Consider the following 72,089-nt stretch of genomic DNA (forward strand, 5'->3'; position numbering starts at 1 on the left):
CCGAGCTGACCCTACGCCGTGTCGCGGTTGTCGCGGTGACCCCGTGTGGCGGTGACCCCGTGTGGCGGTGCTGCAGGAGTGAGGGACCTGGGGCAGATCCGAGACAACGTGCGCATGGCGCTGGCTGGGGAGGCGTCTCTCTTCTGCCTGGGGTTCGGCCAGTACCTGGACTACAACTTCCTGGAGCGCATGGCGCTCGAGAACGGCGGCCTGGCGCGGCGCATCTACGAGAACGCCGACGCTCCGCTGCAGCTGCAGGCGAGAGTCGGCCGCACGGCCATCGCGACTCTCATCTGTTCCTGCGCACGATGAAGGCGGCGGCGGCGGCGGCGGCGATGTGGTTCACCGTCTGAATGTAAATGTTGGAGCTGCTGCTGCTGCTGTCATCACGAGAGAGAGGGGGAGAGGGCTTCAGCAGTGAGAGAGAGAGAGTTCGCGTCGTGTCGCTGTTCCTTCTCATCGTCCTCCTTCGTTGAAGCAGCGCAGGCCGCGGCGGTTTTACGTTCCAGCGTCGCCCCGTTCCTCCGTCACGGATCGCATCGCTGCCGTCATCGTCATCGCCATCGCATCGCATCGCATCGCCGCCCGTCATCGCCATCGCATCGCTGCCGTCATCGTCATCGCCATCGCCGCCGTCGTTCCGCGGCCGGGATTTTCCGCGCGCCCGGAGAATCTTTTTTTTATCGATCGGTTCGATGGCCCGCGGCTCGGCGTCTTCGGCGGGGCGTTTTGTTCGCTTGGCCTCCCACACCGCGGGGAGCTTTTCGCCCCCGACAACAATCGGCGTCGCGGGAGCCGCTCAACCCGTGCCCTCGGTGGAAAGTCACCCCTTGGAACTGGGCCGTTACCCCCACGCCCGCAACACCCGCACCCCCCCCGCCCGCAGCGCCTCGTCCTGTCCGTGCACCCCGGGCCGGCTCTTGCTTACGTCCCTGGCCTCTTCCGTACGCGGCGCATTGGTGGCGCGGACTCACGGGTGAAACACGGCGCCTTGCGAACGTAAATCGCCGCCGCCGCCGCCGTCGTCGCCGCCGTGAGTCGTGAGTCACCAACGTCGCGAGAAGGGAAGCTCGGCGGCCTCGCGGTAGGCCCCGCGCGGCCTCGCGGTAGGCCCCGCGCGGCCACGCGCCGCTTTGCCGCGCGGGGCCCTCGCCCGTGAACGGCCCTCGCCGCGGACGGCCCTCGGCCTGTCGAGGCCTCCTAAGCGGGGTCTGGATCTTTTGTCTCCGCCGCGGGCGCCCAGGGCTTCTACCAGGAGGTGGCGACGCCGCTGCTGGCGCGGCTCCACGTGAGCTACCCGCCCGGGGCGGTGAGCGACGTCACGCGCACCGACTTCGACAACTTCTTCGACGGCACGGAGATCGTGGTGGCCGGGCGCCTCGCCGACAACAGCCTGCAGGCGCTCGGCGCCACCGTGGAGGCCCGCGCGGTCAGCCCCCCCCTCCATCCTACCCCCCTTGTCCCCCACCACCCACCCCGTGACCCCTGACCATCGCCCTTCGACCCTTTCAAGCCGTGACGCGCACGCCCCTCGAGCCCCGAGCCTTTCGCCCCCTCCGTCCTTGACCCTTGACCCTCGACTCCCTGACCCTCGACCCTGACGCTTGCCTCCCTGACTCCTTGACTCTCTTCTCCATTGCCACCCCCCCCCTTTCACCCTTTTTGACCTCCGGCCCCTTGACCCCTTGGCCCCGTCGGATCGCCCTGACCCCGGCGTTCCCACTGTACCCCCCGCGGTGTCCAATTGACACCTGCAACCCTCCCACCCCCGCGTCAATTCTAACCCCCACGATCCCTGACACCCTTGGCATCACGCTAACCCTTGCGACCCCTCCCCCCCCACTCCGCCACCCCTTGCGCAGGAGGCCGGTGACCTGACGCTGACCAAGGAGACCCCCACGCAGAGGCAGACCTCCCCGGACGACCGCACCAAGTTCATCTTCGGGGAGTTCACCGAGCGGCTGTGGGCCTACCTCACCATCAAGCACCTGCTGGAGCGCAGGTGAGCGCCAAACGCCCAGCTCGCTCACCCATCCGCTCGCTCACCCATCCGCTCGCTCACCCATCCACTCGCCCGCCCACCCACCCATCCGCTCGCCCGCCCACCCATCCGCTCGCCCACCCACCCACCCATCCGCTCGCCCACCCACCCATCCGCTCGCTCACCCATCCGCTCGCCCGCCCACCCATCCGCTCGCTTACCCATCCACTCGCTCGCCCGCCCACCCATCCGCTCGCTCACCCATCCACTCGCTCGCCCGCCCACCCATCCGCTCGCCCGCCCACCCATCCGCTCGCCCACTCACCCTGCCGCGTGCCAGGAGCATCACCCAGGACGAGGAGGAGAAGGGGAACGCCACGGCACGGGCGCTGGAGCTGTCGCTGAAGTACGGCTTCGTGACCCCTCTCACATCCATGGTCATCACCAAACCCCCTCGGCCTCGCAAGCAGGGTACGGGGGGACACGGGGTGACACGGGGGGGGGGGGGCACGGAGCGTCACGGGGCAGAGGGCTCGACAGGCGGGGACGCGTGGGGATGGAGGGGGTGAGGGTGGTAGCAGCGTTGGCTGTGCTCGTCGGCTTTTCCTCCCTTCTCTCTGCAGCGCCTACTGCCAAGAAACTTGAAAAAAACTCAGCCAAGCGTCCAAGCACCTTCGGTAAAGCTCCCACCACCACCACCACGACCACCACAACCACTACCACTACAACCACCACTACGACCACGACCACCACCACCACAATCACAACCACCACGACCACAACCACATACACAATCACTACCACCACAACCACTACTACCACCACCATCACCACCACGACCACCACCACCACCACTACCACGACAACCGCCACCACCACGACCACAATCACAACCACCACCACGACCACCACAATCACAACCACCACCACTACAACCACCACCAACACGTGTCACGTGTGTGTGTGTGTGTGTGTCACCGTGTGTGTGTGTCACGTGTGTGTGTGTGTCACGTGTGTGTGTGTGTGTCACGCTGTGTGTGTGTGTCACGCTGTGTGTGTGTGTCACGCTGTGTGTGTGTGTCACGTGTGTGTGTGTCACGCTGTGTGTGTGTCACGTGTGTGTGTGTGTCACGCTGTGTGTGTGTGTCACCGTGTGTGTGTGTCACCGTGTGTGTGTGTCACGTGTGTGTGTGTCACGTGTGTGTATGTCACGTGTGTGTGTGCGCGTCGCTTATTAGTGGACAATGACCCGCACGTGGTGGTGGAGCTGCCCGGGCAGCAGCAGAAGATTTGCTTCAACATCGACGAGGAGCCGGGCACGATCGTCAACCTCATCGACGACCCCACCAACGGTGACCCCCCCCCCCACCACCACCGCCCCCCCCACTACCACCCACCACCGCCCCCCCCACCACCCACGTGGGCACTGCGAGTGTGTGGTGGTGGTGGTGACGTCGGCACTGCGAGTGTGTGGTGGTGGTGACGTTGGCACTGCGAGTGTGGTGGTGGTGACGTTGGCACTGTGAGTGTGTGGTGGTGGTGGTGACGTCGGCACTGCGCGTGCGTGACGTTGGCACTGCGTGTGTGTGGTGGTGGTGGTGACGTCGGCACTGCGTGTGTGTGACGTCGGCACTGCGTGTGTGTGACGTTGGTGGCACTGTGCGTGTGTGACGTTGGTGGCACTGCGTGTGTGTGACGTTGGTGGCACTGTGTGTGACGTTGGTGGCACTGTGTGTGTGTGACGTTGGTGGCACTGTGTGTGACGTTGGTGGCACTGTGTGTGTGTGACGTTGGTGGCACTGTGTGTGACGTTGGTGGCACTGTGTGTGACGTTGGTGGCACTGTGTGTGACGTTGGTGGCACTGTGTGTGACGTTGGTGGCACTGCGTGTGCGTGACGTGGGGCAGGGCTGGCGGTGGACGCCGAGCTGGTGGCGGCGAAGCGCGCCGACGAGCGCACGCACAAGATGGCCACCTACTTCGGGCGCGTGGGCGTCCGCGTGGGGGTGGCCGGCGTGCGGCTGGAGGCCACGACGGAGGGCGTGCGACTCACGGACGCCCACGGCTCCACGAGCCTGCCCTGGGGCGGGAACATCACACTCGAGAGGGTCGGGTGTGTACGCGTGTTCGTGTGTACGTGTGTGCGTGTGTGTACGTGTGTGCTTGTACGCGTTTGTGTGTACGTGTGTTTGTGTGTGCGTGTGTTTGTGTGTACGTGTGTTCGTGTGTACGTGTGTTTGTGTGTACGTGTGTTTGCGTGTACGTGTGTTTGTGTGTACGTGTGTTCGTGTGCACGTGTGTTCGCGTGTACGTGTGTTTGTGTGTACGTGTGTTCGTGTGTACGTGTGTTTGTGTGCACGTGTGTTTGTGTGTACGTGTGTTTGTGTGCACGTGTGTTTGTGTGTACGCGTGTTTGTGTGTACGCGTGTTCGTGTGTACGCGTGTGTGTGCGTGTGTTCGTGTGTATGTGTGTTTGTGTGTATGCGCGCGCGTGCATGTGTGTACGTGTTTGTGTACGTATGCGTGTGTGCGTGTGTGCATGTACGCGTTTGTGCGTGTGCGCGTGTGTTTGCGATGCGTGTACGTGCGTATGTGTGAACGCGTGTGTGCGCGTATGCGTGCGTAGGTATGTGAACGCACGCGTGTGCATGTTGAACTTCTTTCACGCCGTACGTAACCACCCGTGCTGATCGAAGGCGCACGCGTGTCTATAGGTGCTCGCTGACAGCACTTGCCCTAACAGTCTGTTGAAGGCTATATGGGGGGGGGGGGGGGGTTGTTGCGTATGGGGAGCGGTGGCGCCTTGGTTAGCACGGGGCTGCTGTGCTACGAACCCGGTGACCAGAGGTTCGATTCCCGCTCGCACGGCCAACACCAGTTCACGATGAATCTGAACCGGTCTTGGCGGACTCCCCTGGGTCGACTCGGCCTCAAATGAGCACCTGGTTCCGTTGCGTGTTAATACGGTGGTAAGTATGTTGAGCTTTCCACCCCCATGTGCGTCGTGCTCACGAACACCGGTGAGAGTGGGGGTGGGGGATTGGGGGGGATTGGGGGCCCTGGCCCCCCGCGTCTGCGGTGACGCTCACGTCCCCCCCCCACCCCGCCCGCCCGCCCATCCGCCGGCGCTGTGCCCAGTCTCACGCTGAAGATGGCGCCGCGTGGCCGCTACCTCGAGGTGCTGGAGCTGCGGCTGCCCACCGGCACGCTGCTGAGCGTGCGGCTGCACCGCGTGTGGCCGGGACACCCGGAGCACCGCGACTACCTCGGGGTCTACGTCGCCGACCCCGGCCGACTCTCTCCCAGCACGCACGGCCTGCTGGGTAACCACACCTGCTGCCCCCCCCTCCCCTCCTCTAAATTACGCACGGCATTCTGGGTAACCACACCTGCTGCCCCTCCCCTCCCCTAAAGTACGCACGGCATTCTGGGTAACCACACCTGCTGCCCCCCCCTCCCCTCCCCTAAAGTACGCACGGCATTCTGGGTAACCGCACCTCCAACTTCCACCACCTGCTGCCGCCCCCCCTCCCCCTTCCTGTGAAGTGCGCACGACATTCTGGGTAACGGCTCCATCCATCTCCTCGCCCTTATTAGCCATAAGTGCAATGTACCAATGTGCCGTGAACATCGTTCCACGTGCCTTGTACCACGTGCTGCGTAGGGCATTGTCCTTGTACATCGCACCGTGTGCGTCGTTCCGTGTCCGTGTTTCCATGGCGACCCCCTAGGTCAGTTCCTGGTGGAGGAGCCCGAGCTGAAGGTGTGGGGGGAGCATCCGGGCCTGGACCCCAACACGGTGGACGCCTACATGCAGGTCAAGGGTCACACGTTGACCGTCACCAGGTGCCGCCCCCCCCCCAAGCCTCACCTCCTTCACCCTCCTCTAAACCTTGACATCACAGCGACGTCGGTGACAGCGAGAGGCGCTCGCCGGCCCACCTGTGCCACGACCGGCCGACGCTACGGCGGCACTTTGTAAACGTCGCCACCGGGGAGACAAAGGCGGTCGGGCGTGATCACGCTGGCCACCAACCCCCTCGCCTGCCGTGCCGGCCTTCGTAGGTGCAGCTCGCTAGCGGCATTTGCCCCGACAGTCTGTTACGGGCAACGCGGGGGATCCTTGTGCGTGCACGCATGCGTCTCCACGTGCGTGCGTGTCTGCGTCATGCGCGCGTGTCTCCGCACGTGCGCGTTTCTCCACACGTGTCTGGGTGTATGCGCGTCTGAGTCTGCATGCTTGTCCACGTGCGATGCGTGTCCCTGCGTCCATGCGTCTCAATTGTGCGCGGGTATTTTCGCATATCTTCATGTGCGTGCGTGTCTCCGTGTGTGTCTCCACGTGCGTGCGTGCCTCCGTGCGTGCCTCCGTGTGTGTCTCCGTGCGTGTCTCCGTGTGTCTCCACGTGCGTGCGTGCCTCCGTGTGTGTCTCTGTGTGTGTCTTCGTGTGTGTCTCCACGTGCATGCGTGCCTCTGTGTGTCTCCACGTGCGTTTGTGTCTCCGTGTGTGTCTCCACGTGCGTGCGTGCCTCCGTGTGTGTCTCTGTGTGTGTCTTCGTGTGTGTCTCAAACGTGCATGCGTGCCTCTGTGTGTGTCTCCACGTGCGTGCGTGTCTCCGTGCGTGTCTCCACGTGCGTGCGTGCCTCCGTGTATCTCCATGTGTGTCCCCACGTGCGCGCGTGCCTCCGTGTGTGTCTTTGTGTGTATCTTCGTGTGTGTCTCCACGTGCGTGCGTGCCTCCGTGCCTGTTTTCGTGTGTGTCTCCACGTGCGTGTGTCTCTACATGCGTGCATGTCTCCGCGTATCTCCGCTTGTCTCTGTGTGCATCTCCACATGCGTGCTTGCCCCCCCCGTGCGTGTCTCTCGCGCGTGTCTCCGTCTGTTTCTCCGCGTGCGAGTGTGTCTCTCGTGCGTGTCTCCACGCGTGTCCCCACGTGCGTGCGTGTCTCCGTGCGTGTCTCTGTGTGTGTCCCCGCGTGCGTGCGTGTCTCTGTCTGTGTCCCCACGTGTGCGCGTGTCTCCGTGCATGTCTCCGCGTATCTCCGCTTTTCTCTGCGTGTGCCCCCACGTGCGTGCGTGTCTCCGCGTGTGTCTCCATGTGTGTCTCCACGTGCGCGCGTGTCTCTCGTGCGTGTCTCTCGTGCGTGTCTCTCGTGCGTGTCTCCGCGTGTGTCTCCACGTGTGTCCCCACGTGCGAGCGTCTCTCGTGCGTGTCTCTCGTGCGTGTCTCTCGTGCGTGTCTCTCGTGCGTGTCTCTCGTGCGTGTCTCCGTCTGTGTCTCCGCGTGCGAGCGTGTCTCTCGTGCGTGTCTCTCGCGCGTGTCTCCGCGTGCGGCAGGGGCGAGCGCGAGGACCCCACGGGTGCGCGGAACGTGTCCTGCTGGTTTGTCCACCACCACGGCGCGGGTTTCATCGACGGGCGGCACGCCGACTACGTCGTCCCCGACATCTTCAGCTTCCTGGGTCGGGCTCTCCTCGGGGCCTAAGGGGGTGCTGTGGGGTCGCGGCGGGGCCATGCACAGGGGTCGCGAGGTCAACCGACGACCACGAACGGAGGCCGCCCGCGTCTCGGCGGGGTTAACGCCGAGGCACGGGTCGGGGTCACGGGGTCACGGGGTTACGGTGAGCAGCGAGGCTCGGGGGACAGCAATGGGGGCGGGGGGGGGTAGGGAAAGGTGATTCGGAAGTTAGCTCAGGAGGGCTGCCGAAGGAGCTAGTTGGTAGGAGCGAGGGATAAAGGTCGAGGTTAGGCTGAAGGTCAAGAGGTCGTCACGGCCAATGCTGTCGCTGCACGGTGCGGGGTTGGGCGGGATCCCCACGTGGGCCACGTTTCCCCGCTTGTGACGCGCTGTGCCACGAGGCTGTGTTCTATCAAACACGTTCATTGTTATTCGTGAACGTTACGTTACCTTTAATTAAAGCGGCCGAGAGCCCAATGAGAGAGTGGTGGTGATTGTGGTGGTGATTGTGGTGGCGGTTGATGTTGGTGTTAATAGTGGCGGTGGCGGTGGTGGCAAGTTGGCACAGTAGGGGGCACAGGCGGTGCATCGGCCAGTCATTTCAGTCATCTCAGTCGGTCGACCCGTGGCACCTGGGTCTGCCCCGTGACCTCCTGCCAGCGGGCGTTCGTCACTTCGCGTGGCCTCAACGTGCACATGGCCTGGCACACGCGCCGTGGTGACGTCGCCGTGGTTGTCGGTGGCAGTAGAGGTGGCGCGTGGTACCGGTGGCACCGGTGGTACCGGTGGATGGTGGCGGTCGACGCTGGCGTTACCCGTGGTGACGGCGGCGGAGGTGACGGCGGCGGTGATTCGCGGCGGCCACCGTGAGACCACCCCCCTCCCCCTCTGCACGTTATGACGTCACAACGCCGGACACACGTCACCTGCAATGCGTTGTGACGTCACACCACCGTATACACGAACGTCACCTGCAATTACGTCATCACGTCACGCACTACCGACTGCGAACACGACGCGTCCCCCCCCCCGCCGGCTCATCTTGCGCGATGACGTCAGGGCGTCCTTGCGCGCCGATGACGTCACGCAGTCGAATCGATGTCACGCGACATGGGGCTCACAATGATGGTATTGTGCCATCTGGTGGTAAGCTGCACACGCTGCACACATCTTACTAAACTAAAACAATTGTATATCTCCATATATGCAACAAACTTGAAACTTGCCATGTGGGTACTTTCCAGACTGTACACCATGCAAACATTATACAAATACACTTTTTTTTAGGGGGGGGGAGGAGCTCAATAATGCATTTATTTTACACGGCAAGTGAGCTGTGACGTCACGTCTGTCACGTGACCCGCGCATGTGGAAGCGTAACGCATTGTAGCGTAGCGGTTAGCGCGCCGCGCTACGAACCCGGCGTCCCGAGTTCGATTCCCGCCCACGGCCACCACCGGTGACGATTATTTCAACCGCTCCTGGGCCTCCCCTAGGTCGACTCAGCCTCAAACGAGTAACTGCTCTGCTGCTGTGTGAACGTCGCCACTGGGGAGACAAAGGCGGCCGGGCGTCGTGAATCCAAGATCCCGGGCGAAGCCGGGTAGTTACAGCTAGCATCGTATAAAACAATTGCGTGTACCGGGTGAATGCCCACTGAGCTATGCAACTCTTGTTCAGAAGCGACTTGATAGCTCAACGAAGTGGGGATTATAGCAGCAGCCCAAACACTCTGAACGCGTGACGCCCGACTCTCAATGTGGAGGTTAAAAAACAAAAGTTGGAGTACCTGGAGAAAAATCCACGCGACCACAGGGAGAGAGACGCCGCAAAACTCCAAAAACATAGAGCAGCAGCAGCAGCAGCAGGCGTCTGGGTCAGGATCGAACCCACGACCTCCTGCGGACCAGGCGAGGTAGTTAACAGCTGGGCATTGATTCGGAGTGATTGAGATGAGAGGGACGCGCTTGGACTGCGAATCGTCATTTTTGCGTAACAGCGCCCAATGCACGCGCCGCTCTTGTGCAAATTTGCGTGACATTCTCTCATCGCCCCCATCACTGCCCCCATCACTCCCATTACCGCCATCACTGCCATCACCCCATTACCACCATCACCATCATCACCCCCATCACCACCATCACCCCCATCGCCCCATCACCGCCATCACCCCCATTACCCCCATCACCACTATTACCCCCATCGCCCCCATCACCGTCCTCACCACCATCACCCCCATCACCGCCATCGCCATCATCACCCCCATCACCGCCATCACCCCCATTACCACCATCACCGCCATCGCCACCATCACCACCATCACCCCCATCACCACCATCACCCCATCACCGCCATAACCCCCATTACCCCCATCACCACCATTACCCCCATCGCCCCCATCACCGCCATCACCCCCATCACCACCATTACCACCATCGCCCCCATCACCACCATCACCGCCATCGCCCCCATCACCACCATCACCCCCATCACCGCCATCACCCCCATTATCGCCATCACCCCCATCGCCCCCATCACCCCCATTACCGCCATCACCCCCATCGCCCCCATCACCCCCATTACCGCCATCACCCCCATCGCCCCCATCACCGCCATCACCCCCATTACCGCCATCACCCCCATCACCGCCATCACCCCCATTACCGCCATCACCCCCATCGCCCCCATCACCCTCATTACCGCCATCACCCCCATCACCGCCATCACCCCCATCGCCCCCATCACCGCCATCACCCCCATCACCGCCCCCATCACCCCCTATAAACTCGACGTTCTCCTCTCTCCGTGTGATCATTGAAAATTTCGGTTACGTAACGCCATCACGGCGCCCACCGTCATCTCCGCGCTCCGCGACGATCGCTATCGGCGACTTGGCGCCCTGACAAGAAATGGTGAGAACCCTCCCCCCCATCATCATCAGCATCATCATCGTGCTGCTGCTGCTGTCAAACCCGAGCCAGTGGTGTGAGGCGTGTGGGGGCCACCTCGCCCCGATCCCTCCTCGCAACGACGAGGGGGAAGAGACACACTGCGTCACAGCCCAGTGCCGGATTATCCCTCCTAGCACAAGTAGCTGCTACTAGTAGCTACTACTACACGTGGTGTAGTAGTAGCTACTACTACACGTGGTGTAGTAGTAGCTACTACACGTGTAGTAGTAGCTATGTAGCTACTATGTAGTAGTAGCTACTAGTAGTAGCTATGTAGCTGCTACTACATGTGTAGCTACTACCTATGTAGTAGCTACATAGCTACTACATGTGGAGTAGCTACTAGTAGTAGCTATGTAGCTGCTACTACATGTGTAGTAGCAGCTACATGTGTAGTAGCTACTAGTAGCTACTACACATGTAGTACACATGTGTAGTAGCTATGTAGTAGTAGCTACTAGTAGTAGCGTAGCTACTACTAGTAGCTATGTAGCTGCTACTACATGTGTAGCTACTACCTATGTAGTAGCTACATAGCTACTACATGTGGAGTAGCTACTAGTAGCTACTGTTTAGTAGCTGTTTAGTAGCTACTACACATGTAGTTACTACTACATATGTAGCAGCTACTACACATGTAGTAGGTACTTCATGTGTAGTAGCTACGGGCCCCGCACTTTCAAGGACTCCCCCCCATGCTAAACGCTTTCAAGCTATCAATTCCGGTTCGGTGATTCTGCACCAGCTCTATTACTATAGTACTATACCGCCTTCGACTTTTACGAACGATCGGGTGTTTAAGGTTACCTATTTGTCGTATTATCTGGCCGTATAGCAAATGAAAAAATACAATTACTTTACTGTACAAGTTATACATTTAAGTGCTTTAATATTTACGTGTTTTTAAATATGTAGGGCCCCTTTATAACAATGCTACGGGCCCCGCAAATCGCTTCATCCGCCATTGCCTGTCTCGCCAGACTCGGGACTGTTGCTTCTCATTCGCTGCTACACCACGCCGCACAGCAGGTCACACGGCAGGTCACACGGCAGGTCACACGGCAGGTCACACGGCAGGTCACACGACAGGTCACACAGCAGGTCACACAGCAGGTCACACGGCAGGTCACACGGCAGGTGACACGGCAGGTCACGCGGCAGGTCACGCGGCAGGTCACACAGATCACACAGGTCACACAGGTCACGCGGCAGGTCACACGGCAGGTCACACAGGTCACACAGGTCACGCGGCAGGTCACACGGCAGGTCACGCGGCAGGTCACGCGGCAGGTCACACGGCACACACGAAGACAGAAGGCAAAGATGCCCCGTGTAGCCTCAGCAGGTTGCTGGGGTCACGTGTCGCGAGCGAGCAGCACCTGTGGAGGCCGAGACGGCCGCCTTTGTCTCCCCAGTGGCGATGTTTAACAGGTACTCATTTGAGACTGAGTCCACCTAGGGGAGGCACATGACCTATTCAGACATTCATCAATGGTGTTGGTGGCCGTGAGGGGGAATCGAACTCGGGTAGCCTGGTTCATTCAACCACTCATTCACTCAACCACTCATTCACTCAACCACTCACTCAACCACTCACTCAACCACTCATTCAACCACTCGCTCACTCAACCACTCGCTCACTCAACCACTCACTCACTCAACCACTCACTCAACCACTCACTCACTCAACCACTCATTCACTCACTCAACCACTCACTCACTCAACCACTCACTCACTCAAGCACTCACTCACTCAACCACTCACTCACTCAACCACTCAACCACTCACTCACTCAACCACTCAACCACTCACTCAACCACGCACTCGCTCAATCACTCACTCAACCACTCACTCAACCACTCACTCACTCACTCAACCACTCACTCAACCACTCACTCAACCGCTCAACCACTCACTCAACCGCTCAACCACTCACTCACTCAACCACTCACTCACTCAACCATTCACTCAACCACTCACTCACTCAACCACTCACTCAACCACTCACTCATTCAACAACTCACTCACTCAACCACTCACTCACTTAACCACTCACTCACTCACTCAACCACTCACTCAACCACTCACTCACTCAACCACTCATTCACTCACTCAACCACTCACTCAACCACTCACTCACTTAACCACTCACTCAACCACTCATTCACTAAACCACTCACTCACTCAACCACTCATTCAACCACTCACTCAAACACTCACTCACTCACTCAACCACTCACTCACTCACTAAACCACTCACTCAACCACTCGCTTGTTCGTATGCCCATTCACCCACCCTACTCACCACACTGCAGATCAACTCGATTCTCTTTCCTGCTCCATTCTGGGGATTCCCTCCTTCCGTCTCCATCATCATCATCGTCGCCGCCGACGCCTCCACCACCCCCCAAGCACAATCACCCCACTCAATTCAAGGAAAGTGTTGCACGCATATCTGTTGCACGTTTGATTAGGGCGCCGTTTGTTGCTGGCCGTTCGATGTCTTCTAAAACGGTGTGCAACATGTTTAGAAGAGAGACATCAACGACACGCGTGGTTGGGTTAGATCGAGTAAATGTAAAGGAAAAAACCGTTGTGTCGTTGTACCCGCCACCACCCGACGCAGCCAATTAAGTAAAGGTTTGTCGCGTTACCAGTCCCGCAACAATCGCAAAACGTGCCAACTCGTTTACGCGCACAGCACGCCGGAGTGCCGACGTCACGAACGCCTTTGGGGCCGTCCATAAATGACGTCACGCACCTAGGGGGTTGTGGGGGGAGGGGTCAGACATTTGTGACGATGTGTGACGAAGGGTGGGGGGTGGGTGGGGGGGTTTGAGAAATGTGACGTCACGTCAAAATGCGCAACTTTATAAATAAATATAGACAACACGTTCTGCTTAATTAAACAGACTTTTTAATAAATGTTTTCTCCTACAACATCAGAGTGTAGCGCTACATTAAATACGCACTACAATGACAATAGTTTAAAGCGATTTGAAGCATGTTTTTTTTGGGGTGGGGCAGATCTTTGTGACGTCATATTTGAGGGGGGGTCTGACTTTTTGCGACGTCATATTTGAGGGGGGGGGTCTGACTTTTTGTGACGTCGTATTTGAGGGGGGGGATCTGACTCTTTATGACGTCATATTTGAGGGGGGTCTGCCTCTTTGTGACGTCATATTTGAGGGGGGGGGTCTGACTCTTTGTGACGTCGTGTGACGAAGGGGGGGGGGGGGAGTCAAAAACCGTCCAAAAATAGCGTGACGTCATTTACGTACGGACCCTTCCCAACTGGCCGTGTCGGGTGGTGGCGGCTTTGACGACGCAACGTTTTATATAAATATTGATGCGCGTGATTCGAGTCCACCCGCCTGCCGACTCGGCCTGAGACAAAGCGGACGTCGAAGGGACGTCGTAAAGTCGTCGACACGTGGTGAGACAAAGGCGGCCGGGGGGGGTCCTCGTCACACCACCCCCCCCCAGCTTCGTGTTCCCGTGTGCGAGCCTCAACAGGCGACTACTTTGAAAGCTTCGGAGGAGCTCGCTACTCTTTAAAGAGTCTCAACAGGCGACTACTTTGTACGCTTCGGAGTCGCTCGCTACTCTTTAAAGAGTCTCAACAGGCGACTACTTTGTACGCTTTGGAGGTGCTCGCTACTCTTTAAAGAGTCTCAACAGGCGACTACTTTGTACGCTTCGGAGGCACTCGCTACTCTTTAAAGAGTCTCAACAGGCGACTACTTTGTACGCTTCGGAGTCGCTCGCTACTCTATAAAGAGTCTCAACAGGCGACTACTTTGAAAGCTTCGGAGGCGCTCGCTACTCTTTAAAGAGCCTCAACAGGCGACTACTTTGTACGCTTTGGAGGTGCTCGCTACTCTTTAAAGAGTCTCAACAGGCGACTACTTTGTACGCTTCGGAGGCACTCGCTACTCTTTAAAGAGTCTCAACAGGCGACTACTTTGTACGCTTTGGAGGAGCTCGCTACTCTTTAAAGAGTCTCAACAGGCGACTACTTTGAAAGCTTCGGAGGCGCTCGCTACTCTTTAAAGAGCCTCAACAGGCGACTACTTTGTACGCTTTGGAGGTGCTCGCTAATCTTTAAAGAGTCTCAACAGGCGACTACTTTGTGCGCTTCGGAGGCACTCGCTACTCTTTAAAGAGTCTCAACAGGCGACTACTTTGTACGCTTTGGAGGAGCTCGCTACTCTTTAAAGAGTCTCAACAGGCGACTACTTTGTACGCTTCGGAGGCGCTCGCTACTCTTTAAAGAGTCTCAACAGGCGACTACTTTGTACGCTTCAGAGGCGCTCGCTACTCTTTAAAGAGTCTCAACAGGCGACTACTTTGTACGCTTCGGAGGCGCTCGCTACTCTTTAAAGAGTCTCAACAGGCGACTACTTTGTACGCTTCGGAGTCGCTCGCTACTCTTTAAAGAGTCTCAACAGGCGACTACTTTGTACGCTTTGGAGGTGCTCGCTACTCTTTAAAGAGTCTCAACAGGCGACTACTTTGTACGCTTCGGAGGCACTCGCTACTCTTTAAAGAGTCTCAACAGGCGACTACTTTGTACGCTTCGGAGTCGCTCGCTACTCTATAAAGAGTCTCAACAGGCGACTACTTTGAAAGCTTCGGAGGCGTTCGCTACTCTTTAAAGAGCCTCAACAGGCGACTACTTTGTACGCTTTGGAGGTGCTCGCTACTCTTTAAAGAGTCTCAACAGGCGACTACTTTGTACGCTTCGGAGGCACTCGCTACTCTTTAAAGAGTCTCAACAGGCGACTACTTTGTACGCTTTGGAGGAGCTCGCTACTCTTTAAAGAGTCTCAACAGGCGACTACTTTGAAAGCTTCGGAGGCGCTCGCTACTCTTTAAAGAGCCTCAACAGGCGACTACTTTGTACGCTTTGGAGGTGCTCGCTAATCTTTAAAGAGTCTCAACAGGCGACTACTTTGTACGCTTCGGAGGCACTCGCTACTCTTTAAAGAGTCTCAACAGGCGACTACTTTGTACGCTTTGAAGGAGCTCGCTACTCTTTAAAGAGTCTCAACAGGCGACTACTTTGTACGCTTCGGAGTCGCTCGCTACTCTTTAAAGAGTCTCAACAGGCGACTACTTTGTACGCTTTGGAGGCGCTCGCTACTCTTTAAAGAGTCTCAACAGGCGACTACTTTGTACGCTTCAGAGGCGCTCGCTACTCTTTAAAGAGTCTCAACAGGCGACTACTTTGTACGCTTCGGAGGCGCTCGCTACTCTTTAAAGAGTCTCAACAGGCGACTACTTTGTACGCTTCGGAGTCGCTCGCTACTCTTTAAAGAGTCTCAACAGGCGACTACTTTGTACGCTTCGGAGTCGCTCGCTACTCTTTAAAGAGTCTCAACAGGCGACTACTTTGTACGCTTCGGAGTCGCTCGCTACTCTTTAAACAGTCTCAACAGGCGACTACTTTGTACGCTTCGGAGGAGCTCGCTACTCTTAAAGAGTCTCAACAGGCGACTACTTTGTACGCTTCGGAGGAGCTCGCTACTCTTTAAAGAGTCTCAACAGGCGACTACTTTGTACGCTTCGGAGGAGCTCGCTACTCTTTAAAGAGTTTCAACAGGCGACTACTTTGTACACTTTGGAGGCGCCCGCTACTCTTTAAAGAGTCTCAACAGGCGACTACTTTGTACGCTTTGGAGGCGCTGGCTACTCTTTAAAGAGTCTCAACAGGCGACTACTTTGTACGCTTCGGAGGCGCTCGCTACTCTTAAAGAGTCTCAACAGGCGACTACTTTGTACGCTTTGGAGGAGCTCGCTACTCTTTAAAGAGTCTCAACAGGCGACTACTTTGTACGCTTCGGAGGCGCTCGCTACTCTTTAAAGAGTCTCAACAGGCGACTACTTTGTACGCTTCGGAGGCGCTCGCTACTCTTTAAAGAGTCTCAACAGGCGACTACTTTGTACGCTTCGGAGTCGCTCGCTATTCTTTAAAGAGTCTCAACAGGTGACTACTTTGTACGCTTCGGAGGCGCTCGCTACTCTTTAAAGAGTCTCAACAGGCGACTACTTTGTACGCTTCGGAGGCGCTCGCTACTCTTTAAAGAGTCTCAACAGGCCACTACTTTGTACGCTTCGGAGGAGCTCGCTACTCTTTAAAGAGTCTCAACAGGCGACTACTTTGTATGCTTCAGAGGCGCTCGCTACTCTTCAAAGAGTCTCAACAGGCGACTACTTTGTACGCTTCGGAGGAGCTCGTTACTGTTAAAGAGTCTCAACAGGGACTACTTTGTACGCTTCGGAAGCGCTCGCTACTCTTTAAAGAGCCTCAACAGGCGACTACTTTGTACGCTTCGGAGGCGCTCGCTACTCTTTAAAGAGTCTCAACAGGAGACTACTTTGTACGCTTCGGAGCCGCTCGCTACTCTTTAAAGAGTCTCAACAGGCGACTACTTTGTACGCTTCGGAGGCGCTCGCTACTCTTTAAAGAGCCTCAACAGACGACTACTTTGCACGCTTCGGAGGCGCTCGCTACTCTTTAAAGAGTCTCAACAGGCGACTACTTTGTACGCTTCGGAGGCACTCGCTACTCTTAAAGAGTCTCAACAGGCGACTACTTTGTACGCTACGGAGGCGCCCGCTACTCTTTAAAGAGTCTCAACAGGCGACTACTTTGTACGCTTCGATAGAGCTCGCTACTCTTTAAAGAGTCTCAACAGGCGACTACTTTGTACGCTTCGGAGGAGCTCGCTACTCTTTAAAGAGTCTCAACAGGCGACTACTTTGTACGCTTCGGAGGTGCTCGCTACTCTTTAAAGAGTCTCAACAGGTGACTACTTTGTACGCTTCGGAGGCACTCGCTACTCTTAAAGAGTCTCAACAGGCGACTACTTTGTACGCTACGGAGGCGCCCGCTACTCTTTAAAGAGTCTCAACAGGCGACTACTTTGTACGCTTCGGAAGAGCTCGCTACTCTTTAAAGAGTCTCAACAGGCGACTACTTTGTACGCTTCGGAGGAGCTCGCTACTCTTTAAAGAGTCTCAACAGGCGACTACTTTGTACGCTTCGGAGGCGCCCGCTACGCTTTAAAGAGTCTCAACAGGCGAATACTTTGTACGCTTCGGAGGCGCTCGCTACTCTTCAAAGAGTCTCAACAGGCGACTACTTTGTACGCTTTGGAGCCGCTCGCTACTCTTTAAAGAGTCTCAACAGGCGACTACTTTGTACGCTTCGGAGGCGCCCGCTACTCTTTAAAGAGTCTCAACAGGCGAATACTTTGTACGCTTCGGAGGAGCTCGCAACTCTTTAAAGAGTCTCAACAGGCGACTACTTTGTACGCTTCGGAGGCGCTCGCTACTCTTTAAAGAGCCTCAACAGGCGACTACTTTGTACGCTTCGGAGGCGCTCGCTACTTTTAAAGAGTCTCAACAGGCGACTACTTTGTACGCTTCGGAGGCGCTCGCTACTCTTTAAAGAGCCTCAACAGGCGACTACTTTGTACGCTTCGGAGGCACTCGCTACTCTTTAAAGAGTCTCAACAGGCGACTACTTTGTACGCTTCGGAGACGCTCGCTACTCTTTAAAGAGTCTCAACAGGCGACTACTTTGTACGCTTCGGAGGCGCTCGCTACTCTTAAAGAGTCTCAACAGGCGACTACTTTGTACGATTCGGAGGCGCTCGCTACTCTTTAAAGAGTCTCAACAGGCGACTACTTTGTACGCTTCGGAGACGCTCGCTACTCTTTAAAGAGTCTCAACAGGCGACTACTTTGTACGCTTCGGAGGCGCTCGCTACTCTTTAAAGAGTCTCAACAGGCGACTACTTTGTACGCTTCGGAGGCACCCGCTACTCTTTAAAGAGTCTCAACAGGCGAATACTTTGTACGCTTCGGAGGAGCTCGCTGCTCTTTAAAGAGTCTCAACAGGCGACTACTTTGTACGCTTCGGACGCGCTCGCTACTCTTTAAAGAGTCTCAACAGGCGACTACTTTGTATGCTTCGGAGGAGCTCGCTACTCTTTAAAGAGTCTCAACAGGCGACTACTTTGTACGCTTCGGAGGCGCTCGCTACTCTTTAAAGAGTCTCAACAGGCGACTACTTTGTACGCTTCGGAGGCGCTCGCTACTCTTTAAAGAGTCTCAACAGGCAACTACTTTGTACGCTACGGAGGAGCTCGCTACTCTTTAAAGAGTCTCAACAGGCGACTTCTTTGTACGCTTCGGTGGTGCTCGCTACTCTTTAAAGAGTCTCAACAGGCGACTTCTTTGTACGCTTCGGAGGAGCTCGCTACTTTTAAAGAGTCTCAATGGGTGATGCTGCGAACTCGCTCACAGCACTTGGCGCCCCCCAGCAATGAAGGCTACACGGGGGATCTGTGTCTTTGTTTATTTGTTGTTTTGATTTGGGGTGTGGGGGGTGAGGGGTGGTGTTTGACTTTGTTGGCTCATACGAATGAGTGGCCGTCACCACCACGTGATAAGCGCTATGCAAATGACCCGTGCGGGAATTTTTTGTTTGATTCATCCCCGGTGTGGGAGGTGTGGGTGTGAAGGCGTCTCGATGTTTACACGATGGGCAGCGTGCAGGGGGTAGCTGCACATCCGTCCGACTTGTGTCTGTGTGTGTGTCTGTGTGTGTGTCTGTGTGTGTGTCTGTGTATGTGTGTCTGTGTGTGTGTCTGTGTGTGTGTGTCTGTGTGTGTGTCTGTGTGTGTGTGTGTCTGTGTGTGTGTCTGTGTGTGTGTGTGTCTGTGGCACCTGGGTCTGCCCCGTGACCTCCTGCCAGCGGGCGGTCGACACTTCACGTGGCCTCATGGTGCACATGGCCTGGCACAAGCGTCGTGGTGACGTCACCGCCACTTAGTGGCGAATGGCGTTTGTTGTTGTGTTGTTCTTTTCTGTGTGTGCCGCGCCCGTTTAGCCCCTCAATCCGGCCGAACAAAAGCTGTTTCGGCCGGATCGAGGGGCCTAAACGGGCGCGGCACGGTCTAGAGAAGAGATGGAGTGACGTGGTACGGGAGGACGTGGAGCTGAGTGGACTTGCCGATGACTGGTACCAGCGGTGTCAAGATCGGCCTCTGTGGAGGAGGCTCGTGAAGGATGCTACTGGGCAGTTGGAGGCAATCGTCCTCCAACAACAACGGAGGGCGGAGGAGCGACGCTCACAACAACGAGCGGAGCGCCGGGTGGCTAAAGTACAGCAGATTGGCACAGTAGGGGGCACAGGTGGTGCATCAGCCAGTCATCTCAGTCATCTTAGTCAGTCGACCCGTGGCACTTGGGTCTGCCCCGTGACTTCCTGCCAGCGGGCGTTCGACACTTCACGTGGCCTCGAGGTGCACATGGCCTGGCACAAACGTCGTGGTGATGTCACCGCCACTTAGTGGCGAATGGCGGTTGTTGTTGTGTGTCTGTGTATGTGTCTGTCTGTGTGTGTGTCTGTGTGTGTGTCTGTGTGTGTCTGTGTATGTGTCGGCTACAGAATCCCACGTCAGAGAATGAGGAGGCTTACCGCAGCCTTCGCTCAAAGGTTCGGAGAGCCGTGAGGCGCTGCAAGGATGGGTGGTGGTCGCGGGTTGCTGAGGAGATGGAGTCTGCCTCAGTGGCCCGCGATCACATATCTCTATTTAACTCCATCAAAAAAGTAACCTGCAGCGCCAAACCTATTACCATCATTAGGGGAAAAACGGTGATCCAATCTCCGACCCCCAGGAACAGGTTTGCAGACTTGCTGAGCATTTCTGTGAGGTCCTGGGGAAGGGAAATCCCTCAGCCAGGAAAACATCGTGGCACAAAGTGGGGATGACCCTGCTGAGGCTGAGTTGCCTCAAATATTGGAAGAAGTCACCCCCTGTGAGTGGCTGGCTGAGGTGCCATCTGTTGAGGAAGTACTGAGGGCGATCCGGAGTCTGAGACCAGGAAAGGTACCGGGTAGAGATGATCTCCCAAGCGAAATGCTGAGGGAGGGTGGCGTTTGTGCACAGACTGCCCTATATGACAAAACAACTATCTGGACCACTGGACAGGTTCCGCAAGATTGGAAGGATGCCCTGGTGGTCCCCTCTTTAAGAAGGGGACCGCACAGACTGTAACAACTACAGGGGCATCTCACTCCTCAGTGTGCCGGGAAAGGTCCTGGCAAGGATTATTCAACATCGCCTTGCCAGGCACGCTGAGGAGAGGCTTGCGGAGCCCCAATGCGGTTTCAGGAAAGGGCGGTCCTGCACAGATGCCATATTTTCTGTCCATCTGCTACAGCAGAGGTGTAGGGAATTCCAACAAGACCTACATCTCTGCTTTATTGACCTGGTCAAGGCCTATGATACCATCAGTAGGCCTGGGCTTTGGGTTGTTCTTCGTGCTTTTGGAGTCCCTGACCCTCTGCTCACGATCATTAAGGACCTTCATGATGGTGAGCGGGCCCGGGTAAAACTTCGTGGCCGGGAGTCAGAGCCATTCCCTGTACACTTTGGGGTGCGACAGGGATGTCCTCTGGCTCCCACATTTTTTAACATCTATTTTGACCACGTAGTTCGTGAAGCCTTCAATAGCTGTACCGGGGGAATCTCCATTTGGTACAGATATAATGAAAGGCTGATCGATGCCCGGGTGCGGTCAAGGGATGGCTCCCTATTGCTCAACCACGTTATGTATGCCGATGATTTGATAATAGCTGCTTATTCAGAAGACGAGTTGGAGATGCTGCTGCTGAGACTGGAGCGTGCTACTAAGAGATGGGGCCTTACCATCAGCCCCACCAAAACTAAGCACCTGCCTGGATATTTTGTACCATCGGACACTCCACCCCCACAACTCCCAATCGGTGATGGGGCAGTTGTGGAGAGAGTGGAGAGTTTCCCATACCTGGGCAGTGTGCTTATGACCGGCTCCAGATTAACAGCAGAGGTCTCACTCCGAATCAGTCGAGCGGCAATATCTTTTCATCGGTTGCGTAATGCTGTGTGGAAGCTACCTGGTCTGTCGCTCCGCACTAAGCTTCAGGTCTTCTCGGCCACGGTCATTCCCTCCCTTCTCTACGCTTGCGAAACGTGAATCCCCCCTAATGGAACATCTTTGCCGGTTATAAACATTTAGGCTAGCCTGCCTACGATCCATCCTGGGTTTAACCAGGCTGGATTGTGTGAGGAGCTCACAAATCTTTTAAAGATCTGGGCAAGGTCCCATCGGTGAGCTCCTCCGGCAGGCAAGGCTGCGTTGGCTGGATCATGTAGCCCGCATGCCCAGCCACCGCATGCCGAAACAGCTTTTGTTCGGCCGGATCAAGGGGGCTAAACGGGCGCGGCACGGGCTAGAGAAGAGATGGAGTGATGTGGTACAGAAGGACGTGGAGCTCAGTGGACTTGCCGATGACTGGTACCAGCGGTGTCAAGATCGGCCTCTGTGGAGGAGGCTCGTGAAGGACGCTGCTGGGCAGTTGGAGGCAGTCGCCCTCCAACAACAACGGAGGGCAGAGGAGCGACGCTCACAACAACGAGCGGAGCGCCGGGTGGCTAAAGCCCAGCAGATTGGCACAGTAGGGGGCACAGGTGGTGCATCAGCCAGTCATCTCAGTCAGTCGACCCGTGGCACCTGGGTCTGCCCGGTGGCCTTCTGCCAGCGGGCGTTCGAGACTTCACGTGGCCTCAGCGTGCACCTAGCCTGGCACAACGCGCTGCGGTCACGTCACCGCCACTTCGTGGCGGATGGCGGTTGTTGTTGCGTCTTTTGAGAGCGGTGGCGTAGGGGTCAGTGCGGCATTGCGCTACGGACCCGGTCACCCAAGTTCGATTCCCGCTCACGGCCAAGACCAGCGGTGACGATTTAATCTGAACCGCTCCTGGGACCCTCAACCCTTAGTCGACTCAACCCTTTCAAAATGAGTGACCCGGAGCGGTGTGTGGTAAACATCGCCACTCGGGGAGAGACAAAGGCGGCCGGGCGTGGGCACCGACCACCCACTCTCCGTCGTGTGGCCACAGGGGCTGCTGCTGGTGCTCGCTAATGGCAGGACGAGCTCCAACAGTTCTGTTGCAGGCGACACGCAGCGCAGGATGATCCTCGTAGCACATGTAGCTGCGTATGCAGCAGCTACACGTGTGAAGTAGCTACTACACACGTGTAGTAGCTGCGTATGCAGTAGCTACTACGTATGCAGTAGCTACTACATGGGTAGTAGCTACTACATGTGTAGTAGCCACTACACATGTTGTAGCTACACGTGTAGTAGCTACTACACATGCAGTAGCTACTACATACTACACATGCAGTAGCTACTACATATGTAGTAGCTACTACACATGCAGTAGCTACTACACGTGTAGTAGCTACTACACATGCAGTAGCTACTGCATACTACACATAGCTACTACATACTACACATGCAGTAGCTACTACATATGTAGTACATATGTAGTAGCTACGGGCCCCACACTTTCAAGGCCACCCCCCCCCCCCCGTGCTAAATGCTTTCAAGCTATCAATTCCGATCCGGTGATACTGCAACTTGCTCTATTACTATAGTACTATACTGCCTTCAACTTTTATGAACAACGACCGGGTGTTTAAAGTTAGCGGTCTGTCGTATTATCTGGCTGTATAGGAAACGCCAAAAACACAATGACTTTACCGTGCAAGTAAAATATATATCTATATTATGTATTTATTTAGGGCCCCTTCATAACGCAATGCTGCAGGCCCCGCGCTGGCTTACCCCGCCACTGGCTACAATGGTGAGCGCTGTCCCTGCTGTTCTGCCCTTGGCAAGGATCCGCAGGGTTCCCTTTTCTTCCCGGCCTCCGGAGAGTTTCGGACGCATCCGACAGCTCCCGAGCCGCCACCAACGCCCGCAGTGATCCCTCCCGTCTGCACCCCCCTCCCCCCCCCCCCCCCGCAATTCGATTCGAAGGGGCATCACCTTGCAGCGCGGTGGAATGGTCCGGCCACAAGCACCACAAGCACCGGCGGGAACTTTGTGGTGGCGCGAGAGGGCCGCGGTTCGAATCCACCCGCTGGCGGGGGATGTTGGAATCGGCCACCCTGATTAATACGACGGTGGTCACGGTCGCGATTACAAATTGGGCGCGATGGTGCCACGCGTCGCCTCTTGTCGCCCGCGCTCGACGTTCGAGGTCCCTTTTTGGCGGCTTTCACTCGCAGGAGCCGCCCCATCGCGCGCCGACACCAAGGCCCTGAATGTCACCGCACGCGTTTTCTCCAGTGGGATGACACAGCAGCAGCAGCATCAGCAGCTGATGGAGCTGTGGCGGCAGCGGCAATCATCGCCATGCCCTCGTGGCACGAACTTTCATTTCCATGTTCCGGCCAATCATCCCACTTATAGGACCCACAGTGCTTTGGGAAATTGTTGGCGCCGGTTTTGGCTGCCTGTGGTTAAACGGGCCCGCGTCTCGATGCTTGAAATATAAAATACAACGTCCTGTTATTTTGAGCGTCGCCATGCTGTAGGCTGGACCGACCCCCCCTGCCCCCGACGCCGGGTTAATAAAGGCACGCACAGCGTGTACAGTCGACGTATTAATAACTCTGCTTTATTATCTACAAACACCGCGCGCGCGCGCGTGTGTGTTTACACACAGTCACATTCACCAACGCACACAAACACACACGGACGGGCGGACGCGTTCTGTATAAAACCACACACGCACGCGCACGCGCGCGCACGCACACTGCAAATAAGTTACTCGTGTAATAAATATCTTGGCTCTGAAAGGTTAGAATAAAATAACGTTACCGGATCAAACAAGAAAACCGTGCTGACGTGACAGTGACCGGGCGGGCGGGTTACAATGGGAATGAAAGGTGAAGCAGACGCTGCCGAGAGGTGCGCCCCCGTGCGCGCATGGTCGGGACGTCTATCGGACGTCGAGTGGAGAAAAAAAAAACCTGGTGGACCGTCCGGTGGCAAAACAAAAGAGCTTCACAGCTCATCGGATTCTTCCGGGGGGATAAATAAACATTCTCATTCCGGTTTTTTTTTAAGAAGAGCGACGCGCACAAGGCTACGAAGCTGCCGCCGGCCCGCCCGCCCGCCCGCCCGTGCACGCGCGCGCGGATTTACACAACTAAAATGACCGCATGCGCTCGCGTAAAATGACGAGGGTGATCGCAATAAATAGATAAATAGGCGCCGCTTAAATGCGTGACCGAGAAACCTCTCGACGCCCGCCTTGGCAGCGGCTCGTGAGGCGGGCACGAGCGGAGGAGCCACGTGCTCGCCAAACCGCCGCCGTCGTCACGGACGCCGCCCGCGCGTGACGTCACGGACGCGGGCGACGTCACGCGTGACGTCACAACGCGCGGTGCACCGTTCGCACGAGGCGCTCGCTTGAGGCTCGAGTCGCCCGAAGGAGTTCGAGTCACTCGCGGCGGAATACGACGGCATAGCAATGACGACGATGACGATGATGACGATGATGATGATGACGACGATGACGACGATGACGATGATGACGACGATGACGACGATGACGACGACGACGATGATGACGATGATGATGACAATGACGATGACGACGATGATGACGATGATGACGATGATGATGACGACAATGACGACAATGACGACGGTGACGATGACCGATGATCATTCGTGAACGCGCAGTCTCGTGGTGCGAGCTTTGAGACGCGTCCTCCGGATGACGATGCGTTCTCCGCATCATAAGACGCGCCCTCCATGCTCTGAAGCGTTAGCATGCAGTCGGGGGGTGAGTGACGGGAGTGGGCAAGAATGCGTGTTACAATCCGGAGCATACGCTAATTGTCGTGGCTTAGTACGAGGGATCTCAACGTGCTGCCAATCTGGTCGATTAAAACGGAAAACCCGACGTGAAATCGCGTAAAGACGTCATCGAAAGCGCCGCAAAGTCACAATAGTTACGATATAAATATATAATGTTAAAGCGTTCTCCTTCTTCTTGTAGTCTCTTGAGAGTTGTACATTTCGCACGAGGTCGTCATCGGGATAAATAACAAAAGTGTGAGTGACCACCGGTGGTGCCACTGGCAATCAGCGCGGCACGGACCCAGCGGACCCCAACAGCAGCGGCGGAGTGATGGAGATCATTTTTTTAAAATCCTCCTCCCCTCCTCCTCTTCACTGCCCACCACCACCACCTCCTCTGTCCTCCTCCTTCTTCTCCTCGTGGCAGCAGCAGCAGCGTGAACGTGAACGCGTTCACCACGGTTCAGCCGACCGGTGGCTCGCGGGGTGAAGTTGTGCGAACTCGGCGCTTCCTGCGAGACGTCTCGCGGGCGCCGAAGAGTCGGCCCACAAACACCACCGCCCACCCCCCACCCCCACCACCCGACAGCAGGGACACGAGGATACAACTGCAGGGGCTGCATCTTCGTGAACGTCTCGCAGTCGTCCGCTATCGATCACCACCAGCACCGCCGTCGTCATCTTCGTCATCTTCGCCGTCTTCGCCGCCGCCGCCGCCGTCGTGGTGACAACGATAACAAAGCGATCTCGGGCGAGCGGCTCGTCTCAGGGCCTCTCCTCATCCTCCTCGTCGTCGTCCTCCTCCGACCACATCGACGATGACGACTTCTTCACGAGCGGCCGCTTCGACGCCGCCGACGCCGCCGCCGCCGCCGAGGACGAGGAGGAGGACGAGGAGGAGGGCGAGGATGAGGAGGAGGCGCCGACGCAAGCGCAGGCCTCGGCGTGCATCACGTACCCCGCCACGTGGTCGACCGTGAAGAAGGGCTGCGGCACGTAGGCGGAGGGGCGGCAGCAGGGCGAGGCGTGAGCCGGCGCGTCCACGGTGCCCGCGCGCACGAGCTGCTCCAGCACGAGGTCGTAGGTGTCGCGTCGCTCGCGGCACGAGCCCTCGCAGTAGCCGAAGAGGAACTCCTCCTGGGAGACGTAGCCCAGGCCCAGCTCGCTGACGGTCACGGCCACCTGGCGTAGGCGACACGGCTCCCGCCGCCGCCGCTGCTGCTGCTGACGGTGGTGGTGGTGGTTGTGCTGTCGATGCTCCTGCTGCTGGTGATGCTGGTGATGCTGCTGCTTATGATGCTGCTGCTGCTCCTCCTGCTGCTGATGCTGCTGATGATGATGATGCTGCTGCTGATGCTGTTGCGGACGCTGCTGATGATGCTGTTGATGCTGCTGCTGTTGTTGTTGATACTGCTTCTGCTGCTCATGCTGCTGCTGTGGCTGCTCATGATGATCATGGTGGTTGGACTCCATCCCCTGTCTCATCACAGTCAGAGCCTCGCGTCGCACGCGACGGTGCGGAGGCCCTTGATGATGCTGATGCTGCTGCTGCTGAGGATTGCAGTGATGGTGCCGGTGCTGCTGATGATGATGGTAATGAGCGTAATGTCTGGACCCTTTCTGATATTGCTCTTGGAGAATTGGCTGCTGTATGTGATGCTGACGTCTAAATGGCACGTGTAGTTGCCTCGGCAGCTGCTGATGCTGCTGCTGATGCTGATGATGCTGTTGATGCTGCTGTTGATGCTGCTGATGCTGCTGCTGAAGACGGTTATGATGATCTTGTACTCTACGCTGTGATATTTGTAGCAGCTGCTGCTGATTCTGCGATGACGATTTGGCTGATAAGGATGATGATGTTGTTTCAGATAAGTATAATGCTACTAGGCCTGGTGATGATGATGATAATGATTTTAATAATGACGCTTGTACTGGACCTGCTGATGTCGGTGGTGATGATGACGACGAAGATGATGGCATTGTAAATAATGAAACTGATGAAAATTTATGTAATGGTCTTCTTGATGATGATGATGATGGCGATGATGATGATGATGATGATTCTGACACAGATGACTTCATCGGTGCTGATGATGATGATGATGCTTGTCCAGATGATAACAAGAACAGTAACGATGGCGACGACGATGATGATGACGACATCGATGCCTCCTCCGCTCCAGATGAGGTTGACCTCTGACCCCGCAGCTCTCTCACCTCGTCACTTCGCGACGCCGGCCCCGGTCGCGTCACAGCGGGACGCAGGAGCGACGAGGTGAAGATGAGGAGGTACAACGACGGCCAGGGGCTATCCGCACGGACACGCATCTACACGGAGACCACCATCAGCACCACCATCATCATCAGCATAATCATAAGCATCATCATCAGCATCTTCATCATAATCATCACCATCAGCATCACCATCATCACCATCAAAATCGGCACTATCATCAGCATTACCATCATCAGCATCATTATCATCATCACCATCATCACCACCATCATCACCACCAACATCAGCATCGTCATCATCACCATCATCACAATCATCAGCACCATTATCATCAGCACCACCACCACCATCACCATGTGGTTAGGGTTCGGGCTATGTGGCTAAAGGATTATCTAAACTAACTTTATTATTATTACACGCTTTTTATTAACTCACTGTCTGTTGTTGTTGTATCCTCAAATCTTGTAACGCAATGTTAACCCATTTCCCAATGTGGTATCGACTGCATACTTGGTATACTTATGTCATACTGATGACAATACTATATTCTATCATTAAAATTAAAATACAAAATATATGCATTTTTTAAATATGTTATGTTTCGGCTTGGGTCTAAATGTCCACGCTCAACTGACGTTGGCTGTAATTGGCCACGGTCCCCTTACGTTGTGGCAAGCTTCGGGCCCACTTCCTGGAGTTCGTGGAGTTCTGCCATTACAAGTACATTTCACAAAAGCGTGTTTAAAAAAAAGTTTGTTTTAAATATTACTTCTTTATTTCACCAGGTAAGGCCCACTGAGCTATACAGCTCTTTGCCAGAAGCCGCCTTGGCTATCACAAATGACAGCTCAATGAAGTGGGCTCATCATCACCGCGCGGACATTCACAGCAGCAGCCAAAGACTCTAAACGCGCGACGTGGATTCTAAAAGTTCAAAGGAAAAACTGGAGGACCCGGAGAAAAATCCACGCGACAACGGAGAACGAGAGAGAGACGCACCGCAAACTCCAGATATACAGCAGCAGGCGTTGGGGTTGAGATCGAACCCACGAGCTCCTGTTATACCAGGCGAGGTAGTTAACATCTCCCAGCCACCGTGATGATGATGGGAGAGAGAGACGCACCGCAAACTCCACATATACAATAGCAGCAGGCGTCGGGGTTGGGATCGAACCCACGAGCTCCTGTGTACCAGGCGAGGTAGTTAACATCTCCCAGCCACCGTGATGATGATGAGAGAGACACACACTTAAAATATACAGCAGCAGGCGTCGGGGTTGGGATTGAACCCACGAGCTCCTGTTATACCAGGCGAGGTAGTTAACATCTCCCAGCCACCGTGATGATGATGAGAGAGACACACACTTAAAATATACAGCAGCAGGCGTCGGGGTTGGGATCGAACCCACGAGCTCCTGTACACCAGGCGAGGTAGTCAACATCTCCTCCTAGCTACCACGGTGCCCTTAAGGTGCGTGCAGCGTCGGAGTGCGCGGTTACGGGGGGCGGTGGTCACGAAACCGGCCAACCCGAGTTCGATGCCGGCTCACGACCAATTCACAACGGGGCCGTGCCTGAGGCCCTCCCCCAGGTCAGCGCAGCCTTAGAACGTAAACCCCCCACACACGCTGCGTCCAAGCATCATCGCCGGGGTGGGTCCGGCCACACCACCCTTCCGTTGTGCCGTGGTCGGCCTTCGCAGGTGCTCGTTAACAGCACTTGCCCTGCCGGCGGGTTCAGGCTACACGGGGGGCCTTTGTCTCTTGCCGGGCTCGCTGACTCGGAATCGCCGAATGTGGAGGGGTTTATGAATTAAAAAAATGTTGCGGGTGTGTGTGTGTTGGTGTTTCGTTAGCGAAATGGAGAGAGAAAGTTTCTGCTTCTTGGTCTTCTCGTTGTGTGACCTCCTGGGCGAGTTCGGTGCGGTTCAGGCCCGGGCGAATTCAAACGAGTCGTGAGGTTACCCGGGGTCAAACGGGCCGTGAGGTTACCCGGGGTCAAACGGGCCGTGAGGTTACCCGAGATCAAACGAGTCACGAGGTTACCCGGGTCAAGCGGGTCGTGAGGTTACCCCTGGTCAAACGGGCCGTGAGGTTACCCGGGTCAAACGAGTCGTGAGGTTACCCGGGGTCAAACGAGTCGTGAGGTTACCCGGGGTCAAACGGGTCGTGAAGTTACCCGGGGTCAAACGGGCCGTGAGGTTACCCGGGGTCAAACAAGTCGTGAGGTCACCCGGGGTCAATCGGGCCGTGAGGTTACCCGGGTCAAACGAGTCACGAGGTTACCCGGGGTCAAACGAGTCGTGAGGTCACCCGGGGTCAAACGGGCCGCCGTTATTTCTCGGCGTCAGGTGAAGTCTCTGGGCAGGAATCCGCGAAGCATTCCAGAGGGCGGCCTCAACACAAACAGCAGAACCGGAATGGGGAGAGGGAGGGGGGGGGGCAGGGCTGGGGGAGCCGGGGGGCAAATCCGCTGCCCCCACTCCCTGCCCCTCCCCCCCCCTGCTCCTCCCCTCCCTGCCCCTCCCCTCTCTGCCCCAGCCCCTCCCCTCCCTGCCCCCACCAACCCCACCCCAAACCCAGGCCAGGTGGGACATTGACCCTCTTTTCTCTCCGCCTGATGAAGACCGCTTATGTTGCTACCGAAACGTCGTTGGTTTTTTCCTTTTATTACTTTCAACGTTTTTTTACTTTGAATTTTTTTATTTTCACGTTTTTTTAAATTCTATCTACGTGACTTCATCGAAAGAACCAAGAATATGACCCCCCGCCGCTCCGAGGTTAATAATAATAATTAATAATAATAAAATAACACTCACAGAATCCGTCAAATGAGCGCCGCCGTGGCGAGAGTTTGACTAATCTCGCGAGATGTTAACTACCTCGCCTGGTGCACAGGAGTCATGGGTTCGATCCCGACCCTGACGATGCCTGCTGCTGCTGCTGTATATTTGGAGTTTGCGTCTCTCTAATCATCACAGTGGCTATGAGATGTTAACTATCTCGCCTGGTGTATAGGAGGTCGTGGGTTCCATCCCGACCCTGACGATGCCTGCTGCTGTATATTTGGAGTCTGCGTCTCTCTCATCATCATCATCATCACGGTGGCTAGGAGATGTTAACTACCTCGCCTGGTGCACAGGAGGTCGTGGGTTCGATCCTGACCCTGACGATGCCTGCTGCTGCTGTATATTTGGAGTCTGCGTCTCTCTCATCATCATCACGGTGGCTAGGAGATGTTGACTACCTCGCCTGGTATACAGGAGGTCGTGGGTTCGATCCCGACCCTGACGATGCCTGCTGCTGTATATTTGGAGTTTGCGTCTCTCTCTCTCATCATCACAGTGGCTATGAGATGTTGACTACCTCGCCTGGTGTACAGGAGGTCGTGGGTTCCATCCCGACCCTGACGATGCCTGCTGCTGTATATTTGGAGTCAGCGTCTCTCTCATCATCATCATCATCACGGTGGCTAGGAGATGTTGACTACCTCGCCTGGTGTACAGGAGGTCGTGGGTTCGACCCTGAAGAATCCTGCTGCTGTACATTTCCACTCAACGACGACCACGACGATGATGATGATGAGCCCACTTCGTTGAGCTGTCATTTGTGATAGCCAGGTGGTGGCTTCTGACAAGGAGCTGTAAGGCTCAGCGGGGTCTTATTTGGCGAATTAAAAATGCGTTCATTATATTCTTTGGTTCTTTCGGTAAAGTCACGCAGAGAGAAAAGCATAATAATAAGAATACAAAATAAAGTGAATAAAACATATCACGACGTGTCGATATTAGTTTGAGTTTAGAATTTGAATGCATACAAATAGAGAGATGTGGCGACGTTGCTGCGTTGGCGCACGAGCAAACCGTCTAACCGGCGTGGAAGAGTAGGCCTAAGCACCCTCCTAGAGCGTGCGGGGGGAGGTTAGTCTCTAACGTTATCTCTCTCGTGGATGGGGCTGCCGCCAGCCACGCATTGAACACGCACTTTGTGGGCTGCGCCTTTATCCCGTACTCTCCAGATGACAGGGCGCACTTATATTATTATTATTGCTGTTGTTGGAAAAACAAAGTTTTGCTGGCTGGGCTGGCTGCAGCGCAGGCGGGCAAAGTCTGCGGCGGTGACGTCACGGCGCATGTGTGCGTGGTGACGTCACGGCGGGGGTTCGTGCGTGCTGACGTCATCACCTCTCCCCCCACCACCACCCCCACAGATGCACGTGGCGACCTTATTGCCGATATCTTGAACGGCTCTCCCTATGGGGTACTCAATGACAAGTATCGAACCAGAGTTCCGTCATCTGGCCCTTCTTCATCCTCACCAGATATCTGAATAGCGTCAAGAAACCTCCTTTCGTCAATCCACTGGCAAGTCTTTAACGTTCCTTGGATCCGACCACCTCAAAAACCGCCAAGCCTTCACAAACTCCTAAAAACCGCTTGTGTTACAACTTTAAAGAAGCCAACTGGCCACTTTTTTACTTCAGAATCAGAAGCATTATTCGCCGGCAAAGCGACTCAAAGCCGCCCCTGCAACCTGCTAGGAAAATGAAATCCACATTGCTTTCCCCTTCAGCTCTACCAGCGTGCAATCGACTTTAAACGCTCTCCCACCAAATAGCACCACCAAATCAATGTTGAACCACTTGCACACCGCTTCCACCATGCACTGCCTGAACGCCTACAAGCCCCCAATGTCGTGCTAGGGGGGTTGCTCCCCACGCATAGCAGACGACGAAAAATCCCTGACCCGGGCAACTCGCACAGAAGTGGCTCAACTCCGTTCAGGTGACTGCTGCTCCGTGCTAGCCGATGACCTACATCGAATCGACCCAAACGCCCCAATTGCTGCTGCTGCTCTTTGTGCCAAGCAACGCCAGAAAGACGTCTCCCATTTTCTCAGTCGCCAAAAACGCGGACCAAAAATTAAATCGATTGATCTCTGGCTAAACCCTTCCAAAGTGGCGACACAACGCCACCTATAAACAGAAAGTGCGTGGAAAACAACAACAACAACAACCCCCACCACCACCACCACCCCCACCAAGCTCCCAAGAGTATAGGGTAACAAGACACCACCACACACACAGACAGATTTCCCGCTCACGGCCAACAACGGTGACGATTATCTGAACCGATTCCAGCCCTTACCCTAAGTCGACTCGGCCTCAAACGAGTGCCTGGTGCGATGTGTAATAAACATCGCCACTGGGAGATACAAAGACGGCCGGGCGTGGTGCTGGCCACCCACCCCCTCGTGTGCCACAGTGCCGGTAGCCTTCATAGGTGCTGCTCGCTAACAGCACTTGCCCCTACAGTCTGTAAAGGTTATACTGGGGGGGTCTTTATCTTTGCATGTATCTATGTGTGTGTGCTGTGTGGACATGTCTCTGGACGATAGCGGGAGGCGGTGTTGTAGTGGTTCGTGCAACTGCGCTACGAAACCGGCGACCCGAGTTCGACTCCCACTTACGACAAATTAATTATGCCTAAAAAGTACAGAAAATGGCTATTATCCTCCACAAATTTTGTTTTTGTGACCAGGACAGTGATATTTTGAAATGTGTATTTTCTTTCACGCAAAGTCAGAAAAAAAACAACGTATGAATCAAAATGAACATGTATCTAGACTAAAGCAATACAAAAATTACTACAAAAGATTTAGAAGTGAGTAGATGGAAACATCACAGCCAGTTATGACTTAAACTGGTTGATGACGTCCTTCCAATGATTACCGCGTTCGTGAGCATAAGGCAGATTTTAAACACGGGAGGACCAACACCTCAGCCGTGGCTGATCGTTTTAATGCGGTTGGCTCACACGAAATGTATTTCCCTGAAACGAAGGTACTTTGCAAGCCCACTGGCTATCAACAAAGATTCGTTCATGAAGCCATCCACGTGTAGTGGGTTCACGGGACACGGAGACGGTGAAGTAGAGGCAGCACTGTTTATTCAACTTGGCAGGGTTAGAAGGGGTAACGGCCCCTTCACGCGTACACACACTGGGACACCCTCTAGGCTAACAGCCTAACCACTTTGCTCCCAGTTCCTCCGCTACAGGCGCTAGAGGAGGCTATCTGACCTGGCCCTGGTCATGGCACAGGTCACGGCACGCAACCAGACGGACCGACCCTTAAAAGGGCTCCGGCTCTGAGGCTCTGGGACCGCACCACCGGCTTGCCCTGCCGGCCCTGAAAAGGGCAGCGGGTCAGGGTAGTCCCAGGGTCTATCTAGCCGGCCTTCCTTCTTCACTGGTTCTTCACTCTTGGCCCCAACACACTGCCCCGAGCTCTCTGGCTCTCCGCCCTTTATACCCATACACCACTGAGGGGCTTTGCTGTAGCGGACGTGGTTGTAGCCACCGCTGTGTGCCCGTGTGTTCCTTTTCCGCAACACCCCTACACAATTATACAGACACGGACACAATTTCAACCGAGAGGATGGGTACAAACTCAGCAATTATTGGAAGGACGTCATCAATCCGTTTAAGTCATAACTGGCTGTGATGTTTTCATCTTGTCACCAACCGATGTTAGTTTTATTTTACTGAAGATGGGACAAGCAATTCCAGTCCGTGTGGTGTGGCCCCCTGCGTCGGGCGTACTACCGCAAGTTGTTAATTTCACCACGGCTCACGCGTCTACCCTTTTCTTGCTCTCCCATCTCAAATTTACATCACCATCACCGCTTGTGCTGGTCCCAGGGCACTTGTACCCCGCCCACTTCGTTCTGATACCAGGACGCTTGAGCTACAACAAGTTGTTAATTAACATAACCATCACCGCTTGTGCTGGCCCAAGGGCACTTGTACCTTGCCCACTTCGTTCTGATACCAGGACACTTGAGCTACAACAAGTTGTTAATTAATATAACCATCACCGCTTGTGCTGGTCCCAGGGCACTTGTACCTTGCCCACTTCGTTCTGATACCAGGACACTTGAGCTACAACAAGTTGCTAATTAACATAACCATCACCGCTTGTGTTGGCCCAAGGGCACTTGTACCTTGCCCACTTCGTTCTGATACCAGGACGCTTGAGCTACAACAAGTTGTTAATTAACATAACCATCTCCACTTGTACTGGTCCCAGGGCACTTGTACCCTACCAACTTCGTTCTGATACCAGGACACTTGAGCTACAAGTTGTTAATTAACATAATCATCACCGCTTGTGTTGGCCCAAGGGCATTGTACCTTGCCCACTTTGTTCTGATACCAGGATTCTGATGACGATCGCTTGTGTTGTGATCAAAACGTCGTAGTTTATTGTTTATTATTTTTAACCTATCTACGTGACTTTACCGAAAGACCCAAAGAAATATGAATGATTGTAGTCACGAAAGCTTCAAGTCAAGATTTAATCTCTTACACATTAGTCATTGGTGAAATAAATGTATTTTTGTGGGATGGTACAGAGGGGAAAAGAGAGCCATGAAGTTCGCTAGCCCAATAATTTGGCAGGAACCCACTGACCACTCAAGCAACTGCTACTTCTGCATGGTGGACCCTTCCTAACGTCGGACTGGCAAGAATGCACCTGCTATCACGTATCCGGACCTTCCTTCATCCATTGCCCCGGTGCCACACTGCCCTGAGCTCCCCATACCCGCTCCTCCGGAGAGAGAGCAGCCGTCTTCAGAAGAGAGCAGCAAGTCAGAGAGCAAGGAAGACGTTGTAGATCCAGATGACAATTTCAGAGGTGCAGCTGAGGAGAGAAACTCATACTACCCCAACCAAAAAGTCCTCAACGACTTGATCAGAGATCTTGGTCTCACCAAGTCCAATGACGAGCTTTTGACGTCGAGGCTCAAGCAGTGGAACTTGTTGGATGAAAGTGTGCAAGTCGCAGATCAGAGGAAGCATCACAAATCTTTTTGCAACTTCATCACCCGTCAAGATGGGCTCTCCTTCTGCCACAATGTGACCAGTCTGTTCGAGGCAATCAGAATCGCCTGTAACCAGAATGAGTGGCGCCTCTTCATTGACAGCTCATCCAGGAGCCCCAAAGCCGTGCTGCTCCATAATGGTAACAAGTACCCGTCTCTTCCCCTGGCTCACTCGGTGCATCTCAAAGAAGATTACAACAGCATCAAGGCCTTGATGGACGCCTTGAAGTATGATGAGTACGGTTGGGAGGTCATCGGAGACTTCAAAATGGTGACATTCCTGATGGGTCTCCAAGGCGGTTTAACCAAGTTTCCCTGCTATCGTTGCCTTTGGGACAGCAAGGACACCAAGGCGCACTACCACAGGCGGGACTGGCCACAGCGGACCGAGTTCTCTGTGGGGAGGAACAACGTCAAGTGGAAGCCACTGGTGGACCCCCGGAAGGTGCTGATGCCACCACTGCACATCAACTTGGGCCTTATGAAACAATTTGTCAGAGCTGTAGGTAAGGAGTTGGCAGCCTTCAAGTACCTTCAAGACTTCTTCCCTAAGCCGTTTGAGGCAAAGGCCAAAGCCGGTGTCTTCGTCGGACCACATAAAGAAGATCCTGGAGTGCAATGAATTCCCCAAGAAGCTCACTAGTAAGGAGAAAGCGGCTTGGAACACCTTTGTCGCAGTGGCTCGTGGCTTCCTGGGCAATCACAAGATTGAAAACTATGTGGAGCTGGTTGAGACTCTGGTGAAGAACTACGGCACAATGGGCTGTAGGATGCCCCTCAAAGTCCATATCCTTGATGCTCATCTTGATAAATTCAAGGAGAACATGGGAGCGTACTCGGTGGAGCAAGGCGAGCGCTTCTGCCAGGATATGCTGGGCTTTGAACGCCGCTACCAAGGACAGTATAACGAGAACATGATGGGAGACTACATTTGGGGGCTGATTCGTGAAAGTTATTTACAATATAACCGTAAATCTCGAAAAACTACTCACTTCTAAATCTTTTGTAGTCATTTTTGTATTGCTTTAGTATAAATACATGTAAATTTTGATTCATATGTTGTTTTATCTGACTGTATGCTAACGAAAAGACACAAATTAGCCCATTTTCTCATTGAAAATAGGTAAAGTTCTAAATATCACTGTCCTGGTCACAAAAGCAGAGTTTGTGGGGATTAATAGCCATTTTCTATACTTTTTAGGCACAAGCAATCACGAAATAACACTTACTACCCAGGAACAAAAATTGACATGCTAATCTCTCACAATACAATGGCCAGCAATACAATGCCCTCGATCTTCCTTCTCTAACCCCGCCCACTTACCCTTGGGTCCCACCCATCTGAGGCCTATATAACGTCCTGCTTCTGCACCTCTTGCTATATATTTTTCACCTGAGGACGATTGCTTGTGTTGCGATCGAAACGTCGTGATTTTTATCATTATTATTTTTCTATCTACGTGACCCAAAGAGTATGAATTCCTGCAGTCACGAAAGCTTTAAGTGAAGTGTCATCCCCGTAGCAAGAGTAGCTACTACATATGTTGCTACGGGCCCCGCACTTTTAAGGGCCCCGCGCTAAATGCTTTCACGCTATCAATTCCAGTTCAGTGATTCTGCACTTGCTCTATTACTATAGTACTATACCACCTTCAACATTTACGAACGGCCGGGTGTTTAAGTTTAGCGATCTGTCGTATAATTATCTGGCCGTATAGCAAATGAAAATACACAATTACTTTACTAGGCAAGTAAAAGATGTATGTGTTTTAATATTTATGAGGTTTTTTTAAAAAAAAATGTAGGGCCCCTTTATAACATAATGCTACAGTGCCCCGCACGAGCTTCATCCGGCACTGCCTTAATTGCGTCGCGTTTCGTTCTTGTCGTCGTCGGAAACGTGAGCAATCATAATAGTAGTGACAATAATAACTCTCTCGGAGACCTTAATCCGATGAGTGGGCACTGATTGTGGCGGTGGCGGCGGCTCAATCGGCGCCTCGTCTCGGATTTTCCCGCGACAGATATCGGTCAATATTTGCGCCGACTCTCTCTCTCTGGCTCTCTTTTTGTTTACGATCAGAGGAAACGAGAAGATGCTCGGTGTAGTCGGCACTTTGCTTCGTTCATCATTTCGTTTCTTTTTATTAATGCTTTGCTTTATGTGCTCCCCCCCCCCCCTTTTTTAAATGAAATATTTCACGAAAGATTTCACGCTCTGCTCTCCTCCTTCTTACCCCTTCCCTCTCCCTCTCTCTACTCCTCTGGCTCTCTCCCTGGATCTCTCTCTCCCTGGATCTCTCTCTCTCTCTCTGGATCTCTCTCTGGCTCTCTCTCTGGATCTCCCCCTCTCTCTCTCTCTCTGGATCTCTCTCTCTCTCTCCCTGGATCTCTCTCCCTGGATCTCTCTCTGGATCTCTCTCTCTCCCTGGATATCTCACTCTGGATCTCACTCTGGATCTCTCTCTGGATCTCTCCCTGGATATCTCACTCTGGATCTCTCTCTGGATCTCACTCTGGATCTCTCTCTGGATCTCTCCCTGGATATCTCACTCTGGATCTCTCTCTGGTTCTCTCTCTGGATCTCTCTCTGGATCTCTCTCTGGATCTCTCTCTGGATCTCTCTCTCTCTCTCTGGATCTCTCTCTGGATCTCTCTCTGGATCTCTCTCTGGATCTCTCCCTGGATCTCTCTCTGGATCTCTCTCTGGATCTCTCTCTGGATCTCTCTCTGGATCTCTCTCTGGATCTCTCTCTGGATCTCTCTCTGGATCTCTCCCTGGATCTCTCTCTGGATCTCTCTCTGGATCTCTCTCTGGATCTCTCTCTCTCTCTGGATATCTCACTCTGGATCTCACTCTGGATCTCTCTCTGGATCTCCCCTCTCTCTGGATCTCTCTCTGGATCTCTGTCTGGATCTCTCTCTGGATCTCTCTCTGGATCTCTCTCTGGATCTCCCCTCTCTCTCCCGGGATCTCTCTCTGGATCTCTCTCTGGATCTCTCTCTGGATCTCTCTCTGGATCTCTCTCCCTGGATCTCTCTCTGGATCTCTCTCTGGATCTCTCTCTGGATCTCTCTCTCTTTGGATCTCTCTCTGGATCTCTCTCTGGATCTCTCTCCCTGGATCTCTCTCTGGATCTCTCTCTGGATCTCTCTCTGGATCTCTCTCTGGATCTCTCTCTAGATCTCTCTCTCTCTCTGGATCTCTCTCTGGATCTCTCTCTCTCTGGATCTCTCTCTGGATCTCTCTCTCTCGCTCTCTCTCTGGATCTCTCTCTGGATCTCTCTCTGGATCTCTCTCTGGATCTCTCTCTCTGGATCTCTCTCTGGATCTCTCTCTGGATCTCTCTCTGGATCTCTCTCTCTCTCTCTGGATCTCTCTCTGGAGCTCTCCCTGGATCTCTCTCTGGATCTCTCTCTCTGGATCTCTCTCTGGATCTCTCTCTGGATCTCTCTCTCTCTGGATCTCTCTCTGGATCTCTCTCTCTCTCTGGCTCTATCTCTCTCTCTCTCTCTCTGGATCTCTCTCTGGATCTCTCTCTGGATCTCCCCTCTCTCTCCCTGGATCTCTCTCTAGATCTCTCTCTGGATCTCTCTCTGGATCTCTCTCTCTGGATCTCTCTCTGGATCTCTCTCTGGATCTCTCTCTGGATCTCTCTCTGGATCTCTCTCTAGATCTCTCTCTGGATCTCTCTCTGGATCTCTCTCTGGATCTCTCTCTCTGGATCTCTCTCTGGATCTCTCTCTGGATCTCTCTCTCGGTCTCTCTCTCTGGATCTCTCTCTGGATCTCTCTCTGGATCTCTCTCTCTGGATCTCTCCCTGGATCTCTCCCTGGATCTCTCTCTGGATCTCTCTCTGGATCTCTCTCTGGATCTCCCCTCTCTCTCCCTGGATATCTCACTCTTTATCTCTCTCTCTGGATCTCTCTCTCGGTCTCTCTCTCTCTCGGAGTCGTTCTCTCCCGGGTAAGGTGACACCCGGAGAGAGACGCCGTCGCCTGGGGCTCTGTAACCACCCCACCCACCCCACGGAGGGTGACTCGGCCCACCAGGAACGCGCGCGTGGGGGGTTGTGAGTTCGTCGCTTTGCGTGCAACAGGTTCGCGCTTTCATATCTGGCGGGCCGCCCTGGTGAATACGGCTTCCATTCCAGGGTTGTTTATTTCTCATTCACATTTAGAAGCACGCACGATTTAGATGATTCTTTTTGGGCCGCTATAAATGTCCACATCATAAGCCGCTTTGTTGAGCTATCATTTGGGGCCAGTTCGCTTTTGAAAAATAAGTGAATAACTCAGCGGGCATTACCTGGTAAGATTAAAAATACAAATTGACTTGCATATAGTTTTCAGGTGATGTGTTTACCTTTCCTATAGATTACACTCCTATCGTGTTTGTGTACTGTCTCTGTTGTTGTAACTTGCCCCTACTTTGACATCTGTGAAACAAGAATTTCACATTATGGTTCTGTTCGGTAAAGTTTTTTTTTACGTGACTTTACCGAATAGAACCAAAGAGTAAAGAACTTCACAGCTCATCAGATACCTCCTGCGGTTCCAAATAAAGATTCTGATTCTAAATGCCCAGCGGCGGCGATGGTGCTGGGGCATTAACGGTGGACGATTCAACTGCGACTACTGCAGCATCAGCACCAGTTAGCTCTTACCTCACAGCAGGACGTGATTGGTCCCCCGTGAGTGACGTCTTTTGACGAGGGTTGCATGGGCCACCGCGTCGGAGGTCAAAGATGCGTCGGCTAACGTGACCGCTGGGGTGGTTACCTTAGTTGCGCCGATGCCGCCGCTGCTGCTGCTGCTGATGATGATGACGCTGCTGCTGATGATGATGATGAGCGCTTCCTCGCAACGTTGCGTGTTTTGCCAAGGGTAGGAGGGTAATCTATGTACACGACGAGGAGAGAGGGAGATGAGAGGGAGAGGAGAGGGGGGTGGGGGAGAGAATTGGGAATCATAATTATCAACATCATCACTGTAACATCATCATAATCATCATCACATCCCCATCATCAAAATAACATCATCACTGTAACAACATGACCATCACCATCGCTGCGACATCAGCATCTATCACAATCAACGTAACATCATCGACATTACTCCCTATCGCTGGGAAATTGCCCCTCAGTCGAGACTGCCACACATCCTGCCGACGTTACCAGATCGCTCTTTGTCAATCCCTTGCAAACAGACGACGTCGAGGGTGTAAAGGCCTCGGTACGGTAGGCTCCCCGTGCGTCCTCTGCTCTGATTAAAGCCCTGAGCAGGCAGCATCGCTGGTCCGGAGTGGTCGAGGCACACCACCTCCATCCCGCGTTATGGAAGGACCTCAGTCGTGCGTTGCGTGTTCGTGCTGTGCGTTGAACTTGCACGTGTGTTGAACCTCTTTGGGCAGCGTACGTAGCCAACCGTGCTAATCGGAGGTGTGGTGTAGTTGTATATTGTAGCATGTGTAGTGTATAGTAGTTTAGTGTATAATAGTGTAGTGTATAGTGTAGTGTATAGTGTAGTGTATAGTAGTGTATAGTGTAGTGTATAGTGTAGTGTATAATTTGGTGTATAATAGTGTAGTGTAGTGTATAGTAGTGTATAGTGTAGTGTATAGTGTAGTGTATAGTGTAGTGTACGTATGATGAACTTCTTTCGCACCGAACGTAGCCAACCGTGCTAATCGGAGGTGCAGGGGACAAGGATGAAGAACAACCTTAGCACAAGAAGCAGTTTTAAAGAAACGAGATCTCAATGGTCCAGCGGCTTCCGAACATCGGATTACAAAAATACAATAAATACGATGGGTACTGCCTAGGACGGAACACATACAGGGAGACGAATGTATTGGGGTTAGGGCTAGGGTTAGAATAACGTTTCGGGCTCGGGTTATATGCAGGGTTAGGGTTAAAGCCAGAGTTAGGACTCGGCTTACAGCCAAGGCTGAGGCTAGGGTTGTAACTAGGGCAGGCGCTAGGGTGATAGACAATCTTAGGGCTATGGTTAGAGCGGTGGTTTAAGGCTAAGACTGGGGTTAGCATTGAAGCGCTTTCACTGGTCAATCAATAAGATTAAGTCCACGTTTGTGACCCCTACGTAAATGTTCTCTTAGCCCCCCCTCCTCCCTCATCAGCCATGGTCAATCCACTGCTGGACGGTTCAGGCCTCCTCCCCAAGTCGCCGCCACCTACTCCACCGCAATGCCACGAAGGCCGATTCTATCGCTCCGTCTCCCCCCGCCGCACGTGGCGCTCCCGACACCGCTCGCCTGCGCGTCACGTGTCATCATCACCTTACCTGGAGGGCTGCCGACAGGTAAGGGTGAGTCGAAGTCGGTAGGGCAGGGGCGGCGAGGGGGTGGGGGGGATGGAGAGCACGCGCCTCGAGCGGTGGAGGGGAGAGTGAGATGAGAGGGGGGCTAGAGGGGAAGAGAGAGGGGAGAGACAGGGGAGGGAGAGGTGATAGTGAGAGAGAGAGAGGGGAGATAGTGAGAGAGGAGATAGTGAGAGAGAGAGGGGAGATAGTGAGAGAGGAGATAGTGAGAGGGTGAGATAGAGGGGAGAGACAGGGGAGAGACAGGAGCGTAGAGAGGAGAGAGAGAGAGGTGATAGTGAGAGAGAGAGAGAGATAGGAGAGAGACAGGGGGTAGAGAGGAGAGAGAGGCGAGATAAGAGAGGAGATAGTGAGAGAGCCTTTGACTCCTAAACCACTTTTATTGCTGCCAGCAGCAACGGGCACTGGAGCCGATTTCGATGCGAGTCGGGAGAGCCGGCGCACGTGCACGAGTGTACATTAAAGTGGGCAGGCTCGTGTCTATATAGCCAAGTGTTACACATGCACACACTCAGAGCATCACGCGCACACGCGCGCGCGGCCACTTTCGCGTTGACACGTGTGGCCGATTGTTATCAGAGGCTGGGAATTTTCGCGTGGTGACTCTGGAGGGGGTGAGAGTGGTGACGCGGGCGGGGGGGGGGTTTATTGCCCTCCGTCACTGGGGCGTGGGGGTGGTGGATTCCCGTTCCCCATATCGCAATGTAAACTTTGGCGGGCCGCGAAATGCGTGTCGGTGAATATTGACGAAGTGCTGAGACCGGCGAATGCCAACTTTGCGATTCCTTCCGATTTACGCGGCGGCTCTTGAACTTCGATGCCGGCACCCGTAGCCCCTTTTTTGGTTCTCAATTGTTTAAAGGGGGGGGGGGGGAAACGTAAGTATGATGTCAATAAACGCATCGGGTGTTTGATGACACGAAGTTAGTTGTAACGTACGTGCCTGTGCTTAATTTGTGTTTCGATGATTTACCTTCTAAGCTAATCCGGCCACGTCGCGCACATTCAGAGAGGGTATTTCGCACCCCAGGCTAAGAAGCACTGTGTTAGAGTGTCAGGAATTGTGACTCTGTCCGTCCGCTAGTTTTTAATCGAGTTTAAAATCTAAACGCTGAAACTAAACTCTAAAATTAAACTAAAGCTAAACTAAAAACTAGGAACTAAACTATACTTTATTTTACCAGGTGAGACCCGCTGAGCTAGGTAGCTCATTTTCAGAAGCGAAATGCAAACAAAAGTTAGTTCCACGAAGTGGCTTTACATCCGGAAATGTATCGCAGAAGCCAATTAACTCTAAATGCGTGGTGATGTTGATTCTAAATGTGAAAGGGAAACCCGAAGGACCCGCAGAAAAATCGACGGGACCAAAGAGAGAGAGAGACACGCAAACTCAATTTATACAGCAGGCATCGTCAGGGTCGGGATGGAACCCACGACCTCCTGTATACCAGGCGAGGTAGTTAACATCTCCTAGCCACCGTGATGATGAGAGAGAGAGACACGCAAACTCAATTTATACAGCAGGCATCGTCAGGGTCGGGATGGAACCCACGACCTTCTGTATACCAGGCGAGGTAGTTAACATATCCTAGCCACCGTGATGATGAGAGAGAGAGACACGCAAACTAAATTTATACAGCAGGCATCGTCAGGGTCGGGATGGAACCCACGACCTTCTGTATACCAGGCGAGGTAGTTAACATCTCCTAGTAACCCTGATGATGATGAGAGAGAGAGAGAGACGCAAACTCAATTTATACAGCAGGCATTGTCAGGGTCGAGATGGAACCCACGACCTCCTGTATACCAGGCGAGGTAGTTAACATCTCCTAGTAACCCTGATGATGATGAAAGAGAGACACGCAAACTCAATTTATACAGCAGGCATCGTCAGGGTCGGGATGGAACCCACGACCTTCTGTATACCAGGCGAGGTAGTTAACATCTCCTAGCCGCCGTGATGATGATGAGAGAGAGAGAGAGACACGCAAACTCAATTTATACAGCTGGCATTCTTCAGGGTCGGGATGGAACCCACGACCTTCTGTATACCAGGCGAGGTAGTTAACATATCCTAGCCACCGTGATGATGAGAGAGAGAGAGAGACACGCAAACTAAATTTATACAGCAGGCATCGTCAGGGTCGGGATGGAACCCACGACCTTCTGTATACCAGGCGAGGTAGTTAACATCTCCTAGTAACCCTGATGATGATGAGAGAGAGAGAGACACGCAAACTAAATTTATACAGCAGGCATCGTCAGGGTCGGGATGGAACCCACGACCTTCTGTATACCAGGCGAGGTAGTTAACATCTCCTAGTAACCCTGATGATGATGAGAGAGAGAGAGAGACGCAAACTCAATTTGTACAGCAGGCATTGTCAGGGTCGAGATGGAACCCACGACCTCCTGTATACCAGGCGAGGTAGTTAACATCTCCTAGTAACCCTGATGATGATGAGAGAAAGACACGCAAACTCAATTTATACAGCAGGCATCGTCAGGGTCGGGATGGAACCCACGACCTTCTGTATACCAGGCGAGGTAGTTAACATCTCCTAGCCGCCGTGATGATGATGAGAGAGAGAGAGACACGCAAACTCAATTTATACAGCAGGCATCGTCAGGGTCGGGATGGAACCCACGACCTCCTGTATACCAGGCGAGGTAGTTAACATCTCCTAGCCACCCTGATGATGATGAGAGAGAGAGAGACACGCAAACTCAATTTATACAGCAGGCATCGTCATGGTCGGGATGGAACCCACGACCTTCTGTATACCAGGCGAGGTAGTTAACATCTCCTAGCCACCGTGATGATGATGAGAGAGAGACACGCAAACTCAATTTATACTGCAGGCATCGTCAGGGTCAGCACCACGTGGAGAGGGAGGGAGGGATGGAGAGGGAGGGAGGGAGGGGAGGGCCCCCCACCAGGGCCCCCCCCATCCAGCAGTGGATTGACGCTGCACGCTTGCAGCAGGAGTGACACCCAGCACCAGGGCTTGAACCCATGGACTCTCGGATGTGCTGGCTCAGTGTCTCCGACATGGCCACTGAGAGGCCCTCCCACCCCCCACCCCCCGCCCGTGGATACATTCAGACCCCGGTGGCTTATAGCTCAGCTGCTTTGATGCGACACGGCCACCGTGAACAATGACAGAGAGAGACACGGCTCAGCGCGCTGGCACGGCCACTGCGGGCTTCCCCCAGCACCCGCCCGTCGTGGATACACTCAGAGCCGGGGGGGGGGGGCTTACAGCTCCAGGTGCTCTGACACGACACGGCCATTGTGAGCGTCCTCCTGACGGACGGACGGAGAGAGAGAGAGGTGTCCTGGCACGACACGGGCATTGTGAACCCCTTGGGAGAGAGAGACAGAGAGCGAGACAGAGAGAGACAGCGAGAGACAGAGAGAGGGAGAGAGAGACAGAGAGAGACAGAGAGAGACAGAGAGCGAGATAGAGAGAGAGACAGCGAGAGACAGAGAGAGAGAGACAGAGAGAGACAGAGAAAGACAGAGAGACAGAGAGCGAGACAGAGAGAGACAGAGAGAGGGAGAGAGAGACAGAGAGAGACAGAGAGAGAGACAGAGAGAGGGAGAGAGAGACAGAGAGAGACTTTGACTTTTAAACAACTTTTATTGCCGCCAGCAGCAACAGCACTGAAGGCGATTCCGATACGAAACACACAAAGTCACCAGCAACACAAATAACAAACACTATAAATCCACGCGCTGTGGCGCTAAATGCGTCGCAAACAACACGAAAGAAAAGTCACGTGGTGGTGGTGCTGGTGGTGGTCATCGCGCACGCCACGGTGACGAGCGAGCGCTTCAGAAGGTGAACACGTCGGGTGCCGTCCACACTGGTACAGAGAGGGGCTTGTCCGGCTCCCCAGCGTTCGAAGAAGACGCGCTGCACATCACAGACACGTGCGTGTGTCACGTGGCGTGCTCCAGCCGGAGCCGCACCTTGAGCAGGCCCCTGAACACTGGAAGCAGCACGGAGCAGCCGTCAGTGTCACCTTCCAGCATCTTTTTCCCCGTTCTGTAACACCGCCAACTTCGCCTGAGCGCAGGCGAAGTTGGCGAGGTCATGGCGCTTGTTAGCCAGGTAAGGCACCACCCCATGTACCAAGCTGCTGTTGTAGAAGGGCACCCCCAGTTTCCTGAAGATGTCCCCCCAAAGGTGGAACATTGGGTTTGAGCCGCTGGCAGCGTTTGTACCGGTGGGACAGATCCTCCCTGGCACCGCAGGAAATGCACCAAGTCTGTTACCCCCGGCGAGATTCTGGCTGAGCCACACGGCCGATGGCAACGTAGAGTCTGCCAATCTCCACCGGAGGTCACCGCAGCATTTGGCTAACGGGAGACTTGGATATTTGTTTCCACTGGGGGGGGGGGGGGGGGGGGGTGGCCGCAATGAGGTCGGCCAGGTCCCGGCAATGCAGCGCCTTGACACAGCCACGTGTCGAGAGCGCTGTGTTCGGGGCGCTCTTCAGGGGCACGTTCCCGCAGCCTCGGAGCTTCGGCAGCTTGCCGGAGTCGCTGTGGCCTGGAGGCTGCATGCAGGAGAAGCACAACTCCGGGAAGGAGGAGGAGGAGGGGGGGGGGTGGAGGGCCGCCACCGTCCCCCTGCGCCTCCAGCTTCAGGCGCAGCTCCTTCATGGCGCAGCAGATTCTCCCCGGCGAGCACGCAGCAGAGTCCCGCGGAGCCGGCGATCTCAGCTGCGGTCTTCCACTTGCGCTGGTGGTGGGGCCTGCACGAGGTGGAAGACTGTCCGCAGCCCTGCCGACGTGAGGCGCTGAGCCTCAGGGTCCTCTCTCTCCTCTGATCCCCTGGAAGAGGCCGTTGCAGAACGAGGGGCTCGTTGAGGAACCGCGCGAGGTCGTAGGGCGCGCCGCGTTCTGCTCCACTCGAAGCTCCGCCACGCGTCCAAGAGGCTCCGGTGATAACCCGGCAGCCTCGTGTAGTCGACCAGGCTCAGGTCCGTCAGGAAGAGCTCCTGTCCGTACCCCAGGCACCCCCCTGCATTCATTAGCAGGACGAGGGCCGGCGACTTCCCGGGTAGCTCGTCCCGGTCGTACGGCAGCCGCCTGACCGCCACGAGCCTGAAGCTCGTGACCCTGGCGGCGAAGTCCACCAGAATCCTGGCCGCCCTCGCCCACCGGCAGGCAGAGAACGCCCGGCCTGAGCCGGGGCTTCCCGTGCCAGACGAAGTGAGCGAGCGAGTGAGCGGTTGACTCTGGTGAGCACCCAAGCGGGAGGCTGGAGGGCCTTGGTCTTGTGCCACAGCACGGACGCTGCCAGGGTGTTAGCGACGAGCACTCGGCCCCTGAATGACATCTGCGGAGCGAGGCGTTGCGCCCATGTCAGTAATTTAGCCTCGATCGTGTCGGCCGGCTCGGTACAGTTGTTCAGAGCGACGTCACGTGGTTTCCCCAGGTAAACCCCCAGGTACTTGACTCCGTCGTTTCGCCAACCGACTCCTCCTTAGAGGAGCACAGAGCGAACGCCGCCTCGCGACCCCAAACACACAGAGGGAGGCCTCGCACTTGGCCCAGTTGACCCTGGCGGAGGAGGCCCTCTCGTACGCTGCAACCGCCTGGCAGAGCGCGGAGGCGTCACGCGTGTCGTGGAACACGACGTGTCACGACGTCGTCTGCGTAAGCCGAGAGCTTGACGGCCGCGTTCCCAGGTCCCGGGACCTTGAGGCCAGACAGGTTTCGTCTGAGGTGGCGTAGCAGTGGCTCAATGGACAGGGTGGTACAGCAGCCCCGAGAGGGGGCATCCCCGTCTGACCGCCCTCGTCACAGGGAAAGGGGACGCCGAGCCGCTGGTTTATCTTCAAGAGGCTGGACGTGCCCCCCGTGTACAGCAGCCTCACGTGCGAGATGAAGGCCGGGCCGAAGCCGAGCGTCGTTAAGGAGTTTGTCCACGGTACTCGTGGCTCACCCTGTCAAAGGCCTTCTCCTGATCCAAGAAGAGGAGGCTCACGTCCATGTTGTGCGCTTCTGCAAGGGAGATTATGACAGAGAGAGATAGAGAGATAAAGAGACAGAGAGAGAGACACATAGAGAGAGAGGCAGAGAGACACAGAGAGAGAGACAGAGAGAGAGACAGAGAGACACACACAGCGAGATAGAGAGACAGAGAGACACACAGCGAGACAGAGAGACAGAGAGACACACAGAGAGAGACAGAGACACACACACACAGAGAGACAGAGAGACACACACAGAGACACAGAGACAGAGAGACAGAGACAGAGAGACACACACAGCGAGATAGAGAGACAGAGAGACACACAGAGAGAGACAGAGACACACACACACAGAGAGGCAGAGAGACACACACACAGAGACACAGAGACAGAGACAGAGAGACACACACAGCGAGATAGAGAGACAGAGAGACACACAGAGAGAGACAGAGACACACACACACAGAGAGGCAGAGAGACACACACAGAGATACACAGAGACAGAGAGACAGAGAGAGAGATAGAGACAGAGAGACACACACAGCGAGACAGAGAGATACACACAGAGACACAGAGATAGAGAGACAGAGAGACACAGAGAGAGAGACAGAGAGACACACACACACACAGAGAGAGGCAGAGAGACAGAGAGAGAGAGGATGTGGAGGGGCGGTGGTGGGGTGGGAAGATCCCCACGTGAGGTTCTGCACCGTTCCGGCCGAGCGCGTTGACAACGCTCGCGTCCATTGCGTGGCCCGCTCACTGCTGCCTGCCACCTCCTAACGCCGCTGCAGAGCTGAAATCCGGATGAGGATGATGGGGAGGAGGAGGGAGTTGGAGCGTGCGTTGATGTTGTCGTCGGTTTTTGGAGGTGACGGGGTGGAAGGAGGAGGAGGGAGGGGGAGGCGTGGGGGGGAGGGCGAGGGGGGGAGGCGAGGGGGAGGCGAGGGGGGAGGCGAGGGGGGGACGAGGGGGGGCGGCGAGCGGGGGGGGGGCGAGGGGGTGGGGGCGAGGTGTCGCCTCCCAGCAGTGCGAGTCGGAACGCGCGGGAGAGGAATGCGCGACTCTCTGGGCAGCGAGGGGGACACCGGCACACCCCAGCGCGTGCGGATGGATAGACAGAGACACAGGCAAAGGCCCCCCGGGTAGCCTTCAACGGCACGGTGTGTGTGGAGGGGGGGAGGGAGGGCAAGTGCTGTTTGCTAAGAAAGTAGCGAGCAACTTTGTGAAGGCCGGGACGCCACCGGAGCTGGGGTTGCGTGGTGTGGGCCGGATTATCGTTCACGCCCGGACGCCTTTGTCTCCCCGGTGCTGATGTTCACGCACGCGCACACACACACACGCACGCACCGCACCAGGTACTTGTGTTTTTTTGTTTTACAGCTGAGTCGCCCTAGGGGAGGCCCAGGACCGGCACAGATATTCGATTGGCCACCGGTGTTTGTCGTAAGCGGGAGTCGAACTCGGGTCGCCGGGTTCGTAGCGCAGTTGCACGAACCACTACAACACCGCCTCCCGCTATCGTCCAGATACATGTCCACACAGCACACGCACATAGATACTTAGATACATGCAGAGATAAAGACCCCCCCCCCAGTATAGCCTTTACAGACTGTGGGGGCAAGTGCTGTTAGCGAGCAGCACCTATGAAGGCTACCGGCACTGTGGCACACGAGGGGGTGGGTGGGTGGCCAGCACCACGCCCGGCCGTCTTTGTCTCTCCCAGTGGCGATGTTTACTACACACACCGCGCCAGGCACTCGTTTGAGGCTGGGTCGACCTAGGGGAGGCCCAGGATCGGTCCAGATAATCGTCACCGGTGGTGTTGGCCGTGAGCGGGAATCGTTGCGCCACCGCTCCCCACAAGTAGACGAACCCACGTGGAATCCGGCCGGGTGGATCATCGGCCAATCATCCCTTCGGGGCCGATAAAAAAAACAAAATCAGTACCATTTTTCTTGCGTGAGTGTGTGTGGATAGACTCGCCCCTACCATGAGAACGTGGAATGTCCACTCCTGGCTTGAACACCACACGCGCACGCGCAGAATAAGCGGTTTATTTGGGGGGGGGGGGGGTTGGGGGGGGGATAACGCCGCTTTGAAGTGTGTTGCAAAATTGGCTGAGACTCGGGAAGGATGACAGATCGTGAACATCTGTCGCCCGTTTGTGGGTCGAGGCATGCGCCCCCTCCCCACCACACCCCCCCCCACCACACCCCCCCCACCACACCCCCCCCACACACCCCCCCCCCCCACCGGTGAAGCCGCTCCTGGCCAAATGGCACATGTTGGGAGGGCCTACGCGCGGTCACGGCGGCAGACCACCACCACCACCACAGTCGCCAGCCACGCAGGAGGAGGCACGGACAAGGTGGTGCGGTGGCTAGGACCACGGTCGCCCGCCCGCCTTTGCCATCCCCAGGGGGGACGACGTTTGACCCGCGGGCTGAGTTCACCTGCAGGGTGGAGGTGGGGGGTCAAACATTGCCAATCGGACTTTGGTAGCCACCCACCCACCCATCGAGGAACCCACCATACTGGCCTTCCCTCAACTTGCCTGCCCACCTACCCACTCACCTGTCCATCGACCTGCCCGATTGGGCTCTCGCCCACCAACTCAACTCGCCACCTCACCGATCCAATGAGCCGTCCCTGGGTTCCCACTCCCACATTGATTTTCCGTCCCAACTACGGTTCCAACCCACCGACCCCATCAAAGCACGACCCACCTACATTCAGAACTCGCAACAACATTGCTTGCCTGCCAACCCTTGCTCAGCACCCACCCCCCCCCCGCCACCACCACCATCCAGCTCGGCGCATAGCCTCAGAGAAAGTCTCCCGCACATTCTTCAGCGCCGTTTACCGAGAGTCGTGCATTCATTCATTCTTTAATCACCACAGCGAGACCGCGTTTACACCCGGCTGGTTTACACCCCCCAGCCCCTCCCCCCCCACAGTAATTACACGGGGAGTCACCCCCCCCCCTCCCCCCACTTCTCCCCCCACTCCCCCATAGCCCCTCCACCCCCCCCCCCCCCAGTATTTACACGGAGAGTCACCCCCCTCCCCCCACTTTCCCTCGCTCCACCCCGCTCCTCCCCCCCCGCTCCTCCCCCCTCCCCGCACGCCCCCCCCCCCCCCCAGTATTTACACGAGGAGTCACCCCCACTCCTCCCTCCCTCCTCCCCCCCCTCCTCCCACCTCCCCCCCCTCTCCCCCCTCCCTCCTCCCCCCCTCCCCCCCCGTTCCCCCCCCCGCTCCTCCTCCCTCCTCCTCCCCCCCTCCTCCCCCCCTCCTCCCCGCTCCTCTCTCCCTCCTCCCCCCCTCCCTCCTTCCCCCTCCTCCTCGCCCCCCCCCCGCTCGTCCTCCCTCCCTCCCGCTCTCCTCCCCCCCTCCTCCTTCCCCCTCCTCCTCGCCCCCCCCCCGCTCGTCCTCCCTCCTCCCCGCTCCTCCTCCCCCCTCCTCCTCCCCCCTCCTCCTCGCCCCCCCCCCGCTCCTCCCTCCCTCCTCCCCCCCTCCTCCTCGCCCCCCCCCGCTCCTCCTCCCCCCCTCCTCCTCCCCCCCTCCTCCTCCCCCCCTCCTCCTCGCCCCCCCCGCTCCTCCCCCCCTCCTCCTCGCCCCCCCCGCTCCTCCTCCCCCCCTCCTCCTCCCCCCTCCTCCTCGCCCCCCCCCCGCTCCTCCTCCCCTCCTCCCCCCCTCCTCCCCCCCCTCCTCCCCGCTCCTCCTCCCCCAACTCCCCCCCAAACCCCCTCCCCCCATAGCCCCTCCCGCCCGTCCACGTGACGCGTGCAAGAGGGATGCAAACGAGCCGAGTGGCTTCACTGCTAATGATGCGAGGCGGTGCCAATGAGATACTCGGCGTGGCGAGCGTACACAGAGACAAAGGTGGGCCCGGGTAGCCTGCACAGGCTGCTGGGGCAGAGTGCTGTTGGGGCGAGCGCCCTGCTTGAGGCGGCAGGGCGCACGAGGCGACTGGTGTGGCCAGCACCACGACCGGCCTGAGCGCTTCTCGAGAGGCGCTCGTTTAAGGTGGAGTCGAACTCCACGGTCGGTGCGACCGTTCACCGCCGCCGCCGCCGCCGGGAATAGAACCGCTCGCTCCCCTAGCACGTACGGGGCCACGCAAAGTCATCGCAGTACACACACGCAGTAAACACAGTACACGGTACACACAGCACACACACACAGTACACACACACAGCACACGGTACACACACGCAGTGCACACAGTACACACACAGCAGACGCACACACACAGCACACACACACAGCACACACACAGCACACACACACAGTACACACACAGCACACACACACAGCACACACACAGTACACACAGCACACACACAGTATAAACAGTACACACAGCACACACAGCACACACACTATACACACAGTACACACACAGTACACACACAGTACACACAGCACTCACACACAGCACACACACACAGTACACACACAGCACACACACAGCACACACACAGTACACACACAGCACACACACAGCACACACACAGTATACACAGTACACACAGCACACACAGCACACACACAGTACACGGTACACACAGTACACACACAGTACACAGTACACACACACAGCACACACACACACAGTATACACACAGTACACACACAGTAAACACAGTACACACACAGTACACACGCAGCACACACACAGCACACACACACAGCACACGGTACACACACAGCACACACACACAGCACACGGTACACACGCGGCACACACAGCACACACACAGCACACACACAGCACACACACAGTACACACACAGCACACACACACAGCACACGGTACACAGACACAGTACACACACAGCACACACACAGTACACGGTACACACGCGGCACACGCAGTACACACACAGCACACACAGTACACACGCGGCACACGCAGTACACACACAGCGCACACGCAGCACACACACAGTACACACATAGCACACACACAGTACACGGTACACACGCGGCACACACGCAGCACACACACACAGTACACACACAGTACACACACAGCACACACACAGCACACACACAGTACACACACAGTATACACGCAGCACACACACAGCACACGGTACACACGCGGCACACACACAACAACCGCCATTCGCCACTAAGTGGCGGTGACGTCACCACGACGCTTGTGCCAGGCCATGTGCACATTGAGGCCACGTGGAGTGTCGAACGCCCGCTGGCAGAAGGTCACGGGGCAGACCCAGCAGGTGCCACGGGTCGACTGACTGAGATGACTGGCTGATGCACCACTTGTGCCCCCTACTGTGCCAACCTGCTGTGCTTTAGCCACCCGGCGCTCCGCTCGTTGTTGTGAGCGTCGCTCCTCCGCCCTCCGTTGTTGTTGGAGGGCGACTGCCTCGAACTTCCCAGTAGCGTCCTTCACGAGCCTCCTCCACAGAGGCCGATCTTGACACCGCTGGTACCAGTCATCGGCAAGTCCACTCAGCTCCACGTCCTCCTGTACCACATCACTCCATCTCTTCTCTAGCCCGTGCCGCGCCCATTTAGCCCCCTCGATCGGCCGAACAAAAGCTGTTTCGGCATGCGGTGGCTGGGCATGCGGGCTACATGACCCAACCAACGCAGCCTTGCCTGCCGGAGGAGCTCACCGATGGGACCGTGCCCAGATCTTTCAAGGATTTGTGAGCTCCTCACACAATCCAGCCTGGTTAAACCCAGGATGGATCGTAGGCAGGCCAGCCTAAATGTTTCTAACCGGCGAAGATGTTCCACCAGGGGGGTCCACGTTTCGCAAGCGTAGAGAAGGGAGGGAATGACCGTGGGCCAGGAAGACCTGAAGCTTAGTGCGGAGCGACAGACCAGGTAGCTTCCACACAGCATTACGCAACCGATGAAAAGATATTGCCGCTCGACTGATTCGGAGTGAAACCTCTGCTGTTAAACTGGAGCCGGTCATAAGCACACTGCCCAGGTATGGGAAACTTTCCACTCTCTCCACAACTGCCCCATCACCGAATGGGAGTTGTGGGGGTGGAGTGTCCGATGGTACAAAATACCCAGGCAGGTGCTTAGTTTTGTTGGGGCTGATGGTAAGGCCCCATCTCTTAGTGGCACGCTCCAGTCTCACCAGCAGCGTCTCCAACTCCTCCTCTGAATGAGCAGCTATTACCAAATAATCGGCATACATAACGTGGTTGAGCAATAGGGAGCCATCCCTTGACCGCACCCGGCATCGATCAGCCTCCCATTATATCTGTACCATATGGAGATTCCCCGCTACAGCTATTGAAGGCTTCACGAACTACGTGGTCAAAACAGATGTTAAATAATGTGGGAGCCAGAGGGGATCCCTGTCGCACCCCAAGGTGTACAGGGAATGGCCCTGACACAGTACATGGCTCTGACACAGCACACACATACACACGCAGCACACACACAGCACACACACAGTACACACATAGCACACACAAGCAGTACACATACATTACACACGCAGCACACACACACAGTACACACACAAGCAGTACACACAGTACACACACAAGCAGTACACACAGTACACACGCAGCACACACACACAGTACACACGCAGCACACACACAGTACACACACAACACACACACAGTACACACGCAGCACACACACAGTACACACACAACACACACAGTATACACGCAGCACACACACACAGTACACACGCAGCGCACACACAGTACACACGCAGCACACACACAGTACACACGCAGCACACACACAGTACAGACGCAGCACACACACAGTACATACACAGCACATACACAGCACATACACAGTATACACGCAGCACACACACACAGTACACACACAGCACATACACAGTATACACACAGCACACACACAGTACATACAGCAGCACACACACAGTACATACGCAGCGCACACACACAGTACACACACAGCACACACACAGTACACACGCAGCACACACACAGCACACACACAGTACATACGCAGTGCACACACACAGTACACACACAGCACACACACAGTACATACGCAGCACACACACAGTACACACACAGCACACACACACACAGCACACACACAGTACGCACACAGCACACACACAGCACACACACAGTATACACACAGCACACACACAGTATACACACAGCACACACACAGTATACACACAGGCACACACACAGTACATACGCAGTGCACACACACAGTACACACACAGCACACACACAGCACACACGCAGCGCACACACACAGTACACACACACACAGCACACACAGCACACACAGCACACACACACAGTACACACAGCACACACACAGCACACACACACACAGCACACACACACACAGCACACACAGCACACACAGTACACACAGTACACACACACACAGCACACACACACAGCACACACACAGCACACACACAGCACACACACACAGCACACACACACAGCACACACACAGCACACACACACAGCACACACACAGTATACATTCAACCATGAAGACAACGACTCACACTCCGTACTTAGACAAAGACACGGGCTGTAGGGGCAAGTGCTGTTATCCAGCACCCATGAAGGCCGGAACGGCACACGATGGGGTTTGGTGGCCAGAGCCATCCCCGGCCGCCTTTGTCTCCCCAGTGGCGATGTTCACACACACCGCACCAGGTACTAATTTGAGGCCGAGTCGACCTAGAGGAGGCCCAGGACCGGTTCATGTGATCGTCGCTGGTGTCGATGAGCGTGAGCAGGAATCGAACTCGGGTCCGCCGTGTTCGTAGAGCAGTGCGCTAACCGCTGAGCCACCGCTCCCTCCTACCACCACCACCACCACCACCGCGTGTAAACAGATGTGAATCTTTATACTGCAGGAAGAATCCGATGAGCTATGAAGCTCTTTTCACAGATATCCAGTAGGATGTCCAAACACACAAAGACAAAGATCCCCCGTGTAGCCTTCACAGACTGTTGGGGCAAGTGCTGTTCGCGAGGTTGCAGGACTTATGAAAGCCAAACACACAAACACACAAACACACACCACAAACACACACCACAAACACACCACAAACACACACCACAAACACACACCACAAACACACACCACAAACACACACCACAAACACACATCACAAACACACATCACAAACACACATCACAAACACACATCACAAACACACATCACAAACACACATCACAAACACACATCACAAACACACATCACAAACACACATCACAAACACACATCACAAACACACATCACAAACACACATCACAAACACACATCACAAACACACATCACAAACACACATCACAAACACACCACAAACACACACCACAAACACACACCACAAACACACACCACAACACACACCACAAACACACACCACAAACACACACCACAAACACACACCACAAACACACACCACAAACACCACACCACACAACCACAAACACACACCACAAACCACAACACACAAACACACACCACAAACACACATCACAAACACACATCACAAACACACATCACAAACACACATCACAAACACACATCACAAACACACATCACAAACAACACACATCACAAACACACATCACAAACACACATCACAACACACATCACAAACACACATCACAAACACACATCACAAACACACATCACAAACACACATCACAAACACACACACAAACACACACACAAACACACACCACAAACACACACCACAAACACACACCACAAACACACACCACAAACACACACCACAAACACACACCACAAACACACACCACAAACACACACCACAAACACACACCACAAACACACACCACAAACACACACCACAACACACCACCACAAACACACACCACAAACACACACACACAAACACACACACAAACACACCACAAACACACACCACAAACACACACCACAAACACACACCACAAACACACACCATACAAAAAGATCCCCCATATAGCCTTAACAGACTGTCGGGGCAAGTGCTGTTAGCGAGCACCTATGAAGGCTGGAACGGTACACGAGGGGGTGGGTGGCCAGCACCACGCCCGACCGCTTTTGTCTCCCTAGTGGCAATGTTTACACACCGCACCAGGTACTCATTTGAGGCTGAGTCGACCTAGGGAGTCCCGGGACCGGTCAGATAATCGTCGTCCTCCGGGTGCGTGAGGGAATCGAACTCGGTCACCAGGTTCATAGCGCAGCGCGCTAACCGCTACACTATCGCTCTCCACAAACCACTCACACACACCCCACACACACCCCACACACACACCCCACACACACCCCACACAACACACACCACACACACACACACCCCACACACACACCCCACACACACACACACCCACACACACAAACCCCACACCACACACACACACACACACCCTCACACACACACCCCCACACACACACAACACACACCCACCCCCACACACCTCACACACACCCCACACACACACACCCCACACACACACCCCACACACACACACCCCCACACACACACCCCACACACACCTCACACACACAACACACACACCCCCACACACACACACACACACACACACACACACACACACACACACACCCCACACACACCCACCCCACACACACCCCACACACACACACCCCCCACCCCCCACACCCCCACACCCCACACACCCCACCCCCACACACCACACACACCCCACACACACCCACACCCCACACACCCCACACATACACACCCCACACACCCCACACACCCCACACAACACACACACCCCACACATACACACCCCCCACACACACACACAACACACACACACACCCCACACACACCTCACACACACACACCCCCCCCCACACACACACACAACACAACAACACACACCACACACACACACCCCACACACACACCCACACACACAACACCCCACACACACACACCCCACACACACACCCCACACACACACACAACACACACACACCCCACACACACCCACACACACACACACCCACACACACACACCCACACACACACACCCACACACACCCCACACACACACCTCACACACACACACACACCTCACGCACACACACACCCCACACACACCCACACATCACACACACCTCACACACACCTCACACACACACACACACACATACCCCACACATCACACACACACACCCACACACACCACCCACACATCACACACACACACCCCACCCACACACAACACACACCTCACACACACAACACACACCTCACACACACCCCACACACACCCCACACACACCCCACACATCACACACACACAACACACACACACCTCACACACACCTCACACACCCCACACACACACACCCCACACCCCACACACCCCACACCCCACACACACACCCCACACCCTCACACACACACCTCACACACACCACACACACCCCACACATCACACACCACACACCTCACACACACCCCACACACACAACACACACCTCACGCACACACACCCCACACACACCCACACCTCACACACACACCTCACACACACACCACACACACCCACACATCACACACACACACACACCTCACACACACCTCACACACACAACACACACCTCACGCACACACACCCCACACACACCCCACACATCACACACACCTCACACACACCTCACACACACACATACCCCACACATCACACACACACACCCCACACACACCCCACACATCACACACACACACCCCACACACACAACACACACCTCACACACACAACACACACCTCACACACACCCCACACACACCCCACACACACCCCACACATCACACACACACAACACACACACACCTCACACACACCTCACACACCCCACACACACACACCCCACACCCCACACACCCCACACCCCACACACACACCCCACACCTCACACACACACCTCACACACACCACACACACCCCACACCCCACACACACACACACCTCACACACACCCCACACACACATACCCCACACATCACGAGACATGCGCCTTGGTGTGTCTCGGCCCTCAGCGCTCACCTGCCTAACCTGAGCCGCTCCCTCCGTTCGGGTGATCCGCTCCCTGGGCTCAGGTGAACCGCTCCCTCGTCTCAGGTGAGCCGCTCTCCTGGCTCAGGTGAGCCGCTGCCTCGGCTCAGGTGAGCCGCTCCGTCGGCTCAGGTGAGCCGCTCTCCCGGCTCAGGTGAGCCGCTCTCTCGTCTCAGGTGAGCCGCTCTCCTGGCTCAGGTGAGCCGCTCCCTCGGCTCAGGTGAGCCGCTCTTCCCGGCTCAGGTGAGCCGCCTCTCCTGGCTCAGCTGAGCCGCTCCCTCAGCTCGAGTGAGCCGCTCTCCCGGCTCAGGTGAGCCGCTCTCACGGCTCAGGTGAGCTGTTCCCTCGGCTCAGGTGAGCCGCTCTCCTGGCTCAGGTGAGCCCGCTCCCTCGGCTCAGCTGAGCCGCTCTCCCTGGCTCAGGTGAGCTGCTCCCCTCGGCTCAGGTGAGCCGCTCTCCTGGCTCAGCTGAGCCGCTCCCCCGAGTCGCCAGGGGCCGTGGTGGTGGTGGTGGCGGCTGTTCACGCGAGTGTCGTCCCCTCTCGCGGCCCGTGTCCATACGACGTCCCCATCGTCTCCACACAAAAGACAAAGATCCCCGTGTAGCCTCAACAGGCGTCTTGGGGCCAAGTGCTGTTAGCGAACAACCTATGAAGGCCGGGGGGGGGGCGCTGGGCGGCCGGCACCACGCCCGGCCGCCTTTGTCTCCCCAGCGGCGATGTTTACTCCGCACCGCGCCGGGTACTCATTTGAGGCTGAGCCGACCTAGGGGCGGCCCAGGTACCGGCTCAGATGTTGCCCGTGAGTGGGAATCGAACTCAGTTAGTCGGGTTCGTAGACGCAGCGCGCTAACCGCTGCGCCACCGCTCCGCACGCTCCGACCCTTCGCTCTCCCTGGGTGCGCTCTGTGTCGCGTTGGGCAGCGATTTCACTCCCCGCCCACTCACACCCCCCACTCATACACTTACCCACCCACTCATCGAGCCGCTGGCTCGCTCATCCACCCACTACGCCACGCACACACCCACTCACAATAACCATTCCATTCATACACACGTCCATTCACGAACTCACCCACCGATTCGTTCGCTCATTCACTCGCCCGCCGCTCATCCACACACTCACTGAACCACCTAGTGGTCTACCCAGCCACGAAATCACTCGCTTACTCACCCATCCACTCACTCGCTCACTCACCCATCCACTCACTCATTCATTCATCCACTCACCCACTTCACTCACCCGTCCAGGCACTCAAACACCCACTCATCCACAAACTCGCCAACACATCCACCCACCAACACATCCACCCACCCACTCACCTACCTGTCCACTCAGGCACCGAATGCGCAACCCTCTCATCTACCCACTTAACCTCTGACCCACACCCATACACTCAGCCACTCACCCACGCATCCACTCACCCACTCACCCACCCATCCACTCGCCCACCCGTCCATTTACCCGCTCACCCGCTCAGCCGCTCACCCGCTCAGCCGCTCACCCGCTCAGCCGCTCACCCGCTCAGCCGCTCACCCGCTCAGCCGCTCACCCGCTCAGCCGCTCACCCGCTCAGCCGCTCACCCGCTCAGCCGCTCACCCGCTCAGCCGCTCACCCGCTCAGCCGCTCACCCGCTCAGCCGCTCACCCGCTCAGCCCGCTCACCCGCTCAGCCGCTCCCCGCTCAGCCGCTCACCCGCTCAGCCGCTCACCCGCTCAGCCACTCAACCTGATCAGCCACTGACACACCCATCCACTCACCCTTCCAGCCACTCACCCACTCAGCCACTCACCCACCCACGCACTCACCCACCCATCCGCTCACCCATTCAGCCACCCACCCACTCACCCACCCATCCACTCACCCACTCAGCCACTCACCCACTCACTCACCCACCCACCCACTCACCCACCCAACCCACGTCCCCACTCACCACCGCAGCAGCAGCAGCAGAGATGCAGGCGCGCACCAAACACAAAAGTCCCCCGTGTAGCCTCCACGGATTGTTGGGGTGCAAGTGGCGTTGGCGAGCACCCATGGATGTGTTCAGTTTTCAACATCGAGTTGATGTTTGCATGAACCAGGGAGTGAGAGGCCCAAGAGACCCAGGGGTTCGAGCAGGGATGGGGAACGTCTTACACGGCCCGCGGGCCTTACACGGCCCGATAATTTTGTATGGCCCGCGAATGATGTTATAAATATCCAAATAAAAGGTTCCCCACCCCTGGTTTAGAGTCTCACGCTGCAGGAGTCACCCGCCCGAATGAGTCTTACACCAGTCTGGCGATGGATGCCTGTTGCTTGCTGCTTGCTACTGCTGCTTGCTCCTGCTGCTGCTTGCTGCTTGCTGCCTGCTGCTGCTTGCTCCTGCTGCTTGCTGCTTGCTGCTTCTTGCTGCTGCTGCTTGCTGCTTGCTGCTGCTGCTTGCTGCTTGCTGCTGCTACTGCTGCTGCTACTACTGCTGCTACTGCTGCTACTGCTGCTGCTTGCTGCTTGCTACTGATGCGACTTGCTACTGATGCTGCTTGCTACTGAGTGATCCCAAGTGAGCCATTAGTTCATTGCGCTGTGATTCTCGACCTCGCGACGCTTAGCGACTTGACGCCCCCCACCCCCCGGCACATGGGGCCGCGGCGGGTAACTGCGGCACGGCCCGCAGTATTTACCAGGGTGGCCACCCCCCTCCGAACCGCTCGTTGTCCGAGGTCACCGCGGCAGCAGCAGCCATCGAAGTGGCGGTGCCATGCTAGGTGCACTTTGAAAAAAAACACAAAGGTCCCCCCCCCGTGTAGCCTGTAACAGACTGTTGGGGCAAGTGCTGCACTACCGCACGCACACACACACGCGCACGCGCACACACACACACACAGACACACACACACGCACACACACACACGCACACACACACACGCACACACACGACACACACGCACACACACAAACACACTGACACACATAGACACACACACATACAACACAACAACAACAACAACAACCGCCATTCGCCACTAAGTGGCGGTGACGTCACCACGACGCTTGTGCCAGGCTATGTGCACCCTGAGGCCACGTGAAGTGTCGAACGCCCGCTGGCAGGAGGTCACGGGGCAGACCCAGGTGCCACGGGTCGACTGACTGAGATGACTGGCTGATGCACCACCTGTGCCCCCTACTGTGCCAACCTGCTGTGCTTTAGCCACCCGGCGCTCCGCTCGCTGTTGTGAGCGTCGCTCCTCCGCCCTCCGTTGTTGTTGGAGGGCGACTGCCTCCAACTGCCCAGTAGCATCCTTCACGAGCCTCCTCCACAGAGGCCGATCTTGACACCGCTGGTACCAGTCATCGGCAAGTCCACTCAGCTCCACGTCCTCCTGTACCACATCACTCCATCTCTTCTCTAGCCCGTGCCGCGCCCGCTTAGCCCCCTCAATCCGGCCAAACAAAAGCTGTTTCGGCATGCGGTGGCTGGGCATGCGGGCTACATGACCCAGCCATCGCAGCCTTGCCTGCCGGAGGAGCTCACTGATGGGACCCTGCCCAGATCTTTCAAGGATTTGTGAGCTCCTCACACAATCCAGTCTGGTTAAACCCAGGATGGATCGTAGGCAGGCCAGCCTAAATGTTTCTAACCGGCGAAGATGTTCCACACACACAGACACACACACAGACACACACACACGCACACCCGTAACACACAGCTCCCCCGTTCCTCACCACCACGAGCGGGTAACTGCTCACCACAGCCCTGAAGCAGTGGCGTTTAGGAATTGGGGTGTGCAAGTGGTTTCAGTGTGTGGGGTCGGTGGGAGGGGCGAGGGGGGCGAGAGGGGGCCGGGGGTAGGGAGGGGGCAGAATTGGAGCGTGGGAGAAGCTCATTGAGCAAACGCGCCCGGCCGCCTTTGTCTCCCCCGTGCGCCTGCGATGTAACTTGAACGCGCGCGCGCGTGAAACATTGCCACGGTTTGGTTTAAATCCATGTTTGTCGTGGTACAGAGTTGGCCTGATAACTTTAATCTAAATCGTCTTATGGTTGTTGTTGTTATTGCTTCACTTGCATTCCCACTGGGATTTTTTTTGCGCGCAGCGTCGACATGCGGCGCTTTTTCTCGAAGACTTTTGCTGGATTTTTCTCTCTCCTGGATTTTTCTCCTTTTGCGCGTGGTCACTTTAAGACGTTTTCTTGTTCGCGTTTTAGTTTTGCTGCGGCTGCAGCCGAGTCAAGAGCCGCATGGCTCACAGGGCCATACCGCATCATGAATGAAACTGAAAACGAGGCAAAGACAAAGCTGCCCACCCATCCCACCGGTAGTCTGCCCACGAGCGCCCGACCAGGAACCGGGTTCCGATCGTGGCCACCCACGTTTGGTGGCTGCGGCGGCGGCGAGCGGGAAGTCGAACTCCCCCATTGAGGTGGGGGGGGTGGAGCCCTTCGTCGAGTTCGTCTCGCGGTGCGCTCACCACTGCGCCACCGCTCCCGAGCAAACAAAAACACGCACGCGACACGCGGGGAGGGAGGGGAGGAGAGGGAGGGGAGGGAGGGGTCCATGTTTGGCGTGGAGCCAATGTGCTTGGCAGGGGGTATAAGTGTGGTGGTGGTGGGTAGGTGGTGGTGGGTAGGTGGGTAGGTGGTGGTGGTGGGTAGGTGGTGGTGGTGGGTAGGGAGTGCTAGTGGTGGTGGGTAGGTGGTGGTGGTGGGTAGGTGGTGCTGGTGGTGGGTAGGTGGTGGTGGGAAGGTGGTGGTGGGTAGGTGGTGGTGATGATGGTGGATAGAGGGTGCTGGTGGTGGGTAGGTGGCGGTGGTGGGTAGGGGGTGCTGGTGGGTAGGTGGTGGGTCGAGGGTGCTGGTGGTGGGTAGGTGGTGGTGGTGGGTAGGGGGTGCTGGTGGTCGTGGTGGGTAGGTGGTGGTGGTGGGTAGAGGATGCTGGTGGTGGTGGGTAGGTGGTGTGGGTAGGGGGTGCTGGTGGGTAGGTGGTGGTGGGTAGGTGGTGGTGGGTAGGTGGTGGTGGTGGGTAGGGGGTGCTGGTGCTGATGGTGGGTAGGGGGTGCTAGTGGTGGTGGGTAGGTGGTGGGTAGGTGGTGGTGGGTAGGTGGTGGTGGGTAGGTGGTGGTGGGTAGGTGGTGGTGGGTAGGTGGTGGTGGTGGTGGGTAGGGGGTGCTGGTGGGTAGGTGGTGGGTAGAGGGTGCTGGTGGTGGGTAGGTGGTGGTGGTGGTGGGTAGGTGGTGGTGGGTAGGGGGTGGTGGTGGGTAGAGGGTGGTGGTGGGTAGGTGGTGGGTAGGTGGTGGTGGTGGTGGATAGGAGGTGCTTGGTTAGGACGGGGTCTAAAGTGGTCACAGCGAAGGGTCACTTTATTTATTTATTTGTGGCTATGACATCCACCGGGGAGACGGAGCAGCGGAATCAGTTCGTGCGCAGGTGATCTGTTGGATCGCTAATTACATCGCAGGCTCGTTGCGTTCGTTGAACTTCTTTCGCGCCGTACGTCGCCAACCGTGCGAATCGGAGGCGCTGGGGTAGGACAACAAACGAGACGCGAAAAGCAGTTCCAAATAAAAAGAAAATTCACTTGCGGATGATTTCAAGTGCATCGCTTCCTCATATCGGAGGGGGGAAGACATCGCTCGAAGCGGTGGCGGCTTGCGCAGGCCTTCATCCAGCAGTGGATCGGTCAGGGCTGTTGATACTGCTGATGATGATGATACTGGTGATGATGATGATGATACTGGTAATGATGATACTGCTGCTGCTGCTGCTGCTGATGATGATGCTGCTGCTGCTGATGATGATGCTGCTGCTGATGCTGCTGATGATGATGATACTGATGATGATGCTGCTGCTGATGATGATGATGCTACTGCTGCTGATGATGATGCTGCTGCTGCTACTGCTGCTGCTGATGATGCTGCTACTGCTGCTGATGATACTGATGCTGATGATGATTCTGCTGCTGATGACGCTGCTGATGATACTGATGCTGATGATGATTCTGCTGCTGATGATGCTGCTGCTGATACTGCTGCTGATACTGCTGCTGCTGATGCTGCTGCTGCTGATGATGATACTGATGCTGATGATGCTGATACTGCTGCTGATGATGATGATGCTACTGCTGCTGCTGCTGATGATGCTACTGCTACTGATACTGCTGCTGCTGATGATACTGCTGATGATGATGCTGCTTCGAGATCAGGAATTACCCCGACATTGTTCGCTGCCTCCCGCGAGAGAATCATCTCGAGATTATCGCTCCGTCTCCCTGCTGTCGGGGACGCGTTCCTCCTCCCCCCCCTCGGCTTGCCGCTCCGCTGTTCGTCTGCCGTCGGTCTTCCCCTCGTGGCCGCAGAGGCATCTCGCTGTGCACGCGACCGCTCGACTCCTCGTCACGGTGTGGACGATGGCGATGTCTCCGACGAGCGCGTTGTCTCTGATGAGCGGTGGCTAGGGGATGTTGACTACCTCGCCTGCTATACAGGAGGTCGTGGGTTCCATCCCGACCCTGACGATGCCTGCTGCTGCTGCTGTATATTTGGTGTTTGAGATGTCTCTCTCTCTCTCTCATCATCATCATCACGGTGGCTAGGGGATGTTGACTACCTCGCCTGATCTACAGGAGGTCGTGGGTTCCATCCCGATCCTGACGATGCCTGCTGCTGCTGTATATTTGGAGTTTGAGATGTCTCTCTCTCTCTCATCATCATCATCACGGTGGCTATGAGATGTTGACTACCTCGCCTGGTGTACGGGAGGTCGTGGGTTCCATCCCGACCCTGACGACGCCTGCTGCTGCTGCCGTATATTTTGAGTTGCTACGTTCTCCCCGTGGTCGCGTGGTGGTTTTTTCCCCCTCCGAGGTCCTCCGGTGTTTTGTCCCCCATCTACGTTTAGAATCACCGCGTGTGCATTTCGAGTATTTGTCTGCCGTAAATGTCCACACGATGAGAAGCCCAACTTAGTTGGGCTAGTCAATTGCGATGGTCCAGGTCGCTTCTGACAAAGATGCCACATGGCTGAGCGGGGCCTTACTCGGTAACATTTTTTAAAATATGTATTTAGTTTTTTTTATAGTTTTAAATTTTAATCCGCGTTGTCCCCATCCCACACAATCGGTTCGGATATCGCTCACCGCCGATGTCATCCGTGCGCATGAATCGAACCCACGACACCGGAATTCATGGACGTAGCGCAGTCGGCTCGACATTGGGCCGCTGCTTGCACTGACGGCCCTGGTATAATTGTGGACATTCCACGTTCCTATGGGACACGTGTGCGTCTTTCCCAGTCTATCCATTCGACAGCCGCTGTTCGCTTTCTACGAAAGTGCTGACAATTTATGAACACTTTCACCGAAAGCGCCATCATCATCATCAGCAGCAGCACCACCACCACTCGTCAAGGTGGACAAAATCAGTACGATCCTTGTCATCGATAGTCATCATCCGTTCGCGATCATCGTCACCACCATCATCATCATCGTCAAAGCTTACATTTTTTTGGGGGGGGGGGCGTGGGGGGTTGGTGGGTGGGTGGGGTGGGGGGGCTGGTGAGTGGGGTGGGGGGCTGGTGGGTGGGTGGAGAAGGGGAGGGGGTGGGGAGCGCCCGGGGCACGCGTGCACGGTTGGGGTTGGACACGTGGTGTCCGTGTCTCTCCGTGTCTCCATCACCATCACAGTGACCATCACCATCACAATGGCGATCGCCATCGCAATGTATAGGATCAATGTACTTCTTTATACGGGAGAGCCGCGCTGAGCCGTAGAACTGGGATCATTGACGAGTCGTGTTTATTCCACAACTGTCACGACTCAGGTTGTAAGAAGAGCCACTTTTAGTAGTCGCACAACAAGGGGCCCTGCTAAGGATTCACACAACAAGGGACCCTGGAATTCGCGATTGTCTTCCAGCTCGCCTCTTCCTCCAAACCTCCCGACTCCTCGTGCTCTCTCCCCACTTATAGCTCCCTCAGCCCCCCTTTCTCGAACTTTCTCCTCCTTAAATCTTGATTTAAAGCGTTCGTGACTGCAGGGATTCATATTCTTGGTTCCATCGGTAAAGTCACCACGTAGAAGGGAAACAATCAAATAATAAAATATATAAAACGATGAAAATTCTCACGACGTTTCGACTGCAACACAAGCAATCATCATCAGGTGTGAAAACCACAGCAAGAAAATTTGAAAAAGTGGCTTTTTTAACGTTAGCACCACGGAGAGCGATTTGACAGTTTGTTCAGATGGACGAGTCCATCTATGTTCGGAAAAGAGGAGGGGGGAGACGAAAATAATGGATGCGGTCTGAAAGCCACCGTAAGCGTGAACAATCAATTAAGACCCGAAATGGTTTATCAAATCCTTCCAATGATTGCTAAGTCATCTGCTCGGTTGAAATTGTCTCTCTGTGTTTGTATATGTGGATAGCCTCATGAACGAATCTCTCATGGTAGCCAGATGGCTTGCTGAGAACCTCTGTCTTGGAGAAGTCAATGTCATGTGAGCCTACTGAATTATAACAGTCAATAATTGCCAAATCGCTCTCCGTGGTGCTAACGTTAAAAAAACCCGCCACTTTTTTCAAATTTTCTTGCTGTGGTTTTCACACCTGATGATGATTGCTTGTGTTGCAGTCGAAACGTCGTGAGAATTTTATTGTTTTATATTTTTATTATTTTATTGTTTCCCTTCTACGTGGTGACTTTACCGAAATAACCAAGAATATGCTTCTCCTCCTTGTTTAAGGCTGAGGCGACCTAGGCGAGGATCAGAAAGAAAAGAGGAGAGAAATATCCACCCACCACCACCCCCACCACCATCCCCCACTACCACCGCACTCCCACCACCACCCCCCACCACCACTCCCCCCACCCCCCACCACCACCACCCCCCCCCCCCACCACTACCCCCACCACCACCACCCCTCACCACCACCCCCCATCACCACCACCCCCACCACCACCCCCCCACCACCACCACCCCCCCCCCCACCACCACCACCCCCCACCACCACCCCCCCACCACCACCCCCTTCGTGTTTAATGAACAACCCAAGGTGCAATATCCTGCCCGGGTGTTTGCAAGGCGACCCCCCCACCTCTCCCCCCCCACCTCTCCCCCCCACCTCTCCCCCCCCCCACCTCCCCCCACCTCTCCCCCCACCACCGATGTTGACTCAGCCCGTGCCGCGCGCGTGCACCGCACGTGGCCTTACGGGGGCGGGGCGGGGGGTGACAACGGAAAGATGCAAACCACCGTGACGTCATCACGACAGACCACGGTCAGCGGCAGCAGCAGCAGCAGCCAGGGTCGATCCACTGCTGGACGAAGGCCTCCCCAAATCCGCCGCCACGCTGATACTGCCGATGTAGCTGCTGCTGTTGCTGCTGCTGCTGCTGCTGCAGCTTCGACAGCTGCTACTGCAGTTGCAGCTGTTGCTGCTGTTGCTACTGCTTCTGCTGTTGCTACTCCTGCAGCTGCTGTTGCTGTTGCTACTGCTGCTGCCGCTGTTGCTACTGCTGTTACTGCTGCTGCAGCTGCTACTGATACTGCCGATGAAGCTGCTGCTGTTGCTGCTGCTGCAGCTTGTACAGCTGCTACTGCAGCTGTTGCTGCTGTTGATACTGCTGCTGCTGCTACTGCTACCAATGTGTAACCGTGAAACGTGCTGTGATTGACCCGCGCGTGTTTGCGCTCCTGACGAGCGCCGCTCCTCCTCATTCATCTGCCTCTGTTTGTTCACGCCGCGCTTCCGGACCACGTGCCACTTCCATCCGTGTGTGTGTCAGTGTCAGTGTGTGTCAGTGTGTGTCAGTGTGTCTGTGTGTGTCAGTGTCAGTGTGTCTGTGTGTGTCAGTGTGTCTGTGTGTGTCAGTGTCAGTGTTTCTGTGTGTGTCAGTATGTGTCAGTGTGTGTCAGTGTCAATGTGTGTGTGTGTCAGTGTGTGTCAGTGTGTGTCAGTGTGTGTCAGTGTGTCTGTGTCAGTGTGTGTCAGTGTCAGTGTGTGTCAGTGTGTCTGTGTCAGTGTGTGTCAGTGTCAGTGTGTGTCAGTGTGTCTGTGTGTGTCAGTGTGTCTGTGTGTGTCAGTGTCAGTGTGTGTCAGTGTGTGGCAGTGTGTGTCAGTGTGTCTGTGTCAGTGTGTGTCAGTGTGTCTGTGTGTGTCAGTGTGTTTGTGTGTGTGTCAGTGTCAGTGTGTGTCAGTGTGTGGCAGTGTGTGGCAGTGTGTCTGTGTGTGTGTCAGTGTGTGTCAGTGTCAGTGTGTCTGTGTGTGTCAGTGTGTGTCAGTGTCAGTGTGTCTGTGTGTGTCAGTGTCAGTGTGTCTGTGTGTGTCAGTGTGTGTCAGTGTGTCTGTGTGTGTCAGTGTGTCTGTGTGTGTCAGTGTGTGTCAGTGTCAATGTGTGTGTGTGTGTCAGTGTCAGTGTGTGTCAGTGTGTGTCAGTGTGTCTGACACACACTGGGGAGCGATAGTGTAGCGGTTAGCGCGCTGCGCTATGAACCTGGCGACTCGGGTTCGATTCCCGCTCACGGAAAACACCAGTGACGATTATCTGAACCGGTCCCGGGCCTCCCCTAGGTCGACTCAGCCTCAAATGAGTACCTGGTGCGGTGTGTAAACATTGCCACTAGGGAGACAAAGGCGGTCGGGCGTGGTGCTGGCCACCCACCCCCTCGTGTACCGTTCCGGCCTTCATAGGTGCTCGCTAACAGCACTTGCCCCAACAGTCTGTTAAGGCTATATGGGGGATCTTTGTTATCTTTTGTCAGTGTGTGTGTGTGTCAGTGTGTCTGTCTGTGTGTCAGTGTCAGTGTGTGTGTGCGACTGTATGTGTGTGTGTCAGTGTGTGTGTGCGACTGTGTGTGTCAGTGTGTGTGTGCAACTGTGTGTGTGTGTCAGTGTGTCCTGGGATAATGGGGAGCGGTAGTGTAGCGGTTAGCGCTATGCTGCGCTATGAACCCGGTGACCCGGGTTCGATTCCCGCACACGGCCAACAACAGTGACGATTATCTGAACCGGTCATGGGCCTCCCCTAGGTCGACTCAGCCTCAAATGAGTACCTGGTGGCGGTGTGTAGTAAACATCGCCACTGGGGAGACAAAGGCGGCCGGGCGTGGTGCTGGCCACCCACCCCCTCATGTGCCGTGCCGGCCTTCATTGGTGCTACTCGCTAACAGCACTTGCCCCAAAATTCTGTTAAGGCTACACGCGGGATCTTTGTCTTTGTAGTCAGTGACGAGGTGTGTGTTCAGGCTGTGTGTGTGTGATCTGACGAGGTGTGTGTTCAAGATGTGTGTGTGATGTGACGAGGTGTGTGTTCAGGCTGTGTGTGTATGACGAGGTGTGTGTTCAGGCTGTGTGTGTGTGGCGAGGGGTGTGTTCAGGCTGTGTGTGTGTGGCGAGGTGTGTGTTCAAGCTGTGTGTGTGATGTAACGAGGTGTGTGTGTGCTGTGACGAGGTGTGTGTTCAAGCTGTGTGTGTGTGATGTGACGAGGTGTGTGTGTGTGTGTGATGTGACGAGGTGTGTGTTCAGGCTGTGTGTGTGGCGAGGTGTGTGTTCAGGCTGTGTGTGTGATGTGACGAGGTGTGTGTTCAAGCTGTGTGTGGTGTGACGAGGTATGTGTGTGTGGCGAGGTGTGTGTTCAAGCTGTGTGTGGTGTGACGAGGTGTGTGTTCAGGCTGTGTGTGATGTGACGAGGTGTGTGTTCAGGCGACGAAAGTTTCCCATACCTGGGCAGTGTGCTTCTGACCGGCTCCAGTTTAACAGCAGAGGTCTCACTCCGAATCAGTCGAGCGGCAATATATTTTCATCGGTTGCGTAACGCTGTGTGGAAGCTACCTGGTCTGTCGCTCCGCACTAAGCTTCAGGTCTTCTCGGCCACGGTCATTCCCTCCCTTCTCTACGCTTGCGAAACGTGGACCCCCCCCTAATGGAACATCTTCGCCGGTTAGAAACATTTAGGCTGGCCTGCCTACGATCCATCCTGGGTTTAACCAGACTGGATTGTGTGAGGAGCTCACAAATCCTTGAAAGATCTGGGCAAGGCCCCATCGGTGAGCTCCTCCGGCGGGCAAGGCTGCGATGGCTGGGTCATGTAGCCCGCATGCCCAGCCACCGCATGCCGAAACTGCTTTTGTTTGGCCGGATTGAGGGGGCTAAACGGGCGCGGCACGGGCTAGAGAAGAGATGGAGTGATGTGGTACAGGTGGACGTGGAGCTGAGTGGACTTGCCGATGACTGGTACCAGCGGTGTCAAGATCGGCCTCTGTGGAGGAGGCTCGTGAAGGACGCTACTGGGCAGTTGGAGGCAGTTACCCTCCAACAACAACTGAGGGCGGAGGAGCGACGCTCACAACAACGAGCGGAGCGCCGGGTGGCTAAAGCACAGCAGATTGGCACAGTAGGGGGCACAGGTGGTGCATCAGCCAGCCATCTCAGTCAGTCGACCCGTGGCACCTGCAGCGTCTGCCCCGTGACCTCCTGCCAGCGGGCGTTCGACACTCCACGTGGCCTCAATGTGCACATGGCCTGGCACAAGCGTCCTGGTGACGTCACCGCCACTTAGTGGCGAATGGCGGTTGTTGTTGTTTAGGCCCTGTATGTGTGTGATGTGACGAGGTGTGTGTTCAGGCTGTGTGTATGTGTGATGTGACGAGGTGTGTGTTCAGGCTGTGTGTGTGTGACGAGGTGTGTGTTCAGGCGGTGTGTGTGTGTGTGGCGAGGTGTGTGTTCAGGCTATGTGTGATGTGACGAGGTGTGTGTTCAGGCGTTGTGTGTGTGATGTGACGAGGTGTGTGTTCAGGCTGTGTGTGATGTGACGAGGTGTGTGTTCAGGCGTTGTGTGTGTGATGTGACGAGGTGTGTGTTCAGGTGGTGTGTGTGATGTGACGAGGTGTGTTCAAGCTGTGTGTGATGTGACGAGGTGTGTGTTCAGGCACTGTGTGTGTGATGTGACGAGGTGTGTCTTCAGGCTGTGTGTTTGTGGCGAGGTGTGTGTTCAGGCATTGTGTGTGTGATGTGATGTGACGAGGTGTGTGTTCAGGCTGTGTGTGATGTGACGAGGTGTGTGTTCAGGCTATGTGTGTGTGATGTGACGAGGTGTGTGTTCAGGTGGTGTGTGATGTGACGAGGTGTGTCTTCAGGCTGTGTGTTTGTGGCGAGGTGTGTGTTCAGGCGTTGTGTGTGTGTGATGTGACGAGGTGTGTGTTCAGGCTCTGTGTGTGATGTGACGAGGTGTGTATTCAGGCGACGAAAGTTTCCCATACCTGGGCAGTGTGCTTCTGACCGGCTCCAGTTTAACAGCAGAGGTCTCACTCCGAATCAGTCGAGCGGCAATATCTTTCATCGGTTGCGTGATGCTGTGTGGAAGCTATCTGGTCTGTCGCTCCGCACTAAGCTTCAGGTCTTCTCGGCCACGGTCATTCCCTCCCTTCTCTACGCTTGCGAAACGTGGACCCCCCTAATGGAAC

General features: G+C 55.6%; 2 protein-coding genes across 2 annotated transcripts in view; one reads left to right on the plus strand and one right to left on the minus strand.

Moving 5' to 3' along the window:
- The window catches only part of LOC116941378 (inter-alpha-trypsin inhibitor heavy chain H3-like), a 30,409-nt gene extending 22,487 nt beyond the window's left edge, over positions 1-7,922 (plus strand). The window contains exons 11-20 of the mRNA XM_076052075.1: positions 77-258; positions 1,244-1,429; positions 1,863-2,002; positions 2,322-2,452; positions 2,605-2,658; positions 3,220-3,333; positions 3,889-4,093; positions 5,119-5,303; positions 5,712-5,826; positions 7,320-7,922. Of these exons, the coding sequence (XP_075908190.1) occupies positions 77-258; positions 1,244-1,429; positions 1,863-2,002; positions 2,322-2,452; positions 2,605-2,658; positions 3,220-3,333; positions 3,889-4,093; positions 5,119-5,303; positions 5,712-5,826; positions 7,320-7,467 (1,460 nt within the window). The 3' untranslated portion in view covers positions 7,468-7,922. The remainder of the gene's footprint in view (positions 1-76; positions 259-1,243; positions 1,430-1,862; positions 2,003-2,321; positions 2,453-2,604; positions 2,659-3,219; positions 3,334-3,888; positions 4,094-5,118; positions 5,304-5,711; positions 5,827-7,319) is intronic.
- Positions 7,923-23,905: 15,983 nt separating this feature from the next.
- On the minus strand, positions 23,906-60,042 carry LOC116941384 (uncharacterized). Its single transcript, XM_076059979.1, has 3 exons — positions 58,637-60,042; positions 40,017-40,134; positions 23,906-27,442 (listed from the first exon to the last, which is right to left on the minus strand). The coding sequence occupies exon 3, from the start codon at positions 27,440-27,442 to the stop codon at positions 25,880-25,882; it is 1,563 nt and encodes a 520-aa protein (XP_075916094.1). The 5' UTR covers positions 40,017-40,134; positions 58,637-60,042; the 3' UTR covers positions 23,906-25,879.
- Positions 60,043-72,089: the final 12,047 nt, after the last annotated feature.

The sequence above is a fragment of the Petromyzon marinus genome, chromosome 1 (assembly GCF_048934315.1).
Source record: "Petromyzon marinus isolate PM22_M1 ecotype Great Lakes invasive population chromosome 1, UKy_Petmar_22M1.pri1.0, whole genome shotgun sequence".
Taxonomy (NCBI): Eukaryota; Metazoa; Chordata; class Hyperoartia; order Petromyzontiformes; family Petromyzontidae; genus Petromyzon; species Petromyzon marinus.

Excerpts from the sequence above, each read along its gene's own strand:
- LOC116941384 (XM_076059979.1), bottom strand. The coding sequence starts at position 27,442 with ATGCGTGTCCGTGCGGATAGCCCCTGGCCGTCGTTGTACCTCCTCATC.